Raw genomic sequence first — 72089 nt, 5'->3', positions numbered from 1 at the left:
TTAAAAAGATTTAAGTATACACATACATACATACATAAGTACATATATACATATCTTAACAAAAATATATATGTATATATATAATTTAAAACATACATGAAATTCAGAGAAACAAAATAAAATTGAAATATATATAGAGAGATGATCAGACTGGAATAAAAAACAATATACACAGGGTCTCAGGATAAAAGGTCAATAGGAAAATGGATTTTATTGCTGTATACTAGCAATACACAATAAGAGATTGAAATGAAAGAGGAGTAAATTTTAAAATGACATAAAAAATATGATATACTTTGGGTTAGATCTGATGGAAGATCTCTTGGCTTAAAACTATAAATCATTCCTGAAAGAAATAAAGGAATACATAAATAAATGAAGAAGTATACTGTTCATGAATCAGAAGAATCAATATTGTTAAAATAACAAGTCTCAAATTGGTCTATAGATAATGCTGCAATCATAAGCACAATGAAAGTCGGCATTTTTACGTTTTTATTTTTTTATTTTTATTTAAATTGTATTTAATTAACATATAGTGTATTATTAGTTTCAGAGGTAGAATTTGGTGATTCATCTGTTGAATATAACAGCCAGTGCCTATTACGTCAAGTGCCCTTCTTAATGCCCATCACCCAGTTACGGCATCCCCCAACCCCCTCCCCCTCCAGCAGCCCTCAGTTTGTTTCCTATACTTAAGAGTTTCTTATGGTTTGCTATTTTTATCATCTTTTATTTTTGCTTCCATTCCCCTGTGTATATCTGATTTGTTTCTGAATTTCCAATATGAGTGAAATAATACGGTATTTGTCGTTCTCTGAATGACTTATTTCATTTAGCATGATATCCTCTAATTCCATTCGCGTCATTGCAAGATTTCATTCTTTTTGATCAATTCCTTAATTTCTCTTTCTGCTGATTCATTGTTAATGTATAGAAATGCAACTGATTTCTGTGCATTGATTTGATATTCTGGGACTTTGCTGAACTCCTATATCAGTTCTTAGCAATTTTTTGGTGGAATATATACATAGAGTATCATGTCATGAAAGTAGAAATTTTTAGTTGACAAGTTATTTCTAAAATTATTATTTTTTAAGATTTTATTTATTTATTTGACAGAGAGAATGAGAGATCACAAGTAGGCGGAGAGGCAGGCAGAGAGAGAGAGGGAAGTAGGCAGATAGTCTGCTGAGCACTGAGCAGATAGTCTGATGTGGGACGCGATCCCAGGACCCTGAGATCATGACCTGAGCCGAAGACAGAGGCTTAACCCACTGAGCTACCCAGGCTCACCCAAAATTATTTTTTTAAAAACATTAATTAATTAATTAATTTTAGAGAGAGAAAAAAAGAGGGAGAAGCAGAGGGAAAACCTCAAGCAGAGTCCCCGCTGAACATGGAGCTAAAGGTGGGACTCGATCCCATGACCTTGAGATCATGGCCTGAGCCCAAATCGAGATTTGGATGCCTAACCAACTGAGCCATGAGGCATCCCTCTAAAATTCTTTTGGAAATACAAAAGACCTAGAAAAGTCAGAACAACTTAAAAATTATTTTTGTCACGGAGACAGTGTGGGATAGGCCTTGAGCTAAGCAAACATATCAAGGGGTTAGAAAAAGAGTATAAAAACAGACCAGAATATATACAGTCACTTCATTTCTGACAAAGGTTCATATACAATTCAATGGAGAAAGGCTAGTCTTTTTAACAAAAGATACTGGAACAGTTAGACATCCACTAAAAATGTAACTTCAATCCAAATGTCACAATGTATATAAAAATTAACTTAAATTGGATCACAAACCTAAATGTATAACTAAAACTGAAATGTCCAAAGGAAAATTTAGGAGAAAATCTTTATAACTTTGGGTTTTCCAAAGACTTATCAGATCAACATCAAAAGCAGAACCGGTAAAAGTAAAATTTGGTAAACTGGACTTTTCCAAATTAAGAAATTCTTCCCTTTCAAGTGTCATGTAAAAAACAAACCATGGATTGGGAGTAAATATTTGCAACATGATTTACTTGATAAAGGACTTGAACCCAGTACCTATACAGAGCCTTCAAAATTCCATGATCAGAAAATAAACCAATAAAAAAAGTTGGGGGGGGGTGGGAGGAAGGATTTAAACATTATTTCACCAAAAACTATGGTAAATTAGCACACTGAAAGGTCCTCAATATCATTAGGGAGTGAAAATAAAAATCACAGAGAAGGATCAAAATGCACCTAGTAGAATAAAACACACTTTAAAAAGGAGGAAGAGGAGGAGGAAGAGGAGGGGCGGGGGGAGGAGGAGGAGGAGGAGAAAATAAAATCTGGCCATACTAACTGTTGACAAACTTTGTGCTGCAATTAGAACGTTCATATATGGTTGATGGGAATATAAAAAAGATACAACCATTTTGGAAAACTCTTGAGATTTTTTGTTAAAATGTAAAATATATTCCTAATAGATAGAATAGCCATCTCACTGCTACCAATTTATCTAGAAGAAATTGGAGCACAGACATAAATGTACAACTAAAACTAAAATTTCTAAGGACACCTGGGTGGCTCAGTGGGTTAAAGCCTCTGCCTTCGGCTCAGGTCATGATCTCAGGGTCCTGGGATCGAGCCCCGAATCGGGATCTCTGCTCAGCAGGGAGCCTGCTTCCTTCTCTCTCTCTCTCTCTGCCTGCCTCTGCCTACTTGTGATCTCTGTCTGTCTGATAAATAAATAAAATCTAAAAAAAAACAAAACCCTAAAATTTCTAAAATGAAAATTTAGAAGAAAAATGCATCTATAGAAAAACTTGGACATGATGTCTATAGCAGCTTTATGTGTGATGGCACAAAACCAGAAATAATGCAAATGTCCATCAATAGAAGAATGGATAAACAGGTTGTGATGCATTGATATAAATGGGTATTATTTGATATGGAGAACAACAAAAAAAAGAAATGTAGGGGGGAAATTACATTTCCTTTGCAGCCCATGGGCAAGTACTTGAGACAAGCAGGGTGATCTTCCTCCAGGAACTCAACTTCCTCAATGTGAATACTTAAAGGCATATTTAGCTTAACATTAGATGGACCTCCAGGGTCCAGTAAGTCTTCTTTAACATATAGAAAGTCTTTTCAAGGGCACCTGCATGGCTCAGTTGGTTAAGCTTCTGCCTTCAGTTCAGGTCCTGATCTCCGGGTCCTGAAATTAAGTCCCACAGTGACTCCCTTCCCAGGGGAATCTGCTTATCACCTCTCTCTTTGCCTCTCTCCTATGCTCATGCACTCTCTCTCTCTCTCAAATAAATAAAATCTTTTTTTAAAAACTCCTTTAGAAACTTCCTTTATCTCTACTGCTCCCCCCCCACACACACATAAGATATATATTAGCAATCATCCTCCAAGCATATGGCCCACTGATATATATCTGAAAGGTCTCATGACTAAGGTTTCACCAGGCAGTAGTAAGTGACCCTTTCCTAACAACAGCTACCCCCCTCAAGGTCCTGGAAAACTTGCTTCCAAATTCCTTGAAGACTTACACTATATCTAATCTCTTCACAACTTTAAAGTATATAACCAATTACCCTTCACAATCCCAGTGCAGCTCTGTCTGCCCATAGGTCCTGTCCCCGTACTTTAATAAAACCACCATTTTTTTGCACTGACCACATCTCAAGAATTCTTTCTTGAACATTTGCTCCTGAACCCCAACATTTCACATTGTTATTCAACAATGAAAAAAATAAGCTATTAATGAATCTCAAAATAACTATTTTGAGTCTTAAGTCACAAAAAATACAGTACATACTGTATGACTCCATTCATATAGCATTCCATTTTCATTCTAATCATTCTAATAAGTGATTAAGTAATCCCTACCTCCAATGTGGGCCTTGAACTCACAACCCCGAGATCAAGAATTGCATGCTCTATGGACTGATCCATCCTGGTGCCCCTCCATTTCCAGTCTAGAAAATGAAACTAATTTAGGATAACAGGGAGAAGATCAATGGTTGCCTCAGAACAGGACACAGATGAGAGGGAACAGAAGATTCAACTAACTGTATGTCCATTATACCTTGAAAATAAACACAGTATTTCTTCTACCATCTTAAAAGAATCAGCAGTCTAGCTTTGGTTAGAGATAAGTCAGTGGTTAGTAGTAAGTCATTGGTTAGAGGTAAGTCAGCGAAATTCTAGAAACAGTCAAACTTATGAGTTAACTAGAATATGGTGGCAATTGCAACAATGTAGGATAAATGAATCATTCACCATCAATCAATAATCTAGTGAGAAAAGGTGGGTTGTAGTGGCCTAGATTACAGACTACAGATTTTGTGCAGTTAGTGCTGGCTCCACCACTTAAGAGAACTATGACTTTTGAAAAGTCAGATTTGTCAAAGAACAAAACAAGTAGAAATTTAATTTAACCTTGACCTCTAACTGACAATATCCCTAAAAATTAGCTCATCAAGGATCATAGATTTATACATAAAAGCAAAGATCATGAAATTTCTAGAAGAAAATAAAGGGGGAAATCCAATTATTTCTGATTGTTGAAACAACTCCAGTCAGAGACAAGAAAGAGCCTCGTCTTTTTCAGGAACTACCAGAAAAAGTGATCTCACTGCCAGACACAGAGCCCAAAAATGACTGATCATGCACCAGATAAAACACAACTTCAGTTTTCATTAATAAAGAATGGAATAGGTGTTTTAACCAGGCTCAGAGAAGACTATCATGAAGAAATATTACTTAATCCTCCTGTTCAAAATTCAGACAAAACAAGAGATTATACATCTCACTTATTCTTGTGTTTTCAGTCTTGCTTTGTCAAGCCAAGCCCAAGGCTTGCCTACATTTCTGTTTCCTTCTTAATTTGACTTGGTGCTCTAGGAAGAACATTTTCTTTGAAGTCATACAGAGCTGTGTTCAAATACCAGCTCTACCATTTCTTGGCTGGGCTATGTGAAGCAATTCTTTTAAACATTCTGTGCTCCAGTCTTGTCAAGAAGGAAAAACGGGGTGAGGTTCCATGGGGTGGAGAGTACTTTCTACCATGTACAGTGAACATGGTAACAGTATGCATCTGACTATAGTCATTTAAAAAAGAATAAAGTAAGATAAAAAAAATTAGTCTCCTTTTTTTTAAATATCAAACCTTATATTTTGTTTATGTCCCTAGCCAGCCTAGCTTTTCTTCAATCCTTCAATGAAATCCATTCAGGGTAAAAATTATTTAGCACTACCCTAAGTAAAACCTTTGTTAAAGATAATGCTAGCATTTTCATGATCCCTTTGCATTATCCTTCACCTTTTTTTTTTTTTTTTTTGGTTTTTGTTTTTGAGAATTCATAACATCAGGACAGAGGGAAAATGGCCCATTTTGTCTTATTTATGCTAATGAGAACAACCAGTGACATAGAAACAATTGAAACCATAAGTAGCAACCCATCACATTTCTTGTTGCAACCTCCTTCCAACACAGACCACTTATGGAGAAGGGAACAAGTAAAAATTTAACAAATGTCTCTCCTTTCCATTCTTCTCCTCTTTTCCCCAGCTCCCTGCTGACCCTCTGTTAAAGCTGTAAATTTTTATAAAAGCAATCAGACACTTTTAGCAATAGAAGGAAAAAGGGTGGTGTTTGAATTGTCAACAACAGGAAATGAGTTTTAATATTGAAGAACAACCTGTTTTTCAGGAACCAGTACAAGATCATCTCGTGGTATGTCTGTGACCAAGCTTCATTAGCCAAAACACCTTTTATAACTATTATACCCCACAGCAGCATCAAAAACCTTTTCAGTCAAAAGAAAGGCTGATGCTATTTTTCCTCTCATTAGCAGGCGCTACTATCATTGTTCAAGGTCAATGTACAGAAAAGAAAGTAGAAATTGAGAGAAAAGAATGTGAGGAGATCCTGTGAGAAGAGAAAAAATGTTGAAGAGCCTTGCACAAAAGCAGCGAATTTGTATTATCTTTCACAGAAATGATAAAAAATATTAAAATAAGTGTATAATATAAAAATTTCTTTTTAAACTAATTATGATTATTCTGATGGCTAACTTTCCAAGGGGGGTAAATAACCCAATGTAATAGGTTTATTTCCTATTGATATGTAATATTCATATTATATTGATAATGTAGAAGGATATAAAAGGTTGTATTTTATATTTATATTTTATATTTTCATGACAGAAGATGTTTTCAGATACCACAGACCTTTTACCTTTAGCACCTGGCTGGCTCAGTCAGTGGAGCATGGGACTCTTGATCTCAGGGTTGTGAGTTCAAGAACGATGTTAGGTGTGGAGCCTACTTAAAACAATAAAATAAGATAAAATAAAACAAAACAAAATAAATTGTAATTATTTATAAAAATTCTATCAATTTTCCGTATCTTGAACACAGATCTCACATTTTCTGATATAGCTACTGAATGCTTACTACATAGTAGGTTCTCTGCTAAGTAATTTACAGAGATTATTTTATTTAATTCTCAAAACAGTTTCAAGTGATTTTTATTATCATCTCTATTTTGCACTTGTGAAAACTGACAATAAAGGAGATGGCCCTCCAATATCACTGTCAGTAGCTAGTGAAGTTTACATTTTAAAATGATGCCTATCTGGCTAACACATTCAAAGCATTGACTTAATGTCTCTATGAAAAGCTGTTTCCATTTGTTCTCTTAATCCTTCTTTATCTTCATTTATGTTAGCCCTCCCATAGTAACTTCTTTTTTTGAGAGAGAGAGAACGCACACACAAGCATTAGGGGAAGGGGACAAAGGGAGAGAGAGAATCTTAGGCAGACTCCACACCCAGCATGGAGCCCGATGTGGACTCATTCTCACCACTCTGAGATCATGACCTGAACTGAAATAAAGAGTCAGACACTTAACTGAAGGGGAGCAGGAGAGGGAGAAGCAGGCTTCCAGCCCAGCAGGGAGCCCCACACGGGGCTGGATCCTGGGACCCCATGATCATGACCCAAGCCGAAGGCAGATGCCCAATGCCTGAGCCACCCACGTGCCCACAGTCCCTATTTCTTAAATCATGTTCCTTCTTTGTAAATTAAAATATAAAACTATAATTTTATTCTTATGAAACCATAACAGTAAAAACTACTTTTCTAGGACTTAACAGTTTATAAATTTCACATTTAAAAGAATAATTTTGAAAATGTAAAATAATGGCTCACACAAAGTTGAAATGCGCACATGTTAAATAGTAAATCATTAATGTGGAGACCAGTGAGATGTTACACGGATTTCAAAGGAGAATCTAAAGAGCACACATGTATTTAGGCAGAGAGAATTACTGACATAAACTCCCTTATCATGCAAAATAAATTAATTAACTAACTAATTAATTAAATTCCCCTATCACGCTAAACTGCCCAACACCGGCAAAGCAATAACCAACCCAATCTCCAAGGAAATATGTATTCCCATGGGCAGACCATTTCTATTAATATCAGTATTTGATAATTTACAGAAGAACCCAAAGACAGGGAAAGTCACAGAGATTCAACAGGATCACAAACTCAATGCCTAGTCTTAGTTTTCTTAAAAGATTTTATTTCTTTATTTGTCAGAAAGAGATGGAGGGCTCATAAACAGGAGGAGCAGCTGAAGGAGAGGCAGAAGCAGAAGCAGGTACCCCACCGAGCAGAGAGCCCAACTGGGGCTTGATAACAGGACCCTGGGATCATCACCAAAGGCAGACGCTTAACCAACTAAACCACCCAGGAGCACGTCAATGCCCAGTTTTATTTTGAAGACACCCAGTAATCTTTTCATCCATTTCAAAGTCTCACATTTTTCTCCTAACTTCTCTAACCCCTCCTCCTTTTTTCTTAAAAAAAAAAAAAAGTCAATATTACCTAATTCATAACATTGATTAAAAAAAAAAAAAGAAAGAAAGAAAAAAGGAGGAGGGGTTGACTGATTTGACAGAGACCACCAGAGTCGATAGGACAACGGTGTTAACTTTGAGGAATCATCACAAATATGTACCTCCTTTCCCTCTGAAGCCTCACTAACTTGTGGTGCAGAAATGGAGGGGGAAAAGGAAAACAACCTCCTTCCAAACCAAAGAGAAGGTCAGGGCAGAAATGTTGAACCACAGGCATCTTGCAGAGAGCAGTGTACAAGCCTGCTAGCTCTTTCTTCCCACAGGAGATCCATCTACCTTTTAATTTTTTATAGAAATTTAACCAGAAAAGCTCTGGGCTCAGTAATATCAAAAGCAATTGATACAAGAGGGCTGTTAGCACAGAAATAAAAAGAGGAGGATTAAGTGAAAGATACCTTCGTGAATGGTAAGAAGTTTTGCCACTTCGTGGTCTCCACGATATGACTTAAGACCCGAGATTTGAGGATTTTTCTCTCAAGACACTGAAAGTTCCCAAAGAAATGACCTTCATGTCATTGTACTGAGATTGCAGATCTGCCAAGTTACTGCCTAATAAGAGAGCCACAGGGTAGCAAGTGTTGGGGAGAACAAATTTTCCTGCCACTATGTTAGGTTCTTCTCTGGAAATCTGCAAATTAAACTGACAAAAGTTAGAGCAACAAGAGACATGGGGCTCAAAGAGGAGATCTGGATTTGGGACTTACATACCATCTCAATAGGGAATAAGGAGGAACAGAGAGGTACTTCCACGAGAAACAATGACTTACTTGCAGGAAGGAGCAAGGGTCCTAACGGGAAAACAAATGAATTTTGGAAATAAAATGGGCCCTTATGAGAGTAGAAGAAAGAGGCAATAGTTTTGTGACACTGTCTGTGTGCGGTGCTGACTGCTCTTCTCTGAGAAGAGAAGATTAGAGTTGCTCTGGGGCAGGAATTTAGGACAACTGAGTTCTTTCTGGAGGCTCTGCGTGTAGGCAGCTAAGAATTTCAGGAACTCAAATACCTTCAGCTCAAAATAATTTTTATGCCACAATGGTTTACTGAGGACCCTTTCACAAACCTTCCCCACACCTTACCCTTACAGCTATGGAAACTGGGCACTACTTACAAGAGCAACACCACCAGAAACCTACAAAGTATATAAGAATTAGCATTTCTCGTGTGTAAACCTGGTGATTCACAGACCTGTACCCCTGGGGATAAAAATATATGTTTATAAAAAATAAAAAAATAAAAAAAAAGAATTAGCATTTCTCTGTGCCTTATGACAGTTTCATACATCAATAACTTAATACCTGTGTTTTAAGATGAGATAAACTGTTAAACATCCTGACAAAGGAAAAAACAAGAGGAAGCTCTATTCCATGTATTTGTGTTTTGTCAAGGGCTATTTCTTTTCTGGTTCAGTATGACATAAAGGGCATAAAATTACCTATGCAAGAAAATGCTTTTGTCTACAAACTTGAGGGAAGGTTAAGGGAGGGAAAGATATTAAGAAATGATCATGTTTTAAGATGTTATATTAGTTATGCTTTCATAGATTTTGATCCCAGAATATCACAGAACTACTTGAGCGACTATATCATGAATCACCTGTCAGTTAGAAGCAGCAAAATAGAGACATGGCACACTAGAGACGGACAAAATCTTTTTTTTTTATTATAGAAGATTTTATTTATTTATTTGACAGAGGGAGAGACATAGCAAGAGAGGGAATACAAGCAAGGAGTGCGGGAGAGGGAGAAGCAGGCTTCCCGCCAAGCAGGTTGCCTGATGCGGGGCTCGATTGCAGGACCCTGGGATCATGACCTGAGCTGAAGGCAGACGTTTAAAGACTGAGTCACCCAGGCGCCCCGAGATGGACAAAATCTTAAGCATCATTTATTCCAACTGCTTCATTTCACAAGAAAGGAAACCAAATTGCAGTAAGGCTAAAAAAAAAAAAGTCCCGTAAGATTTCAAAGCATGCTCAAATTTCCACGGTCACCTGTCTTTGGCTAGCCCATATCAGTATTTAAGAGGAAGAAAAACACAAATCTGTCTCCATTAATTACAGATTAGGAAACCAAAACACAAATATTAAAGGACTTATTTAGAACCATATGCAATTTAATGTCTTGGTTTCTGACCGAGGACACTTACCATCACACCATATTGGCATGTCTTAACTGATTAAAAACAAGATTGAAAAGTTTTGTTTTGGGAGTGTCTGGGTGGCTCAGTTGGCTAATGGGAATCTTAGTCCTACAACCACAATGAACTGAATTCTGCTGTACCAGAGGTGCCACCTATGTTCAGCTTTACTAAATACTGCCAAACAATTTTCTAAAATGATTTAATAATTTTTAATGCACAAATGAATATGATTGATATGAATATGGATTATTCCATATCCTCACCATATTCCATATTCCATATCCTCATAACACTACCAGCTGCCTGAAATAGATTCTTCCATATGATGTGATGAAGGGGTCAAAAATTGTTTGTTTGTTTGTTTTCATATAGATACCAACTTATACTGCACCATTTTATAAGCACTGTTCTTTCCCCATCCTATAGTTTGTTGTGTCTAATTTATGTGTAGAACTGTTGTTGAATCTTCTACTATATTCATTGGTTTGTTTTCCTGTCACATTGTACTAGTTAGTACAGCATTGCAATCAGTCAAGTTTTTTGCTGGTTTAAGTTCTCCAACTTTGTTTTTTAAGGTTAATTTTCAGCCATTCTTATGTATTCATGCTTAAAATAAATTTTCTAGTATATCTTTTATTTTCTGTTCTTGGATGGGATTTTGAGTTTGACCCACAGACCAGTTTGAAAGAATACACAGATATGTAATATAGATTTTTTTTTTCCTATTTAGGAGTATAACCTATTCCTCTGGTTTTCTTTGTCTTCCTCATTTCTCAAAGTAATGTTTTCTAGTTGTTCACATGGAGGCCTATGGTAGACAATAGTCAATAACCTTCCCCCTGGTGTAATCTCCTCCCCATGAATGTGGGAAGAATCTATCTATAAAAAGTAACTTCTATGGTTATGTTACATGGTGTAACAAAAGGGATTTTGCCGACAAGATTAAAGTCACAAATCTGTTTACTTTAAAATAGGGAGATTATTCCGGTGAGACTGACCTAATCACACCAGACCTTTACATCTGGATCTAGATAGGAGAGGAAAACTCAAAGATTCAAAGCATGAGAAAGATTAAGCATGCAACTGCTGGCTTCAAGTCTGTGGCAAGATACATACATATGTATCCTCTTGAATCTGAGAAGGGTGCCTCAATGACAACCAGAGATGAAATGGGAATCTCAGTCCTACAACCACAATGAACCGAATTCTGCTAACCAGAATTAGCTTGGAGTTGAATTTTCTCCCCAGAGATTCCTAACCAAAAATCCCACCTGGCTGACAGTTTTCAAAAGAGAAAATTCAAGTGGTTAATAAACGTGAAAAGAGGTTCAACGTCACTAGCTGTCAGTTTTTAGACAAAATTAAAACACAGATGCAATTTCACACATAACAAATTCCTACATAAATGTTGGAAGACTTATAATACCAAGTGTTGATGCTTACATGAGATAAAAGGAATGCTCTGATAATTCTGGTGGGGGTATACAATAGTTCAATGACTTTGGAGAACAATGTGCCAATGTCAGGTCAATTTAATAAAGATGTGAACATCTTAGGTCAACAAGTTCCACTTTTCTGTACATGCACTATAGAAATCCTCACAGTCATACACAGAAGGTTAGGTAAAAGAATGTCCATTAGGATGCTATTTGGAAGGAAGGAGAGAGGAAGGAAACAAGGAAGGATGGAAGGAAGGAAAAAAGGAAGGTAAAAAAGAAAGAGGGAGGGAGGTAGGAAGGGAGGGCGGGAAGGGGTGGAAGGGAGGGAAGGGAAAAGGGAAGGAAGGAAGGAAGGAAAAAAGGAGGAAGGAAGAAAGAAAGGAGTAGGGGAAGCAAGGACTTAAAATGTCATCAATCCCAAACCCCCTTCCCCCAGCAACCCTCAGTTTGTTTTGTGAGATTAAGAGTCACTTATGGTTTGTCTCCCTCCCAATCCCATCTTGTTTCATTGATTCTTCTCCTACCCACTTAAGCCCCCATGTTGCATCACCACTTCCTCATATCAGGGAGATCATAGGATAGTTGTCTTTCTCTGCTTGACTTATTTCGCTAAGCATGATACGCTCTAGTTTCATCCACGTTGTCGCAAATGGCAAGATTTCATTTCTTTTGATGGCTGCATAGTATTCCAGATTCACAGACCTGTACCCCTGGGCATAAAAATATATGTTTATAAAAAATAAAAAATTTTAAAAAAATGTCATCAATCAGAAATTGAGTAAATTGTGATATATTACAGACAACTAAACAACAGTGTAAAATAAATTAAATATATAGCTTGCCTTTGTAAATTTTAAAAACAATAAAAATACTATATAAAATTCGTTATGGAAGCATATATATGTAGGAAAGATTTTTTAAAAAAAAACAAGGATAAACAACAAATTTGATTTGTTGATTATGTACCTAGGAGGGCATAAAGGTGGATGGAACTTAGCAAGTGGCTTCAATTTTTTCTGTAATATAGTTGTCCTTCAAAAAACAGTAAACTGAGGTACACTGGATATATATGGTTTTCTGTTATGTGTGTGTGTGTGTGTGTGTGTGTGTGTGCACGTGCTTATGTCACTTAGTAATACATCTGTATAGTTTAAAGATCTGTATCATTTAAAGATTCGTACAGGTCCCATTTTTTTAAATATCTTGGTTTTTAAATTCTATCACAGATTAAACTACTTTATAGCCTCCTCTTCCCCAGCGATACCCACATCAGAGACAGTCCTCATTAAGGAAGCACTCGGACTAGTCCGCAACTTCAAGCTCAGTAAGCCCTTCAAGGTCAAGACCTGCCTTTCCTTAGGGCTGTGTTGGAAGTAGCTAACTTAAAACAACAGGGTAGCAGTTTGTCCAAGGGAGCTCCCTGATAGCTGGTCCATTCATTCAGATGGATACTGTGATGGAAAGCTGCTCAGATATATCCTATTTCAAGTTTTGGATTTGTGGGTTTTTGCTTTTTGTTTTTTGTTTTTTAATAATTTTACAACATTCACTGTTATCGAGTACTTCTGGCAACAACAAACAACAGGCTGTGAGGAACTTAAATGCATCTGGATTTGAGTTAAAGGTCTGCTTCCTGAACTGTGACATTAGGTAAACACATGTATAAGTGAAGACCAGATAGATGCCACCTAGTTGTTTTCTTGCTTCCCACCAAGCTCTCCTAACTGAGAATCATGTAGTCTCCTGTGACAAGCTAGAAGTCAGCTCTCAGACTGGCCCAGGGCCTGGCTGACTTTCATTTGTTTTGCCCTCTGGTTGGGTTCCATGCTTGCCTTGGCAGGTCATTGCCTATTCATGTAGAAACCTCTATAGAGCTGAGCTGGCTGTGGGGAAGGGGCAGGCTTTTACAGCTTCCCATTACAAGGCTTTCTGCCTAAAATGGTGTTCCTTCTCTTCTGCTCCCACCTACCTCTTCGACTCGCCTCTCCCATACACTACCACACAGTTACATTCCAGCACCCAACTACTTAGAATTCCCTGACACGCCGAATTGTTTCTTGACTCTGCACCTTGGACTGGGCAGTTTCCTATGCCAGGAATGCCATTTTCTGTTTCTTGTCAGTTTGGCAGTCATCTAAGTCCACCTGGCAAAGCCCTACTCAGACATCACTCCTTCTCTCATAACTTCCCTGAATTTTGCAATCCAGAAATGCCATGACCTAAAACAGAGCAGGAAGAAAGAACGAAATCGATTCACTGTGTCCTAAGAGTCAACATCTTCCACAATATGCCCCACATATTAATTCATCCATTTATGGATTTAAAATTGATTGCCTACTAAATTTTAAGCAATATATAAGGTATTAAAAAGATGTCTACAGTACAATCTCTGGCTATAAAGAGTTTTCTGGATAGTTGAAAAGATCAAAAATCAAACCAACAAACCTCCCATTCTGTAGGTTGCCTGTATAATGTTTTGATGGTCGTTTGCAAAATCTTTAAGCTCCCTATCATTACTTTTGTCCATTATACTCAAGTCAAAATGCCAAACCCAAGTGAATACTACCCCTCCCCACACACACACCCCTTCTCTGTAACTTTACCTTCACAGATCCACAACTCAGGGGGCAGAAAATATTTAACCAGATCAGCTGATTATATTTTAAACCAATAGTGCCTAAATCCAAGTGGGCACTCATCACCCTCCAGCTACCCTTATGGGTCAACTTTCCCATTATTGAGACCATTATAACAGCATCATTTCATTATTTTCTCCTGTTTCCTGTCCTGAGAGAGCTTACACAGATCATACTTTATTGAATTCAATCTACAGTAATGTTTTGGGTGTTTCTTTTTATATCTCATTGGACTTGAAAAAATTATACCTTTAACTTGATATACATGTTTCTATCATACTTAATATCATAGAAATATGATATTTCTATCATACTTAATATTCATATCTTAATATCTTTGTTTGTTACAAAGGACTCATCTTTGTATTACCCAACATGAGCATTACATTATTAGCTAAGTGTGGGAGTAAAATTTCATTAAAACTTCTTTTATGGTTGTACATTGCCATCTTAATTGTTCTGTATTGGAATTCAGGGTGCTTATTCATTATTAATTGGGTTGAAAACAAGAGAGAGTACGAGGCCACTAATCATAATCCATGAAGAAGAGAATAGAAATAATGTGGGAGAGACAGTATTTGTAAAAACAATGCCTGTTATGGATTGAATATCTTCCTCCAGCCCCCACCCCCCCCCCCATATCCCAAATTTAAATGTTGAAGTCTTATTCCCCACTGTGACAGTAAAGGCTTTGGGAGGTAATTAGGGCTAAATCAGGTCATGGAGGTACAGATCAGTGTCCTTATAAGAAAAGGAAGAGACCAGAGTACTCTCTCTGTCTCTCTCTCTCTCTCTCTTTCTCTCCCCTTCTGTTGTGTGAGGGCACAACAAAAAAGCAGCCTTCTGCAAGCCAGGGAGAGAGTCCTCACCCAAAACCCAACCATGTTGGTACCCTGATTTCAGACCTCACCGTCTCCAGAATGAAGAATAAATGTCTAAGTGACTCAGTTGAAGGCATGTGGATACAGCAGCCCCAGCTGACTAAGACAATGCCTGAAGATTTTTCACATCTAAGGCAAAACATAAACCCTTTCATGACAGAAACGGATTTACAGATTCAGGAAGCACAACCTACCCAAAGAAGGAAAAATAGAGAGTCCGGGCCTCACACATCACAGCAGAACTTCAAAGCACCCAACAAAAGCCCTAAGATAGATAGCAGAATCAGCGGAGCCTACATAAGGAGATGGGATCTGAACAGACAAGCCACTGAGGAGGAGGGAACCACACGGGCTTGCTCAAGGATGAGCAAGAAACCAGTGAGCCGGAGCACATTTACAAAACAAGACGCGGTGGGAAATGTGCTTAGAACCGTCAGCCAGTTGTGTAGGCTTTGGAGGTCCCTGGAGGGAGACAGCTGTATTTTATATGGGAGGGAGAGCCACTGGAGGGCTCCGAGCCCAGGAATGACTTGAATGAATTTATCACTTAAAATGATCGATTGGATATAACACTGTGGGTTAACTACATTGAAATTAAAATTTAAAAAATAAAATAAAAAGATCACATGCACCATCCTGTCAGGAATGCACTGTTGGATCCAGAGCGGAGGCTGAAAGGCTGTTGGGGCTGATGGACTTGCCATAATCCGAGTGAGACGTGAGAGTGGGTTAGAAGACTGGGATGTCAAGGAGAGTCAAGGATATATTTTAATATTTTATATATTTTATATATAATATAAATTATATATTATATATATTATATATAAAATATATATTTATATATATATATTTTTTTTACTGTTTCAATGCTTTATTAACAGTTGGAAACAAACCCAATAACCTGGAGGTGATGACATCCCAGAAGCCCAAAAGGCAAGGGAAATAGGTTTGCCTTTTTTTTTTTTTTTTTTTTTTTTATTAAATGCATCTTAGCAAAAGTAGAATAAAAAAGATAGGGTCAAAGCCCCAGATATCAGCAGGGAGGAGGAAGGAACCCAGGGAGGCAGCCTCCTCCCTACCCCCACCTTCCAGGGAAGAGCTCAAAGGAGCTGCTCTTGCCCCTTCACACACAGGCAGCTGTAGCAACCAGCACCCTGGTTCCTGGCCTGAAGGCCTCCCTGCAGGAACCCTCAGATCATGTAAGTCCCCCCTTGGCTCCAACAGCTCTTACTCTGGCCTGGGGATATATTTTAAAAGGATAGCCTAGGGTCGTGGTAATGGGTTTGGACGTGCGTACTGAGAAGAAGAGAGGGATAAGGAAATGACTCCTATGAGAAAAGAATGGGATGCAAAACATTTTCACTTTTGCACATAACAAATATGAAATTAATATTAAGTGAAAGGTGATAGAAGCAATTGCACAAATGTGTGTTAAATTCAGATCAAAGTGAGGACTAAAGATGTAAACTTTGCAAGTTCAGCTTATTAATGCTATAAATAGACAAATAATATATGTCGACTATAATAGGTGATGACCAACTTATCTGTGGGTCACCTGACCTGGGGAAAGCAGTGAAACTTCTTCCCAGAAAAACTTAAGTGAATACAACGGCTATGGCTAAATGTTTGTGTCCCCCTAAAATTCTGTGCTGAAATGCTAACCTCCAAAGTGATGGTAATTCGAGTAGGGCCTTTGGGAAGAGATGAGTTCATGTGTGTTGAGCCCTCGTGGCCTTAGTGCCCATATAATAGAGATCTGAGAGAGAGCTCCCTTCCCCTTTCTCTGTGCGAGACACGCTGAGAAAATGGCCACCTATGAACCAGGAAGTCCTCACCAGACACTGAATCTGCCTATGCCAAGATCTTAAACATTCCAGCCTCCAGAAGTGTGAGAAATAAATTTCTGTGGTTTATAAGACATTCGCTCTGTAGTATTGTATGTAGCAGCCTGAACAAGCTAAGGCAACAACTAAAAGAGATTTTCGTGAGAGCCACCTGATCTGTTCCGAATCTCATTCTGATCATGCCTCACAAGGATACTGAGGGATGCAAGGTGATTTAATTCAAATGGAGCAATACAGAATTTCATTTCCACTTTGCACTTTTTGAATATGTTTTTATTGAATAATAAATTAATGAGATTCTACTCCAATATTAAATATTTCTTGATGTTTGTCTCCCCAAAACATCTCCCTCCCCGTGGGACTAGAATGGTCTATGAAGACTTGTTTGCAAAAAGAGAAAAAATAAAACAGTAATAATAATACTTGAATTGCCATTTCCTTATCCCTCAGGGAGATCTTCTGTTTTTCTATTCCTTTCAGCCAAAGTTTAAAAAAATAGGGCAGGAAGACTGAATCTAATCAATGTCATCTCAAGCTGGCCAAGGGAGTACCTTTCCATGGCATCGGTGCAGATGACCCTGGGGGGCTGTTCAGTGTCATTAACTTTACAAGCCAATCTGCTCTAAGCATCTGGTTGTGAACTTGCCAATAATGAAAAAGGCTGGACTATGCCTCCTGGAGTCATAGCTTTACACATTCTGGGTATTCAGTGTGATCTTTCCTGTATTTCTGATCATTTGCCAGCATTCTGATCTTTTAGGAACAGCCGGGGAGTTGGAAGGTAAATTGACAGGAACTAGAAGTCTGACCCTCGTATAGACTCAGTCTAGCATGCTGGAACTGTACCTTCAATTTCATTACTTACAAGAGGTACCCAGTAACTCGTGAGCCTGGCTAAGTCAAATTTTGTACTGGAAACCTTAGATTTCCTACATGTCCAGATCAGTCATCTCCTTGGGCATCTTCATAACAAGACACATCATCAGTATTTCCCCAAATAAACTTCACTCTCCCTTTTGCAAGCTTATTTCATAACACTCAAAATTTTCACTTACGATGAAACTGAATCATGTTGAGATTTCAGTCACTTTTAAATCCTATAATTTGACCACAAAAACTTATAATTAAAATGTTAGTTCAGATATATGCAACCCCATGCTCACATAGCATTATTTCTAATAACCAAGATATGGAAACAACCTAAATGTCCATGGATGGATACATGGATAAAGAGAATGCATGTTTATATACACATACATATATATCAGAATAGTATTCAGCCATAAAAAAGAAAACAAAAAGAGCCATCCATGTTGTTGCAAATAACAAGATTTCATTCTTTTCACAGCTGAGTAATATTCCATTGTGAGGGTGTGTGCGTGTGTGTGTGTGTGTGTGTGTGTGTGTGTGTATCTTCTTTATCCATTCATCTATTAATGGACACTGGGGCTGCTTCCATAGTTTGGCTATTATAACAAAAATGCTACAATAAACATAGGGGTGCATATATCCCCTCAATTGGGTGTTTTCATATTCTTTGAGTAAATACCCAGTAATGTAATTCCTGGACCACAATGGTAGTTTTATTTTTAATTTTTTGAGGACTCTCCATACTGTCTTCCACAGTGGCTGCACCATTAAACTGTTAGATCATTATACTATATACCCGAAAGTAACAGGGCACTGTATGTTAACTACTCTAGAAGTATAATTCCAAATTAATTAATTTCTCAATTAATTAAAATGTTTAAATAAAGAGACCTTGCCATTTGTGACAATATGGATGGGTTTGCAGGATATTACACGATGTAAAATAAGTCAGAGAAAGACAAATACCATAGGATCTTACTTATATGTAGAATTTTTTTAAAAAATTTCATAAGATACACAGCATAGATTAGTAGTTGCCAAAGGTGGAGGGTGGAAGGGTGGGTGAAATTGGTGAAAGGGGTCAAAAGGTACAAACTTACAATTATGCAATAAATAACCCACGGAGGTATAAGATACAGTATGATGACACTAGTTAATAACACTGTCGTGGATAAGTCAAAGTTGTTAAGAGAATTCATCTTAAAAGTCCTCATCTCACACACACACACACACACACACACTCACATAATTTTGGAGCTATGTACAATGATGGATGTATTAGAATTATTATGGTGATAATTTTTCAATATATACAAATATCAAATCATTATGTTGTACCTGAAACTAATATAGTATTGTATGTCAATTACATCTTGATTAAAATGTAAAATAAAACAAAATAAAATTTCCTGACTTTTAACAATAGTGCAGGGAGCCAGGACCAATGACATGACCACAGAGGAAACTGAGATCAATTTTTCTGAGGCATGAGAACTAAGTCGCATACAGGTATTATGTAACCAGTATCAAAGTAGCAGCAGGAATCTCTCAGCCACACAGGTCAAGCTGCCTTACTCAAGTTATTCTTGGCAAATTTCATAATTCCTAAATTAAACACAATACTGGAGTCAACACACATAAATCAGAAATGATATTTTTAGATAGGAAAATTACTCAGATAGCTATAGTGCTCTTGTTAGACTTTGACTTTGTACTTGCAGTGCCTCCAATCACAATTTAAGAACTGTTTTCTACTAGTCAAAAGATTACTGCGTATCATGAAAATACACGCGACATACAATCAAGAAACCACACCCACTGATATTTTTCATCCAAGTTTTCCTTGAGTGAATACAGAATAATGAATAGTATTCTCAAAAGCAGAACCAAATATTCGCCTCCAAAAAGGTGTAAATATGTTAATATTTCCTAACATTTAAAAAATGCTTTCAAATGTATCAGACCATTAATTTCTTTCAATACACCTTTGAGAAAAATTTATCTTTATTCCCTGTAAAGATGAGATTTAATGAGATTCAGACATGTTGTAAAGGGCAGAAATAATAGTCTCCAATCCAGATCATGTAATATGGCTCTTTCCCCACTAGGAAGCTTCCATCACTGAAAGATAGAGGTAACTTTTATAAACTATGATGAGGCTACTGGCTCAGCATTCTTGAAACACAAACTCTGGGTTGTTTTGGTAGATTTAGATGTATAGAAAACCTTTTACTATTCTGTCCAGATAGCTTACCGTGCTCCCTTAAACCCAAATATACAAATAAGAAAAATGCAAATGCGAAACAAATAAGAAAAAAAAAAGAGGCTAATGAAACAGGCGCAAGTTGTGGCAATATAACTTTTTAAAACCAACTGATTTGGGCACCTGGGTTGCTCAGTTGGTTAAGCCACTGTCTTCGGCACAGGTCATGATCCTGGAGTCCTGGGATTGAGTCCCTGTTCAGGCTCTGGGCTCCCCAGGGAGTCTGCTTCTCCCTCTGAACTTCTCCCCTCTTGTGCTCTCTCTCATTCTCTTTTTCTCTCAAGTAAATAAATAAAATCTTTAAAAAAAAAAAAAACCCTGATTTTCATGAAACCTGAAACATATTTTTTTTAAGATTTATTTTTATTTTAGAAAGAGACAGTGAGTGAGAAGAGAGGCAGAGGAGTGGGAGAGAATTCCAAAGAAGACTCCCCGCTGAGCAAGGAGCCTGATGCAGGTTCAATCCGAGGACACTGAGATCATGATCTTAACCCAAATCAAGATTCAGGTGCCTAACAGTCCCAGCCACCCAGACGCCCCAAACCTGAAACACAGATAATGAAAGCCTCTACATCCACACAACTGAGATAAAATGTCTGTGAATATTTTAAATATCCCACTAATATTTTAAAATTCCTTCCCCAGGTGTGAAATCCTGAATATAAGGAAAGCTCCTGCCCAGCAAAGGTGTATGTCAAATTGAAATTAAAGATAAAAAGGATCCGGGCGCCTGGGTGGCTCAGTGGGTTAAGCCGCTGCCTTCGGCTCAGGTCATGATCTCAGGGTCCTGGGATCAAGTCTCGCATCGGGCTCTCTGCTCAGCAGGGAGCCTGCTTCCTCTTCTCTCTCTTTCTGCCTGCCTCTCTGCCTACTTGTGATCTCTCTCTGTCAAATAAATAAATAAAATCTTTAAAAAAGAAAAAAAAAGATAAAAAGGATCCATATACAGTTGCAAATTTCGAGTTCTTTCACTCTACAGTGATATGTTTCATGAGTTCATTCGGATATTAAAGATAAGCTCTTAGCTAAGGATTTTGCAAAAACTATAAACTGTGTACAACTACATGCAGCAGCAACATTTTAATACTTAAAACAAGATGGGATCAGGAGGGAGACAAACCATAAGAGACTCTAAATCTCAGGAAACAAACTAAGGGTTGCCAGGAGGAGGGTGGGTAGGGAGAGGGTGGTTGGGTTATGGACATTGGGGAGGGTATGTGCTATGGTGAGAGCTGAGAGTTGTGTAAGACTGATGATTCACAGACCTGTACCCCTGGGACAAATAATACATTACATGGTATAAGTTATATAACACATTATATGTTAATTTAAAAAAACTTGATAATTCTGTTCATTCCATTTTAACAGGACCTCAAACTGTATTTAATTAATGTTCACCATTTTAACTCCATCATTCTATTGTTGTCATTGACGATATAACACAAAAACAATAAGGACACATATCATCAGTACTTCACCCCATAGTGATCAATGAAAATACAGTTTCTAGAGACACGTCTACATGCTATAGACTCCTGCTAGTTCTATCTATTTATAAGTATATTGAAATAAGTGGAATTAAGCCCCAAGTTAAAAACAAAAAGCAAGTTTCTATATTTGGTAAAGCTTGAGGTATTTAATGTCTGCAAGTTTGAATATTAGCGTGAAAGATAAAAGTGCTCAGAAAACACAGGGGAAAAAAAGACAATATATTTTTTATATAGAGAAACTGGCATTAGACCCTGTTGGGGTATAAAAAGAAAGTGAACATCATTTGATCACATGATAAGCACAGAGGCAATTTTAAAAAATTAGACACAATTCCTTAACATGTCTCGATTTAGAAGATTGCCAAATTTGTTTAATCTTGGAATCATGCATTTGCCCTACATCCTAAACTTTTTTATATCCCTAGTAGTTAACCCAGTACTGGAAATAATAGTGGTTAAAAATGCTGTCTCAATTCTACTGAGTTTTGTAATATATGGATAATATCAATTGCCACTACTAAACCTTTAAGGTATTGAAAGGAGTATTTTGGTCCAAACATAACATGTTCCAAATGAACACTCTGCCATCCTCATAGAATTTTCCCAAGAAGGGGAAAATATCCATATGCTTTGTGATCAATTGGCTGAAAATATTGCTGTGTGCTTTGTCATAACAGGCTGTTCTGTTGTAGAGACTTATGAATACTGGCTCATGTCCAGTTTGTATAAGAGATTAACTTTATCAAAGTCTCTGAAGATAAAGGCTCAGACCGATTCATGTGACTGTGGTCACAATAGCATAGCCGATGTGAAAAAGCTTACAAAGGAACAAAGACTGCCTCATTCCTGGTGAGAGACATATATGCATGACTGCTGTAAGCTTCAGCAATGCAAGAAAAATTGGCAGAAATACTTGAATGTGGCCACCAAAACCAATTCCATTTTTTATGGAACTGCTACTGTGAACACTGATTAGATAAGGAAAAACTGTTGCCAGGACTTAGAGAAAAACATTTTCCATCAATTGACGATGAAACGCTGCTAGAGCATAAAATATCCCTCTTTCTAAGCCGATGACTTGCAGGGAAACAGAATCTCTTGTGTCTTCCCATGAGTCATTTCTTTGGTATTTACCTTTCCCCTCAGGATTTGTCCATAGCAAGATTTTGGTCACTGGGTATCAAGGCCACCAAGGAGGCAACAGAGTCAGATCTGGCAGAAGATGGTAGGGTGGTAACATTTACCTTAGCCTTAAGTTTGAAAAACATAGCTTGGCCACCTGCCAGAGATATTCTTTTGGTGTGCAGGAAAGGCCACCCAGCCACTGAAAGTAGAATTTTATACAACAGTGGAGAAGAGAGGAGTTGGAAAAAAGAATGACAAATCTTTTGGGGAGAATAAGAGGAAAAAAGTCATCGGTTATCTTCCGCTCTGTTGATCAAGAGTTGAGGCTCACCTTTTCCATTTCCTGTTAATGATTCAAAATTGGCATTCTCAAAAATTAAAACTGAATATTTAAAGTCAACAATTCCTGGGGGGGGCCTACTTCAAAATGCTTATGCATTAAAATGTAAAAAGCAACATTTTAATTTTTTCCTAAACTCTCTACATTAATGATTAAGAATTATGTCCTTGTATTGTGATTTCTCCTTACACATTTGCTCTAATAGTCCATGAATGTGGAGCTCATTTATGACATATTACAACAGCTATTTATGAACTTTGTTTTACTTTCTGAAGAGAACCCTAAAAACTGCATTTCTCATGATAGTCTACAAATGATAGATACATGTAAACTCCTAAGGAAAGGCCAAATGAGTATAATATTGAAAGATTTTAATTTTTTTTAATTTTTACATTGCTTCCCTTTACCACGTAAACCCCAAACATGCAAAAACAATGAGTTTTAATCAGCAAGCCCCATTTGACACACCTTTGAATACAAAGAGTTTGACTGTCTTATCTAATGAAAAGAATTTGAGGGCTGACAAACCTACAATCATGACTATTTGGTTCTCGGTCTTCTATTTTAAGTAGATTTCCCTTTACTCTATCTTATATTTTACTTCTGCAAATTAAATATCAACTCACTGCCCTCTTGAAGCAATAATTATCTGAGGTACTGTTAAAGTATGGTGGATATCAAAAAGGCTATGATATTGTAAATTCTTAATGCAACCAGTATAAGAACTCATGTTCAGTATCATTTAGGTTTCGGATACAAATAGCTCTGTAAAAATAATTTTACTCTAACCCTTAAAATAAACAAAACCCATGAGAACTTCTCTGAAAATAATTTCAAAGAAAGCTGAAAAAGCAACTTTATTCTTTTGTTTGGTTGTGGGTAAAGGAAAGTGTCTGAAAAGTCAACCATTAATGGGTGCTTACAAGTACCATTCCCTGGGATTTTTATAAATGATTTCAGTTCACTCTCACAGAAAGAAAGTTAATATTGATATTCTTACTTTACAGATGGGGAAACTGACACTTAAAGATATTAAATAACATACAAGTCATTAAAGATATTAAATCATAAAACTTAAAGTCACACGAGTGAACGCTGGTTCCAGGATTCTAAAGTCCTTTTACATTCTACTTTGCGTAACTTATTAAATTGATGGCAGAATTTCTTCTGTTCAGTGACTTAGTGACATAGATGGCCATCTTGCCCCCTTTTGGCATTAATGTCTTCATACGTTAACTCCCAGAGCATTTATTACTTTTATGAGCCTTAACATAGTCCACTTTTATTATGTATTATTTATTATTATAGGCATCACATGCTTGTCTGGATATTCTTGGAGATTTTAAGTTCCTATCAAGATTTGTGCTTTCTTCACATGTTCATAGCATGACATTTTATACATGGTAAGTAGTCGGTAATGAATGAACACTTGCGAGGAAGTTATCTTTTGCAAAACATCCTAAAGATTCACTAACACGTTGATCTTTATATTACAGGTGACTATTCAGATTAGGTAAGTGAATGTTCGATCCACAACTCACCATATGGTAAACATCATTTAACTATTCATCATTAGCTTCTCCTTGCTCTCCACATTAAGTCTTCTAAATCTGGCCTCATGATTGTCCTGTTCTGAAGTCTCTCATTACTTATACAAACATATTTCTTTCCTAATTGCCATGTAACCAAGCTTGTACTCAACAATCATCACCACCTTCACAGAGAAGAGCTTCCTTTCATCTTGTGTTGTCATTTTTTTCCATTCCTCATAACCCAGTCTTGGGTTTTATAGTCACTTCTCACTGATAAGTGGAGCTTCCCCCCAGACAAAAGCATTTCTGGCCCATATTTCCAGTATAAATATGCCTTATTTATTTATGTATTATAAATATTATTATTATTATTTATTTAATCTTATTGTCTAAATCCAATAATAAAATTTCTGGAAGAGAGGTATTCCAGCTCATATATGCCCTTAAAAATTACCTACATAGCATTCAGTCGAAGACTTTTGGTAAGCCCTTAGCCAATGTTAATAAAAGCACGGAAGTAGAAAATACTACCATGGTTAATTTCCATGGTTCGACAAATGAGCGCCAGATGCCAGGGGTGTAAGGGTTTTATCACTTTTTTTTTACCAGTATTCTGAGTGAGCCAGTCATTCCACATGAGTTTTATTAACATACTACATGAGGAGCTGATGTTCACTTACACGGAGTTGACAACAGACACATTCATGTCAAGGTTTATTTGTATAACCGCCTTGTCCAACCGTATGCATGATCATTTGATCTGTGGGAGTTCTTAGTTCACTTACATGACTCTCAGGATGTTAGAAAGCTGAAAAAAACCTGAGCTTTTATGAAAATGCTCCAGATGTTCAGCACCAATGTTGAGGACTTGAAATTCAAACAGCACGCTGGATAATCCTTAGATCTGTTAATGTCTGCTTTCAGGGACCCTTAAATATGTGTTCTTTTCCTTCTGTGTCCGTAGTACATTCTATTTCTTTCCTCCAAACGGAAATACTTTACTGACACTTGCAAGATAACACTGCCGTTAATTATGATCCTAAAACATAATGATGATTACACATTCACACAGAGTGAACTAGATCGCTAAATTCTACCATTTATTGTTTATTCATATGAGCCAATAAAATAAGAGTAAATAGTTCAAAATAAGTGGTTACACACCTATACATATGTGTGTGTATGTGATATATATATATGTACATATATATATATATATATAGATATAGATATATATATATTCACACTCCTCTATCAAAATACTGAAAAACAAGATACCAAATCTTTGGGTTTTTAAAAATTGTATATAAAAACAAAACTATTATACTGTAATCAGAATTTAGGGTTTGTTTAAAGATTTATTTGTTAATAATGTTTTATAATTTTTTTAAGATTTATTCATTTATTTTAGAAAGGGAGAGACAGAGCATGCAAGTGGGGGGAGGGACAGAGAGAGGAAGAGAGAGAGAGAGCCGTGGTGGGGGTTGATCTCACAACCGTGAGATCATGACCTAAGCCAAAAATCAAGTCAGACGCTTAACCAATTGAGCCACCCAGTCATCCCTTGGGCTCAGTTAGATAAGAAAATTAGATTATGTCTATACCTAGACAAGGCTGGACATCACTGAACGGATTATGTGAGTCGTGATCCAAAGGAAGGACCTACCCCAGGCCACTTTTCATATTTAGAGGGAAGTTGGGAGAGGACAAGGAACATGAGACTAGTTGATAACTTTCTTCTATAGTTAAAAAACCATGTTGAAGAAAAGAATCTCATTTATAGCCTAGCATAGCTACTACTTTAAAGAAAAAAGCCAGGGGCGCCTGGGTGGCTCAGTGGGTTAAAGCCTCTGCCTTCGGCTCAGGTCATGATCCCAGGGTTCTGGGATCGAGCCCCGCATCGGGCTCTCTGCTCAGTGCAGATCCTGCTTCTCTCTCTCTCTCTGCCTGCCTCTCTGCCTACTTGTGTTCTCTGTCTGTCAAATAAATAAATAAATAAAATCTTTAAAGAAAAAATCCAGACAGAGCTCATCCCTGCCAACAGAGGTCCTGGCTAGGGGTCTTTCAGGTTGGGGGTGGGAAGGGAGTGGAGAGAGCACAGAAACCATCCAGAGCCTTGTCTTTCTTCACCCAGTAAAGAACACTAAGAAGGTGCAGAAGGAATGCTGTGAAAAAGTGAAGTAGAAGGAAAAAGCTCTCTTGGATATGCTCTATGCATCAAGTTTTATCACTTAGTCAAGACTTTTCAGACAAAAATTGCTTACTGATAACCTCTGCATGTTCACTGCACTAGGAGACAGATCCCGGTTACCTTCTCCCACAGGTGAGGATCAAGCCAGCCGCACATACTACTTCCCCTTCAGAAGAGAGCCTGACAAAAAGTACCCCTGCTCACAAGCTGCTTCAAGTACCAAGGTCTTCCTTGGTACATGGTGAAATCTCTTCCTTACTTGTCCTTCTTAAATCCCTGTGATATTTTCATATTAAATAACTACTGCCCGGATATTAGAATGATTATGGATGACTCGTATTATTACACAAGTAATAAATACTCATTCTAGAAAACTTTTAATATAGATAAGATCACCCGAGGTCTTAGGAGTAGACTCCCAGGAGCGCCTGGGTGGCTTAATCGGTTAAGCATCTGCCTTCGGCTCAGGTCGTGATCCCCGTTCCTGGGATCCAGCCCCCTGTCAGGGTCCCTGCTTCATGGGAGTCTGCTTCTCCCTCTCCCTCTGCCTCTCTCGCTGCTCATTCTCTCTCTCTGGCAAATAAATAAATAAAATCTTCAAAAAAAAAAAAAAAGTAGATTCCAAATGAGGGCCGCTGTGGTGGTTCCTGTTTGTTGACAGTGCCGGATAGCTGTCTGGAAGATCATAAGACACATGCGGGGCAGACATGCACACAACATGTTTTCAGTGAGTTTAGCTGATAGGCAACTTAGTCTATGTAAAGTGTGGTATGTTGTTTTAGAGAAGGGAATATCAAACATCTTTTATGTGCATGGGACCCTGACTTAGACAATATTTTAAAATCAGAGCTTCAAATGTACACACAAAGACAGCTATAAGCAGTCTCATTGAGAAGAAGAATGGATATTCACACTTCCTTATAATAATCTGGCAAGGATTTGCTCAGGGAATTTAACAGTTCTGGGTTAACAAAATGTTTCAGAAGCGCTATTATTATGAACTGGATTATATCCCTCTACAGTTCATACCTTGACATCCTCATCCTCCCATGTCAGAAGGCGACTGATTTGGAGATAAGGTCTCTACAGAGATAACTAAGCTAACATGAGGTCATTAGAGTACGCCCTCATCCAATCTGACTGGCATTTCTTAAAAGAAGAGGAAAATTGAGGGGCATCTGGGTGGCTCAGTGGGTTAAAGCTTCTGCCTTCCACTCAGGCCATGATTCCAGGGTCCTGGGATGGAGCCCCGCATCAGGATCTCTGCCCAGCAGGGAGCCTGCTTCCCTCTCTCTCTCTGCCTGCCTCTCTGCCTACTTGTGATCTCTGTCGGTCAAATGAATAAATAAAATCTTTAAAAAAAAAAAAAGGAAGAGGTAAATTTGGACATAGACACAGAAGGAAGACGATGTGAAGACAGCCATCTAAAAGCCAAGGAGAGAAGCCTCCAAAGAAACCAATCCTGCCAACACCTTGACCTTGGACTTTGAGCCTCCAGAATTGTGGGAATATAAACTTCAGTTGTGTAAGCCACCCAGTTGTGGTGCTTTGCTATGGCAGCCGTACTAGATGAATACAGGTGCCATCACCCTCGTTTCTGGCATGTAGGAGGCCGCAGATGCCCTCTGTGCAGATGAGACAGAAGCTTTCTTGGGTCAAGCCAGTTCTCTCTGAGGTGCTAAATTCGTGTCTGAATCATCCATACCACTACAGCCAAGAAACAAGGAGCTGGCCTTTCCATAATGACTTTGAGCAGGTTGGCTGCTGGAGTCAGGGAGTCATGCCATCGAAATCTGGGATTACAGCCAGTTTTAGGCCTATAGGCAGATGTGTCCTGTTAGAGTGCTGCATGGTTATGGTTCCATCCTCATTTGCCTCACTACTGAAGGCAGGAAAACAATAAAAGGAGGGTATCATCACACGCGAGTAAAGGACTCATAGGGACTTGAATATGCGTGACCCCCATAATGGCAGAGATGAAACAGGCATGCTAGAAAATCTGCTCCACGGATTCAAACCAAAGTCCCAGCCCCAGCAAGGTGCTTCTGATCAGGACTGCGATGTTAAATCTGGCACAGTATGTATGTTTATAAACTTCCTCCAACTGTGAGAGTTGGAGGAGCATATACGACAACCCGCTGTAGAATTAATCTACTGAAAAACTGGGCAGGTAGCGAGGAAGAACACTGGTCTGGCTAAGGGAGGCTTTCTTAGGCAGCCTCGAGCAGCGTCAGAGGAACTAACAAGGTCAAGCAGACACCAGCCAGGAATGGACCCCATCTCTATCAAGGGAAGAAATATTCAGGAAAGCGACAAGAATTCAGAAAGCAAGCCTTAGGCATCTTGTCCTCTCTTGTGCTACAGGCTTCCTGCTTTGCTTCCAGGAGATCAAGAACTTAAGCAAGTAGCATATGAAGAAGACAGAAAGACCAGAGAGGATGTGAGAGCACTGGTCAGTCGTAAACCATTTGTAGCGCTACTAGTCAAGCCAGGATCCATAAATGCACATTTATGTTTAGGCGGTCATAGGACTCTTAACACTGACGGGGAGAACCACAGCTCAAGAAGACTCTGGGAACATGAAAAACCTTATATAAGCCTGTTCTGTGGCTGAGGAAAGTGCTTACTGCTCATTAGGGCTGCAGGTAATACCAGAAGCATGGCCACAAAAGCAAACAGAGCAGTGTCCAGGGAGTGGCATCAACACAGATTACTGAGCATACTTTGGAGACACGCCCCCTTGTCAAAACTTTGGGGAATAACATAGACAGCTGTCTTTTTCACCCACAGGCCCCTCAAAAAGCACCATGGCCTCACCTTGTGATTGCAAAGTAATCACCCCTGCCTCATAATCTGAACAAGTACGGTTAGCAGCCCAGAGGCCAGAGAATCTAGAACATAGTAAAAATTAAGGCTATTATCCCAGGTAGTTGGCCCTAGAAGGATCTATTATATATGGCTCCATTTAAAGCAAAGTAATCACGGCTGTAACACATTAATCATTTTCCTCTCATAGCTTGTTGGTAATCTTCAGTAGGTTAATATGCATAAAGGAAAAAGTGTGCTTACTTTTTGTATCAAAGCTGAAGGTAACAGCTGGTTACTTTCCTCTAACAAAATTGACCCTTAAACAGTGAAAAGATCCCCATAGACTTTTTAAGTTGGAGCATCTTCCATTACTTTTTCTCTGCACCCTAGACCAAAGGGGAAGAAGTTGAGTTTCTTAGCACTGGAGAGCACAAGGGTTGTATTTCTCAAGCCTCCAGGCAGTATGATACATATTAATCACATCTTGATATAAAATTAATTGTTCCACATTATCACAGTTAAGGGAGGAAAAACAGTTACGTCCGTGGATTAGAGCAGAGACAATGACAAAAACTGCAGACTGGAATATACACCCTATTAGACCAGATCACATCAAATGACAAATCTGGCTAGTCATCAGCCTTACCATGTAGGGTGACCCTTCATAGACTAGACCACTTCAGTATAAGTATTTCTCCAAATATCTCAAGCTTTGTCACCAACATACAATGACATCAGCAAAAATGGCAAAGTAAGGACCCCTGAGAACGAGCTCCTCCATAATGAAGTTTTTTAAATGACAGAATTTTAATTTTCAGGACTCTGAAAATCAACTAAAGGTTTGTACTGGCCCAGGTGGCATTTATTCAAGAAAAACAGTTGAATCTTAGTCAAAACAGCAACTCTTGTGGCATTTTGATTTGCCCTAGTTACATCCCCTGCTCTCTAGCTTTGTGGCAGTTTCGAAAAATAATAGTCCACAGTCTTGTTGCAGGCTGACAGCCATTGGAGATAGCAGAATAGGACTGCATCATTTTCATAGCCTTATTCCCAAAGAACTGTTACGATTTGATCTGCTAGTAGTTCTCTGGAAGAGCCAACTTACAAGGCTGTCTGTATTTGACCTACTTAGAAGCTCCCCCAGAGTGAAAATTCTCCACCTAGAAGGCATATGTCAAAAGTAATTAAAGGCAAATGTTTTAACTTCCCATTGTTTGATGTAATGGAGGATAATAGTTAGTGCAAACAAAGGACTAACCAAAAAGATGAAAAGGGAAAGCAGAAAAATGAGATATCCATAAGCTTTTTGAAAAGTTATGACACATCCTGGGGATCTAGAAGGCCATTCACACGAACACTTGAAGAGAACAGACTTGAGAGAACCCTAAGCTCTCACTTCCAGCTGTCTTTGAAGCTCTACATAAGGATGAAGTGAAGGCAAAGACAGAATTGTTAACTGTTTCACTGAGTGCTAAAAACATGCCTGGACATAAACACAAGGACCCTGGCAAAAACAGATTTATTGGTTTCTGGTATTTAAGCAAATATATGCCCAATCATTAGTTAAGTGAAAACTAAGGGAAGAGAGTAAAGATTTTGGTGATCACATACAAGAAAGAATATTGATTTCACAGAATTACTTCAAAAGTCACTATAAGATAAAACAACTAAAACAAATAGTAACAAGAAATGTTGGAAATGGAGAGAATCTGATTTCTAGAGTTGCCACACTATATTATTTAAAATTTCCAGTTATCAACAACAACAAAGAAATATATCACAAGCAAAGAAACAACAAATACCAATAAACAGAAAGAGTTCTTAAAGATGCCAAGGTGTTAGACTTACTGCACAAAGACCTTAAATCATGATATACCACCTCACACCTGCAGAATGACTAAAATTAACAAGTCAGGAAATGACAGATGTTGGCAAGGAGGCGGAGAAAGGGGAACCCTCCTACGTTATTGGTGGGAATGCAAGCTGGTGCAGCCACTTTGGAAAACAGTATGGAGGTCCCTCAAAAAGTTGAAAACACAGCTACCCTATGACCCAGCAATCACACTACTGGATATTTATCCTAAAGATACAAATATAGTGATCCAAAGAGGCACCTGCACCCGAATGTTTATAGCAGCAACGTCCACAATAGCCAAATTATGGAAAAAGCCTAAATGTCTATCAACAGATTAATGGATAAAGAAGATGTGGTATATAGATAGATATACACACACACACAATGGAATATTATACAGCCACCAAATAAATGAAACCTTTCCATTTTCAATGATGTGGATGGAGCTAGAGGGTATTGTGCTAAGTGAAATAAGTCAATCAGAGAAAGATGATTATCATATGATCTCACCGATATGAGGAATTTGAGAAGCAAAACAGAGGATCACAGGGGAAGAGAGGAAAAAAATGAAACAAGATGAAACCAGAGAGGGAGATAAACCATAAGAGACTCTTAATCTTAGAAAACAAACTGAGGGTTGCTGGAGTGGAGGAGGGTAGGAGGGATGGGGTGGCTGGGTGATGAACACTGGGGAGGGTATGTGCTATGGTGAGTGTTGTAAATTGTGTAAGACTGATGAATCACAGACCTGTACCCATGAAACAAATAATAACACTATATGTTAATTTTTTTAAAAAGACCTTAAATAAGCTATTTTTTATAGAGGATGAAGCGACAGAGGGAAAGAATCTTAAGCAGGGGTGGAGAGGGTTGCTCAATCTCACAACCATTAGATCATGACTTGAGCCAAAATCAACAGTCAGGTGATAAACCAACTGAGCCACCCAGGCACCCATAAAAAGATGAAAGTTCTAAAAGAATAAGCTAAATTTCTACCTTAGCAAACAAACAAACAAACAAACAACAAAAACAACAACAACAAAAAAAAACAAAGGCAAATGAAACTCAAAATATGCAGAAGAAAGGACTAATTTTAAAAATAGAAGAGAAATCAATTAAATAGAAATATATTTTAAATAGAGAAAATTTTTAAAATATAAAGTTAGTTCTCTGAAAGAATCAATAGTAGACAAACTTGAGCTAGATTGACCAAGAAATAAAAAGCAAGAAGATTCAGATTACCAAAGCTAGAAATGAAAGAGGGACATTATTACTGACCTTAAAAACTAAAAAGATTATATAGGAATACTAGGTAAGCTAGATATAATAGGTAATTCCTATAAAGAGCCATTCTACCAAAAATGATTCAAGAAGAAATAAAAATAATCATAACAAGTAAAAATACTGAGTCAGAGAACAAAAAACTTCCAATAGTGAAGAGCTCAAAACTAAATACATTCTCTGGTGAACTCCACCAAGTGTTTAAAGAAGAATTAATGACAATCATTCTCAAAATTTTCCAAAAGAGAGCAGCTGGACCACTGTCAGCTCCTCAGGCATTATGCCATTTGGAATGTGAATGTGGGAGCTAAGAATGCACAGGACCTACTAGGGAACCTTCTTCCCTCAAAGTCAATGGGGAATTAGAACCTAGGCACTGACAGGGGTATTGGTATCTGAACCAGATAGAAAGATGCTTGACTCAGCCACTATGTTGAGAAATGTATTTGTTTGCTAATATATTTATCCATTAAAAAAAATAGTAGAGCAGGGAACATGCCATAATACATCTTATGAGGACAATAATACCCTAACACCAAAACCAAAGACCTCACAGGAAAACTATAGACTAATATCCCTAATGCATATGGATGTAAAAATCCCCAAACATTAAAAAAAAAAAAACTAATAGATACAAAAAGTATTATGTACTAAGACCAAATAGAATTTACCCCAGTCACACAAGATTGGTTGAATATACAAAAATTAATCCATGTACTGCATTGTATCAATTGAAGATAAAATTCTCACATTTATCACAAAAATGCTGAAAATTCACTTAACAGAATTCATCATCCTTTCATGATAAATACACTTAACAAACTAGGAATAGAAGGGAACTTCCTCTACCTAAGAAAAGACAGTTCTGAAAAACCCACAGCTAACATCATATGTATTTAGCCTGAAGGTGTTCCCCTGAAGATCAGGAACAAGACAGGATGTCCATTCTCACCACTGCCTTTCAACATCATACTCACTTAGCCAGAATGGATTAAAAATGACAAAGTAAAACAATCTTTATTTGTGGATGACATAGTCTTAAACATAGAAAATCCGAAAGTATAATCTCACACAAAACGACTCTTCAAGCTAATACACATGTTAGTGAGGTTGCAGGATACAAAATTATAAATTATAAATTACATAAAATTATAAAATATGCATAAGTAAGTTTCATTTTGATATATATGCAATGAACAATCTGAAAATGTATTTTAAAAATTTAAAAACTAATTTCATTTGCAATAGAATGGAAAAAACACAGAAAAAAATTAACAAAATGTTCAAGATTTGTATACTGAAAACTTTCAACTACATTTTTAAAAGAAATTTTAAAAGACCTAAATAAGTCAAAGAGATCTCTTGTTCATAGATTGAAAGACCTAATGCCTGCTATAATGGATATACTCCCCAAATTGATGTACAAATTACATAGAATTCCCATAAAACTCACTATCTTTTTTGAAGAAACAAAGTTAATTCTAAAATTCATATGCAAATACAAGAGAGCCAAGCTAGTGAAATAAAAATGGAAAAAGGACAGAGTTGGAGAACTCATACTTACCAATTTCAAACATCCTGAAAGATTAGATAAAGACAGTGCAATACTGGTATAAGAACAGATGTACAGATAGATGGAATAAAATTGAGAGTCTAGAAATAGCTGACTCCTGACAAAGACACCGATACATTTCAATGTGGAAAGGGGAGTCTTTTCAACAATGGTGTTGGGGTAACTGTATATCAGCTTAAAAAAGAATAATAAAGAATAATAAAAGAATAAGAATAATTAAAAAGGACCTCTAACGTACATCATATAAAAAAATTCCCAATTGATTGAAGACACAAATTTAAAGGTTAAACTGTAAAATTCATAGAAGAAAACATAAGTATAAATCTTTATGACCTTAATTAGGCAATGGCTTCTAAGTTATAACACTTAAAACACAAACAACCAAAGAAAAAATAGATGAATTAAACTTTATTAAAATTTTTGTGCCCCCTACTGGGTATTTACCCCAAAGATACAGATGTAGTGAAAAGAAGGGCCATCTGTACCCCAATGTTTATAGCAGCAATGGCCACGGTCGCCAAACTGTGGAAAGAACCAAGATGCCCTTCAACGGATGAATGGATAAGGAAGATGTGGTTCATATACACTATGGAGTATTATGCCTCCATCAGAAAGGATGAATACCCAACTTTTGTAGCACCATGGACGGGACTGGAAGAGATTATGCTGAGTGAAATAAGTCAAGCAGAGAGAGTCAATTATCATATGGTTTCACTTATTTGTGGAGCATAACAAATAACATGGAGGACATGGGGAGATGGAGAGGAGAAGGGAGTTGAGGGAAATTGGAAGGGGAGGTGAACCATGAGAGACTATGGACTCTGAAAAACAACCTGAGGGTTTTGAAGGGGTTGGGGGGTGGGAGGTTGGTGGAGCCAGGTGGTGAATATTAAGGAGGGCATGTATTGCATGGAGCACTGGGTGTGGTGCAAAAACAATGAATACTGTTATGCTGAAAAGATATTTAAAAAATTAATTAATTTTTTAAAAATTATAATACCTTGAAAAACTAAAAAAAAAAAAAAAAAGGTTTTTGTGCCTCAAAAGACACTATGAAGAGAGTGATAAGATAATACACAAAGTGGGAGAAAATATCTGCAAATCATAGATCTGATGAGGGACTAGTTTCAGAATATAAAACGAATGAAATCTTACAACTCAACAATAAAAGGTCTACTTGAATACAAATGGACAAAGGCTTGAAAGACATTTTTGCATAGATTTTATACAAATGGTCAGGTGCTCAGCATCATTAGTCACTAGGTAAATTAAAATCAAAATGACAAGACATCTTTTCATTCTTATGAGGACAGCTCTAATAAAAACTGGGAAACAACAAGTGTTAATGAGGATATAGAGACCCTGAGACATTAGGGGTAGAAATTTGAAATAGGTCAACAACTTTGGAAAAGAGTTTGGCAATTCCTCAGAAAGTTAAAAATAACATTACCATCTAACTCAGCAATTTCACACCTAGATATATATCCAAGGGACATTAACATTTGTGCATGCAAAAACCTGTAAGCAAATGTCCACAGCAACATGACTCTTAATAATCCAATGTGGAAAAAAACCCAAAGTCTATTAACAGATGAATGGATTAACAGTATATGCTATGTCTACACATGGAATATAGTCCCTTGAAAACCCAATGCTAAGTGAAAGAAACCAGGCGCTAAGTGTCACATATTGTATATTTCCATTTACATTAAATGTTCAGGATAGGAACATCTGTAGAGACACAAAGCTGATCACTGATTCCCAAAAGCCAGAGCAAGGTGGAGATGGGGAATGGCTGTTAGTAACAAGTTCCTTTTTAAGGGCAATGACATGTTCTGAAATTAGATAATGGTAATAGTTGCACAACATTTTGTATGTATTATAAACCACTGGCTGGCACCCTTCAAAAGGGTGTATTTTATATGTTAATTGTATCTCAATTTTTTTTAAGATTTTATTTATTTATTTGACAGAGATCACAGTAGGCAGGGAGGCAGTTGGGGGGAGGGGAGCAGGCTCCCTGTTGAGCAGAAAGCCCGATGCGGGGCTCTATCCCAGGAGCCTGGAATCATGACCTGAGCTGAAGGCAGAGGCTTTAACCCACTGAGCCACCCAGGCACCCCTGTATCTCAATTTGTAAAAATCTGTGGGAAAGGGAAGTTTAAAGAGACAAAAACAAAGTTACAGAAAACTTACAGTTAAACATGCATGTTTATTTCCACTCTCTACTCAAATTGCAAATTTTTTTCTAATTTTAGTTATAAACTCAATGGATGAATTGCATGGTATGTGAATTATATCCTTTTAAAGCTGGTTTTAAAAAGTATAAACGTATCAGTGTTCCTGGCTGACTCAGTCAGTAGAGTACAAGACTCTTAATCGCAAGGTAGTGAGTACAAGCACCACACTGGGTATAAAGATTGCTTAAAAATAAAATCTTTGGGGGGTACCTGGGTGGCTTAGTGGGTTAAAGCCTCTGCCTTCGGCTCAGGTCATGATCCCAGGGTTCTGGGATTGAGCCCCACATCGGCATCAGGGCTCTCTGCTCAGCGGGGAGCCTTCTTCCTCCTCTCTCTCTCTCTCTCTCCCTCTCTGCCTACTTGTGATCTCTGTCTGTCAAATAAATAAATAAAATATTTAAAAAAAAAAAGAATGAGTGTAGAGACTCATATTTCTAAAAATTTAAAAGATCTTTTTTAAAAAAGCATAAATACAGAACATAATGAGAACAAAAAAGATATCGCTGGATGGCCTTTGGTGACAAATTTTCGGAAAGTGGGTATCTGGTAAAAGAGTGACAACTGTTAAGAGAATAAGAAGAGTTGTAGTCTAAGGGTTTGCTCCAGGAACCATAAAGAGAAGCACGATAATACAAACCCTAAGACCTGGATGAGGATAAAGAATAGGAGCATCCAATTACCCCAGCAGGCATAGGTGAACTGTGGCATTAAAACCAGGATAACTTGTTGGATGTCTGTATAAGGAACCAGTTAAAATTCCAAGTTTCTTTTCAGACCCTAGCAAAGACAAGCATTTATTCTTTGAAGAAGTTGAAACATGAGGCTTTAGACTTAAGTCAGTGCAGAGACCAAGCATGTTGCCCCATTCCAAAACTGGGGAGATAAAGAGGCATTCCGTACAGTGCTGTTGACAACCTCTTCCCCAGCCCTAATTCCTTCATTCACTCCCAGATTGCTGGAATGCTTGCTAACTATCTTTAGGCAAAAGATTAGAGATCTTCCCTTTGGAAACCTAGAATAAGAAAGAATACCTACTGTTAATTATATTTAGGTATCCCACTGTGATGGTTGATTTTATGTCAATTTGGCTGGGCCAAATTGATATTTGGTCAGACATTATTCTGGACGTTTCTGTGAGGGTAATCTGAATGAAACTTAACATTTAAATTGGTGGGCTTTGAATAAAACAGATTTTCCTCCATAATGTGGGTGGGCCTCAAGCAATCAGTTGAAGGTTTAAACAGTGCAAAATACTGGCCTCCCCTGAACAAGAGGGAACTGTGCCAGGAGAATGCCTTTAGACTTGAACTGCAACACTGGCTCTTCCCTGGGTCTCTAGCCTGCCAGCAACCCCGGCAGATTTGGGGCTTGTCAGCCTCCATAATCTCATGAGCCAATTCCTTAAAATCTGTGTGTGTGTGTGTGTGTGTCTGTGTGTGTGTGTGAAAGACACACACACACACAGACACACACATACACACCTTACTGATTCCATTTCTCTGCAGTACACTGATTAATGTGCCTGCAAAGAAAGAAAAGCCAAGACCACCATCCTATTTCTCACAATGAGGTCCATCAGCTGACAAGTCCCATATATGAAATTTTACATATAAATGTTTATATACAAAATTTCAAACCTATTAATGCTTTAAGCCAAGAAAACAATCTGAGAAAAATTTGTGAGATCAAATCAAATAAATCAAAGAAGATTTCAGAAGAGAAAATGATAGTGCAGAAAGAAGAAAAGTTTTAAAAGTTAGAATTAATATCCTCATAGCAATGAGAGAAGATAATTTTTCCATTACAGAAGAAGAAAAAAATAATAAAGAGCAATAGAAAAAAAGAAAAAAAATGCTTCAATTAAAAATATGATAATTAGAATTTTAAAATTCAGCAAGGAATGTGGAGCTATTATTGAGAATATCTTCCAAAAACACATCAAAAAGAAAGATGGGAAATAAAAGATCAAATGAGAGGATAGAATAAACAGATGCTCAGACATGACAGTTCTCAAAAATTAACCTCATGGGCACCACACTCATTCTCATGACAGCAATAAAAAACTAACTCCACTAAAATGAACAGTGGACCAAGAAGATTACATCGAATCCAGGAAAGAGAGGATCCAATGCAGAATTCACACAAAGGGACTTCCTGGGCTGTGACTGACAGGCAGAGTCTGGGAACAGATGTGTCCTTAGACTAGAAAACAATCAGTCCAGATAGGAACAGGAGCACAGAGTCCTCCCAGAAGGGGACTGTAAGTCAATTTTTTTTAAATGAAATCAATAGATTATTTTATCAGAAGTGTATTAAAGTTCCATAAGAGAATTTGGGGGAATTTGTGACAAGTTTATAGAAAATGAAGCACATAGAAAAAGGAGCAGTGTAGGCACACCTAGCTGCATCAGTTGGCAGAACAGACAGCTTGATTTCAACGTCATGAATACAAGTCCCACGTTGGGCATGGAACCTACTTGTAAAAAATAAGTAAATAATAAATAAAAAAAATAAAAATGAGCAGTGTAGAAAAATAAGGATATATAATAATAATAACAGTATTAGCATGCAGATAAATAAAACAATGTAACTCAATAGATTAATGATGGAAGAGATTATTTACAGAATTACAACTTGCAAATAGCTAATGTACATAAAAGACCTCAATAGGAATTTTTAAAAATTGCAATTAGAGAAATTAGAAGTAAAGCAAGAATAAGACATCATTTCATACCCATCAAGTGGGTAAAAGGTAAAAGTTTGATAATACCAAGTGTTATAAAGAATATTGACCAATGGGACTAGGTACATGTTGATTGTATGAGTATAAATTTTTCAACCACTTTGAAGAGCAATTAGGCAACATGTATTGAAGTTTTAAGGGTGCACAGTCTTTAATTCAGGATTTAAATACTAAAGAAACTCACAAGTTACACATCAACATATGAACAAAATGTTTACTACAGCCTTAACAATATGATGCATTTATCTGGATACACACATATTTTTTTTTTCAAAGTATAAAGACAGATGTGGCATAACAAACACTTAAATTCGGGATTCAGGTTATTTGGGAAGAGAGGGGAGGGCGTGAAATTGTACTAAGAATGGGTATGGTTGACTGAATGTATGATTGCTTAGAAGCATGAGTAGCCCTATAATTTTTTTTTAAATTGAGTAGCTACATGGTTGTTTATGATATTCTCCTCTATATTTTTAGGTATGCTAGAATTATGTTCTAATTTTAAAAAATAGGGGAGTAGGTAAGTGAAGAAGAAATTATTAACTGTGGGAAACCAATCTGAAAAGTGTGGAGATGAGAAGAAAGAGTGGGGAGAGGTTGAAAGGCGAGAATGAACTGGTGAAGGGTCACCCAGGTCAGCGAGGACGCCATGGACAAGTCAGACCAACAGGAAGAGCACAATGCGAAAACCCACAGGAAAGGGCTCCCAGGTCCCAAATGGCTGGAATGAGCCTTATAAGAATGCAGCCTGGTTTCCTCCCAACAATGCCTGTGGTGAGTGGAGAATCTGGGGGCTGAACTCTTCCCTGGCTTTGCCCATCAGTAGGGAGTATGGTACAAAAGTCAGCATTCCCCCCACCCCTTCACCGTTTCCTCACCTGTGAAAAACGAGGGGAGCTCTTAGGTATATTAGTCCTGTCACATTTGCACGAAGATATCTGTGGCTTCCACTTTTGGTGGCATAGGGTTACTCTTGGCTTCTATTGGCAATGTGTTATTCTTAAAAGTAAATTAGCAAAGTATCTCCTCCCCACCCAGTCCCTTAGAGCATTTGTCCCTTTCCTGTGACTCCAGATCAGCACTTTCAGCCTGGTTCTCTTAAAAGATCTTGGTCTCCACTCATTTCCAAACACTTCCTCTAATTCTTAGGGTTTTTTCCACACTAAACAAAATCCATTTTCCTATCTTTTTGTTAAATGTTTGTTCCAGTGCATTTTATTCAGTAACGAGAACAATTTCTGGGGGTGTCTTGGAAACAATTCTAAGACAGGGAGTCAAAATAGGATACAACTAATAATCACAGCTGAGGTTGATTTCTATTTCCTAACCCACATGCAAAAGATAATCTATATGCATTTATATTTATATCAGATACTTCCCATTGCAAAGGCAAAATAAGAATCAGGAACATAAGTGCCCTGGTAGTTTATTTGATTCAAAAGAAAGATAAAATCATTAAAACACCAAATAACTTCAACAGGAGCAAAAGAAATATCTTTTTCAGCTTAAGTATTGCTCAAGAACAGACCATTTGACTTGGGTAATGTGACAGAAAATCTTGGCAGAATTTGTCCTAGTCAAAGATTCATTTCAATAACAGCTTTAAGTTAAATATTTACAAATCAACTGTATAATTTCAGTAGTTCTCCCTTAATATCATATTGATTTAGCTGTGTTAAATACTAATAGGTATATATATCTCACTTTTCTTAGAATTTAGCTCAGTATTTTCACATCTTCAGTGTTGTACACTTTTTGGAAATCAAGAGCAAAGAAGCACATAAGAAATGAGGGCCTGTAAACGAATAAGGCATTTTCTGTGAGAGAATGAATAAGGTCTTGGAATAGAGGCTAAACCTCAGCAAAATAAACAGAAATAAGCAAAAACTACAAAATTCTGCAGAAATACATTGTTTTTACATTCCTTTGCTTTGGTGATCGTGAGGGAAGGATATGAGTATAAAATATAATTACAATCCTTCAGACTGTATAATGCCAGTGAGATCATTTCTATCTTCCTCCTCTGTCTCTTTAAACATCTGTCCATTAGCAACATTAAGCACCTCACTGTAAAAAGTGTGAATCATTAGGTAGATGAAGCATAAGTATAATCTGGAGGCAAAATGAGCAAAGCAATGAATCACCAAGTTAAAAAAAAAAAATGCAGAAAGACTCCCTCCTGCTGAATCTCATATCAACCCTGCCTCCAGAGAAGCGACCCTCAAGCAATTCTGAGCAGGAAGGCAGAAAGATAGACAGTTGGGTTGTCCGGAACACTCAAATGACTTCTGGACTTAGCAGCCAGTTAAGTGGCCAATACCAGCCTTGGTTAGATTCTAGGAGGTCTTAATCCTTAGATGAAACAAAGGCTCAGAGATCTCTGAGCAGTAAAGGATTATGAGAAAAAGTTATCATTTGTTTCAGAAGAAAACCTACCGAGGGCCTGGCAATACAAAAGAAATGTTGTAAAAAAATATTATCAGGATGAGCCAGATGATCTCCAACTGCACTGCCACTAGCTACAGGTAAATTTAAATATTTTAAAGATGCAGTTCCTCAGTAGCGCTCCCCACATGTACCCAGTGGCAGACATACTGGACAGCACAGATACAGAACATTCCTGTCATCTGGGCAGGGGTTAGCCAGGGTCTTGCTACTTAAAATGTGGTCCATGAATCAGCAGCACCGACAACACCTGGAAGTTGCTAGAAATGGAGAAACATCATGTGACCTGTGTGCACATTAAAGTATGAGGAGTACAGATCTGCAGCTCATTCCATGAACCTTGTCAATGAAAGATAATGGAATACAAGTCAGAAGGCTGAGGCAGGATAACTCAGGGAACTATATGAAATGATTACTGTTCTGCCTGTTTGGTCAGGACTGGCTGGCTAGGTAACAAATATACAAGCAAACAAATAACAATAACAAGTAGCAATAGCACTTACTATTGGCTGGGAAATTAGGCTTTTTCTAAATTATTCACAGAAGTGCCCTTTAAGCAGTTTTACTTATAATTTAGCCTCAACGAGTCTAAAAACCAAGCCCAAGATCACATAGTTAATAAGTGGAAAAGCCAAATTTGAAGAAAAGAGGAAAAAGGGCTTTTGGTTGTGTTTTTTTTTTTTAATCAAAATAACACTTGGAGACATGTGCTATTATTTTTGCTTTCAAGTACTAGAATTTCTAACTATAATGAGCACTGTAGTAGAGATGAAATAAATCTTATTTGATAATATGAATAAGAAAGATTTTGTGCCTGGGCTCATGAGTAGTGAAAAGAAATATTTATAACCTCTTCTGAAGAAGTTCTAATCTACATTAGCAGAGGTTCTGTCCTTGAAGTGACATTCAGTTTTATCTTCAGTGCGTTTAGAAATCTGAATTTCAGTTTCTCTAAGCCTTACTTAATGGAAGGCCACTTCTCTGCTTGCACTATTAATTTTAACTCATACTATTATTGCCCCAGAATCAAACATCACCATAATCTCTCATTAGCTATGAGAGCCAACTGTAAAATTCTTAGTAATACAGGAAATATGGAAAGTTCTACTGGAGAGCAGGGAATTAGGTAGTATTACCAAACAAAGATATCAAGACAACAGTTAAAAGGCGCCTGGGTCTCTCAATGGGTTAAGCCTCTGCTCAGGTCATGATCTCAGGGTCCTGGGATCCTCTGCTCGGCAGGGAGCCTGCTTCCCCTCTCTCTCTCTGCCTGCCTCTCTGCCTACATATGATCTCTGTCAAATAAATAAACAAAATCTTAAAAAAAAGAGAGAGAGAGAGAGAGAGAGAACAGTTAAGAAAGCATGGTTTTTATAATTTTTACACTGATCACCACAATTAAGCTTCTAGTCCACTCCGTTTATTCCTAAAGTCTGCCCTTACACAGGTTTAAGTATATGCCTTCTTTAAATCATCACCAGAACTACAAAAGTAGCAAACAAAGCTGGTCTTTTGCAAGTGCAATTTTCATTTTGAAGTAAGCAATGCAAGAAACTCTTCTGTTAGCAGAAATGTTAAAGAAAACAAAAGCCTATGGAGCAAAAAGAAAATTTCATAAAGATAAGCCATGAAATTCTCATGAAGTATAAGTCCATTTATATAGGTCTTTACCCTCTGCTATTTATTTATTCATGAATTTGACCTATCATACTTTTTGAATACATATTTCATATATTCTAAGTTGGTTTATATAATTATAACATAAATATCGATTAAATATTTTAAACGTAAATGTATGATTTTTTAACAACAAAATGGTTTGCTGAGGGATGGTAGTCTACAATATTTTTACATGTGTGCTGAAAATTAAATTTTAGAAACCATCATTTGTCCCTAGAAGGCAATCAAGCTTGTTGAGAAGTTTGGAGAGGTCACTGGAGGAATTAAGAATAGAAGTTTAAATAATTTGAGGAGTTTCCTTGGAAATATCCACGTAGCATCAGAATGCAGATCTGGGGTCAGTAAATGATTAAATAATCCCAGAGACAAAAACCTAAAGCAATTGCTAACAATATGCTTTTTAAAAAATTCATCTCCTGGGCATCTGGGAGGCTCAGTCTTTTAAGCATCTGCCTTGGGCTCAGGTCATGATCTGAGGGTCCTGGAATCGAGCCCCAGGCTCTCTGCTCAGAGAGAAATCTGCTTCTCCCTCTCCCTCTGCTGCTCTACACCTCTGCTTGTGCTCTCTCTCTCTCTCAAATAAATAAATAAATAAATAAATAAATAAAATATTTAAAAATTTTTTTTCATCTCAATAAAAACAAGATGTATTGTAGGTCCCCTTCTAACCTCTTGGGGGAGCTCATTTCATTTCATCCTCAGGGAGAAATGGCTCAAGGGAAAGTTGGAAATTCTGAAAGACCTGTAATCAGTATACCAGTGGGTGGAGTTTTAGGGGTGATATCAAAGAAGGTCTGAAAGTGCTTCCTCGTGTTTTTTTTTTTGTTCCTTTCCTCTTCTGCTCTAGCTATGATAAGGTGGCCTGCAGATTACTTCTGCCAGCAGGTGTTCTTAACACTTGGAAGGTAAACCAATGGTCACAATACAAAAGCCCAATGTACTGGAAATTAGTTTAGGCAAGCTTTGCTCCTGGTCTAAAGAAAAAGATGTTTATAGGCTTTATGGTTGTCAAGGAAGCTGGCAAGGAGGGAGTTTCCCTGGCCAACATTTATTTGGGCCTTGAGATGAAAACAAAGAATAGCCATCTGAGCTTTTTCTAAATTGCCCAGCAATATAAAGTAATTGACAAAGAATCTCGTTAATACTTTAAAAAAAAATGAAGAATTAGAATACTTGTTCTTTTATATTGGCTCCTTAGAAGGTCTAAGTTAACTTAGGTTACAATGTAGATATTTAACAAATACCAAAAATAAATTTCATAACTTACCTTCAGCAGCATATTTAGCAGATCAGAACAATTATGAGCAGTAAGCCTCATTACATTGTTTCACATCCTTATGGCTGTTACAAATGTAAAGTCATCATCATATTATATGTTCTTCCCACTTATAAATTATGTTATCATTTCAATGAATTTGCTTTGACAGCATGTACACATTTAAACGGATTTCTTTACAAAATAATTACCTGAAATTACCAATTGTTGATTACATCTCCAAAGAGTTGATTAATTCATTTATTAAGTCATCGTATGGTGCATTAAACCAAAGCTTTGACAGAGAAAAAATAACTATGTATGAAAGATTTCTTAAACATCGAAACCATTTTCTCAGCAGTCTTTCATCTGTATGTCTGTCAGATTGAGGTAGAAAAGTTGAGTCTGTTGTACTTTGATATGCAAAAAGTTCCTTGTTTTAACAGCAGACCACCCACCAGAACATGTCTAAATTCTCATCAGGTAATTTGTGAGTGACAAAAAAGACAGTGATGGAGTGACACTTTTAGGAAAATAAGACACATTTACAATAAGATAGAACAATAATAGAACGTATTATTAAGTGTTTACTAGGCACTAGACATGTACATTTCATTGGCAATAACAATTGTAACACTAAAGAAACTGCTATTAGGTATCACACTCTTCCAATGAGGCAAATTCAGATCACTAACATAGGATAGTGTTGGATTCAAAGCCAAGTCTCTCAACACTAAAACCCATCCTCTCAGAAGAAACCCCACACTATTCCTGCAACCAGTATTGTGGTTAATGATATGATTAACAAATATGAACACTTTCAAGATGGGCAAATAAATGGGGTAAAATCTGTGTAAACAGAACCTCACTATTGCCGAAGATATTACAAACTACACATTGAAGGTGTTAATAAAAGTTAGTTTCATGTTTTTGGAAAAGGTTAATTGGATTTATATTTCCAATTAGGATGTAGGAGAACATGAAAGAATTTCACTCCCATGGTAGCAGCAAGATGAAAATAGATATGCTAACATGCATAATTTTTATAAAGCTATTGAAGAACACTGAACACAAAGATGTCTTAATGAACTAAATTCCAGATAGAGATGAGCCCTTCATAGGTTATCAAAGTGCTACTTCCACACCTGGGATCAAGGGCATAACGTGGGAATAGGTCAGTGGAAAAAGCTGGCCTGTCAAAGACAGAGACTTGCAGAAATACTGTAAGATCAGCCGATGGCAGATGGAACTTAGAAAATCAGTACTGGAAAAATTAAATACCTTAACCGGTCAATCCTCTCCTTTCCTTTTGCAGAATATTGCTGAGTAAAGACAATGGGTTAAGAAAGAAAAGCAGAGTCTTCATGCTGCCTTGCATAGCTATATTGTGCTTCACATTCCAGGGATCAGCTAGAGTAGAATCCAATAGTGAACCAAAGCTACCTGAAATTACCTTCTGAACCACTCCAGCTCAACCCCAGACAAGATCAGAGATTAGCAGAAGAGCAGAAAGAGGCTCTTAACCAAATTTGAAACCACAGGTGAACGCAACCAATTTATGGTAACAGACTATATCCACTCAATTCAACTCTTCATGAAATCTGAAATATCATTCCTTTATACTACTTGCCCCTGAGAGAAAAATACTAGTTGAATATCCTAGGGGAAAATAATAATAATAATAATATAAAACAAAAACAAGAAAATTACAATTCTAATCTCTACTCTATTTAATGTAAATGCCCAGCATTAAATCTTTTTTAAAGATATGCAGAGAATAGGAAATGTTACCATATTTATGAGAAAATGTACTCAAAACGGGCAGAGCAACTGGGGACCCAGATATTGGAATCAGCAGGAAGAAGTTTAAAAGGACTATGACTGAAATGTTAACGAATTACAAAAAGCAAGCAAACAAAAACATAAAAAAACCAAATGAGGATAGATTTGGAGAGGAAATGAAGAAATGCAAAATAGGAAACTATATAAATGAAACAAAAAATCTAAAACTTAAATAAATAATATCTTAAATGTACATTTTATTTCAGATAAGAAATTTAAAGTAAATCAATTTCCCTCCTCCTAACCTAGGTGATAATTTTGGACATAAATTTGGACATAGCTTACACACAACAGGAAGAGTTAGTAAACCTTACGTAGATTGATAGAAATTATCCAAATTGAAGTAAAGACAAAAACAAATTTTAAAAACAAAAAGACAGGAGCACCTGAGTGGCTCAGTTCGTTAAGCCTCTGACTCTTGGTTTCAGCACAGGTCATGATCTCAGGGTCATGGGATCCAGCCCCGTGTTCGGCGGCACACTCAGTGGAGAGTCTGCTTGAGAGTCTCCCCTTTCCTCTCCCTCTGCCCTCCCCCTGCTCATGATCTCTCTCTCCCTCTCTAAAATAAATAAATAATATTTTTAAAAGATTTTATGTATTTATTTGCGAGATAGAGAGAGAGAGCATGAGCGGGGGAAGAATCAGATGGAAAGGCAGAGGCAGACTCCCCCCACTGAACAAGGAGCCCTATCTGGGGCTCCATCTCAGGACCCTGAGATGATGATCTGAGCTGAAGGCAGACACTTAACTGAGCCACACAGGGGCTCCTAAAATGAATATATATTCTAAAAAAATGGAAAGGACAAAAAGTGACCCGCAGGAAAACATCAAATTTCTAACCCATGTGTAATTAGTCAGAAAAAGAGAAGACAAATACAACAAAAAAGAATTCATGAAGCAACGGCTAAAAGGTCCAATATTACTGTAAAACATCAATATACCTTTCCAAGAAGAACAGCAAACCTAAGCTCAATAAATAAACAAAAGTAACCACTTCTAGGCACATCAAAGCCAAACTACTGAAAATCTAAAATAATTTTATTTTTTCTGCTTTTTTTTTTAATTTTTATTTTAATAGGCCCCACATAATGGTAAGATAGCTGGCTTCCCATTAGATATAATAAAAGCTAGTAGACACCAAAATGAGACTTTTAATGTGCAAAAAAGGAGAAAAAGACATCCCTCATTCAATATTTAACAAAATATTTTACAAATAAAGGAAAAAATAAAAGAATAGATAATCAAAAGGTGAGAAGATTCACTGGCTCAAAAACCACCCACAAAAATACTAGCGAAATCTCTTCAGATCAACAATGATATCCAGAAATATATCTAAAAAAATACTGTAAAGATCAGGAAACACAAGGCCAATTTACAAAATTTAATTGCATTCTTACATAACAGGAACAAATAATTGGAAAATGAAATTTATAAGAAGAACAATACAGTATCAAAAACAAAACACTTAGAAATAAATCTAAAGAAAGATATGCAAGAACTCTACAACAAAATATAAAAAGTAATTTGAGAGATATTAAAGGTGAGTTACATAAATAAGTAGATATGTCTTACTCATAAAATGAAATCAGTATCATTAAGATATTAATTTTCAGATTAAACTGTGATTCAATGTTATCCAAATCAAAATCCTGACTTTTTAAAAATAAAAACATAAGGTACTTCTAAAATTTATATGAACAAAACAATCTAGAAAAAGAAAAAATAGTTTTAGAGGGCTTTCACTACTTGGTTTCAAAGTAACATCCTCCATCATTAGATAGATTACTTCCTAATTATAAAGCATACAATAAACCTACATTAATTTTGACAGCATGGTATGGACAGTAAGAGGCGAAGAGATCAATGGAATAGAAAAGAGAGCCATTAGGAGCCGATGCAATTCAGTGAGGGAAACAAAGGTCTTTGCAATAAATGTTGTTGAACAAGTGGAAAAATAAGCTCAGGCTCTACTTCGTAACAGTCAAAAAATTAATTCCGGGGGTGCCTGGGTCGTACAGTCAGTTAAATGTCCGACTCCTGGTTTTTGCTCAGGTCATGATCTTGGGGTTGTGAGATCGAGCCCTGGAATGGTCTCCAAGCACAGCATGGAGTCTACGTGAGAGTCTTTCTCCCTTTCTCTCCTCCCCCAGTTAGCATGCTTGCTCTCTCGCTATCTCTCTCTCTAAAATAAATAAGTAATCTTTAAAAAAAAAAAACTAATTCCAAATAGATCATCGACCTGAATAAAATTAAACTATAAAGCTGCTAAAAGCCTATACAGGGAAATATTTTCTCAATGTGGGGTACACAAATATGTCTTAGACACATCATAAAAGTACCAATGACAATAGAAAGAAACAACAAATTGAAATACTGCTCATCCAAAGACACCAGTTAATAAAAGAAAAAGCCACAGACTGGGAAAAAATATTCATACCCCATATGTATATAAAGAAAGACTTGCATCCAAATTACACACAAAAAACTCCATCTCAGTAACATAGATCCAATATCCCAATGAAAACTGGCAGGACATGTGAACAGACAATTCCCAAAAGAAGATACCAAGATGGTTAGTAAGTCGTGAAAAAGTGCTCAATATCACTAGGCATCAAGGAAACTCAAATTCGATCCACAAAGACATGCTTCCTCACATGAACTGGAATGAAAACAATAAAATGCTAGACAATACCACCGATGATCAAGGAGATGAAGCAAGGGAACTCTCATCTATGTCTGGAGGGAGTGTAAATCTGATAGGCAACTTCCTGTCAAGTTTAATATATATCATGTCCTGGCAGCTCCTCTTCTACGTATAAGCACAAGAGATATGAAAGCATGTGATCATAAAAAAAAGGCACGTACAAAAATGTCCACAACAGGGAACATCTATCATCAAAAAAAATGGATAATCGACCAAATAGAATATTCTTCTCAGCAATTACGAAAGAACAAACGACATGTGCAAATTCTTTTAAAAAAATTATGTTGAATAAAATAATACAGAAATAAAAATATATACTGCATGATTTTGTTTATAAAGAATTCTGTAAGAAGCAAGATTTTAAATATGATAATAAAAATCAGAGTAGTGTCTGCTCCAAGAAAGGCCTGAGCATTGACTGGGTAAAGGCAAAAATGTGATTTCTGGGGTAACAGAAACTGTTTTTTGATTAGGGTTTTTGTTATAGGGACATATATATTTCTCAGTATTCGTCAGGATATAGCCCAAAATGGATACATTATAATATAAATAAATTATACCTTTATTTAAAAATTCCAAGGACAAAAGGACAGACTTGTTTTGAAGGACAAAAGGATAGACATACAAATCCCAAAGAACAAGAGTATCTCTTTTAAAATATCCAGAACTAGGAGAACCTGGGTGACTTGGTTGAGTGTCTGCCTTTGGCTCAGGTCATGACCTCCGAGTCCTGGATTGACACGTGCATCAGGCTTCCTGACTGGGGGGAGTCTGCTTCTCTTTCTCCCTCCCCCTCTGCAAAAGGCCCTGGCTTGTGTTCTCTCTCTCACTTGCTCACTTTCTCTCCTAAGTAAATTAGACCTTTAAAAAATAAAAAAATAAAAAATAAATAAAATTAAAATGTCCAGAACTAATCAAATAATATTCCTTTTTTTTTAAGATTTATTTACTTATTTGAGAGGAGAGGGGGCGAAGGGAAAAGGGAGAGGGAGAGAGAGCATCTCAAGCAGACTCCCCACCATACGTGACCCAACCCCACAACACTGAGATCATGACCTGAGCTGAAACCAAGAGTTGGACACTATCTGAGCCAGAGTGCTCCAAATTGTATTCTTTATTAGGTGCACCCCCAGTCTTCTTGTCCAAGCTAATTTGGAAAAAGATAAACAGTAGATGGACAAATTGTGGGAAAGCAATTTTTTTAAGTAGAAATAAATAAATATTCTTCCATTTTGCCTTCCTGCAAACTCACACAAACTACACATTTGAGACTACACAAATTCTGGATCCTAGATCCATTGTAGCTCCCAAGTAGTGGGGAAAAAAATTTTTTTTTAAGACCTTAGTGTCAGTATCACTCAATCTCTGATCCCAATTTGGGTTTTTGGTGTTTGTATTCTGTCTATTTGTTTATGACTAATATGACCCCATCCCCCAACTCATACCCTTGGTATCTAAAAGTGTACCTGATTTCTAAGTGACTACATAGATCTTCCCTACCTGGGGCTCAGGTTTCATAACAAAATTCTCTCCACATTTACTTTGCCATGTGCCAGACACTATATGATAAGCACAGGATATATTGCAGAGAAAAATGCTGTACAGTATTTTCTACTCCTTTTGTGTGACTGTACTGTGCCTTTGAATGAAGTAAGGGGCTATCCATTTGAGTAATTCATTATACATCATAGACACATGAAAAAAAGATGCAGTGCCTCCTAATGGAAAGAACATTGCATAAAATTAACATTTATTTAAATAGACATAGAATAAAGGAGGAAGGAGGGAAGGAAGGAGAGATTTTACCTATAATTGTTAGCTTGGCGTTCACAAGATCTTAACTTTATCAGTGATTTACAGTTTAAACTTGTACAGTACAAAAACGACCAGGTTTATACTATAAGTATAGAAAACATACAGCCAGTTACATATTAAAGGTGTTTGTTTAGACATACTTCTAAAATCATCATTATAGATACCTTTTCAAAATTTTATGGAAACTATTTTTACATGGAATCTAAATGTCTTTTAGTATGCAACATATGATGTGTTAGTTGGGGAATGTTAGGCCCGAGTATCAAATGGACCCAGAAATGTAAAGGGTCAAAAAAATAAACACTCTTCATTCTCACACATTTAACAGTCTCCACTGGTTCTATGTGCGGACAATGGGCCTCACAGGAGTCTAAGTTATTTTGTTTCATGGAGCAGAGTGGGGAACTTAACCTAAGTCATGTCCATGCGTGCTCTTTACAGCACACATGACTTTGGTCCACATTCCATTGACTGGAGCTCAGTCGTGTGGCCTGTCATAGATTGAGACATGGAAGACTAGCGAGAGGAGCAGAAAACTGAGTTTGATGATCAGCTTATTAGTCTCTTGGTCTAGGAGTTCCCTAGAGATATTGAAGGTCATAAAATTCCTCTACTGTTTGTTACCACTGCTTTTTAAAACATGCATTTACTTACTACATATCATCTCAGACAAGATTTTTCTGAACCTGTCAGAATTGACTCAATAGAAATTTACTTTTACTGAAAGAGACTACAATAGATATTTCTTTTACAACACACGTATATTCCAACCCTTTTTATAACAAAAATATCTTGGGTTTTTTTGTTGATAAAAAGCAAAGAAGTCGCTTTTTCTAAATAGTTCCTTTGTATTATCACTAAGTGAAAATAAATATCCTCAAACCATCTTAACAATGAACCAGATACATCAATTTAAACTCCCATATGCATAAAATAAGGCTGCATTTTATATCTGCCCCCCCCTTAGTCTCAAGCACCAGACTGTACCCATAGTAAGTATTACTAAGTGTTTGATGAACAGGTTAGAGTTGCTTTGGCTTAAAAAAACAAGACAAGCTGTGTGATGTCTTTTATCACAGTTATTTTATACAATAAAGTTGTTTAGAAAATTTGTGGTTCCTCTTCAAGGATGTCTAAATCTTACTTTTTTTTACACAATCCCTTTATTTCTTGTTGTTTGTAATTGTAGAACATCACACTTGGTACTATGAGGATTAGAAGTATTTTCATGACACTGGTCCTTAACCTCAAGGAGTTCACTGTGAACATGTAGAGACTATGACAACGGATTAGCAGTAGAGTAAGCTACTGAGAAAGTGTACAAATGATAGGAACATTTTTAAATAAAACTATAAACTACCTATCTTAAATTTTTAATCATTGGCTTCCTTGAATGTCTCATAATGAAACCAGTTGACTTGTGAACATCTCCTTAAGATCCTCGATTTTCAGTATCATAATTTGCTGGTTTTTTTTTTTTTAAGATTTTATTTATTTATTTGACAGAGAGAAAGATCACAGGTAGGCAGAGAGGCAGACAGAGAGAGAGAGGGGGAAGCAGGCTCCTTGCTGAGCAGAGAACCCGATGCGGGGCTCGATCCCAGGACCCTGAGACCATGACCTGAGCCGAAAGCAGAGGCTTAACCTACTGAGCCACCCAGGCGCCCCCATAATTTGCTGTTTTAAACATACTTTTAAAATATGTTCCCGACTCCTTTCCTGTCTGTATTATTATGATGGCTAAACTTACAAACCCGTTCATTTCAATGATTCCATTAACTTTAAACGTATTATGGTAAGCATATCTCATAAAGTTATCTAAAAGACTCAATTAATGGAGCAATGATTCATAGGAATGCTTTTGAAAGTATTTTCATTTCTTAAAGTACTCATTGACTTCAGGGAGAAGGAAAGAAAATTGACTCACAAGACTGGCCTTAGCGGTATTCCATTAGCAGTGATATACATGGGTGTATCTTCTCAATAGCTTAGTCACTTCAGGGATCCTCTAGAAGCCAAATTAGGATCTGTTTGTTGACCTTCTATGTTAATACTGATAGGCACCGGTATCTCTTGCCTAGCCACAGATGCAACTGAAAGCTCACACCATATGGTAGATTACAGGTGGCTGCAAATTTTTGTTGATTCTTCCCATCAAGACATGAAGTCCAGTTTCCTTTCCCTTGAATCTGGACTGCCCCTGTGATGTACCTGATTGATAAAAAGCAGAAGAACCAAACGACACTGCATGATTTCTAAGGCTGGGTCATATGAATCATAGTATCTCCTGCTTGGTTCTTCTGGAATGCCTGCTCTTGGAACTCTTCTTCTGAAAACCCACCTATCATGCTGTAGAATCCCAAGTCACAAGGTGAGCCCTTGTGTAGACATGCCAATGAACAGCTACACCTGAGCTTTCAGCCTAGAGCCAGCATCCAATGTCAGTCATCTGAAGGAGTCACTGGACATGAAGCCAGTCAAGGCTTCAGCTGACTGTAACTTCATCTACCACATGAGAGACCACAAGTGAGAACCACAGAGCTGAGCTCAGTGGTGCACAAAACTGGAAGGGGTAATAACTGAAGCCAGTAAGTCTGGTGGTCATTAATTACACATCAATATATAACCACAAATCAATGACCTCAGAAACCAGTGAACTTAGACACAGAAGCATAGCCAAGTCATAGTTTCTCTTTTTCCCAAGATTTATTATAAGTGACATACAGCATAGCTTAAGTTTAATTCTGTTAGTTTTCTGATCTCAGGATAACTATGATAAAAGCAAAATCACTAATGTATAATTTTATATGACTGGGAATGGAGAGATTAAAATGATCTGTAATTGGTTTCATTTTTGGTTTGGATTCTGCTTTATAAGGTAGGTTTGCATACAGGTACTTACAAATTTGGAACTACCTTTTATTTCTTAAGAATGAAAAACTAAGAACATTTATTTTTAATGAATAATTTATATTTTATTGATAAAATTGAGTTATATTATAAGTTTTGTCTAACTGCACCTTAGATATAAACAGGTACACTCCTTTCTCCAAGATCTACACCAGACTGATTCAGATCCACATTTATTGATCAGAGAAAAAATCCAATACCTTCCCCCAATTTCCTGTGAAGTAACTGGACTGAAGGAGGATAGCCTTTATCTTCTCAAGGATACTTCTGATTTTAAGATTCCATCTCTGCTGAATTTACTCAATGTCAACATCTTTTTCATCTATATCTTACTGCAAGTCCTATAGATGTTAACCCAATCCAGTTTCTTAATTTCCTTCCAGAAAATATATAGATGTTTCACTGAGAACTTAAGTGAGAGACACTTACCAAAAATAAACTCAATAATAGGTATGCATGTTCCTTAATAAAAATTAAAAGAACAAACAAAAGTTAGTTCTCAGTGATTCTACAAAAGTGGCATTTATCACTCTTGCTCTCATTCTGCTAGTCAGGATAGTCACAGGGTTAATCCACTATGGATTATAAGTAATATCATAAGATTGGATGAGAGTACAGGGTCAGTATAGATAAGATGAGAAGTCTAACACCTGTTCACTAGTGCACTATAATATAGTCAACAGGATGAGAAAGAATAAATGAAGGAGGGTGAAAAGGAACAGCAATGCATTTAAAAAAGAAAACAAACCAAGGAAACAGTTGTCCAGGAGTACAATGTCTCAAGAAAAACAGTGACAGTTTTTGCAGGCCACTGAGACACCCAGTGAGAGGACAACTTAGAATTATATATTATATTTAGATATCTGTGACTAAGATAAAAGTGATAGGGATCTTTAAAATTATAAGGATGAAAATCTTGTTAGAGTAATCCAAGAAAGATTGGGAGGTGAGGACGCATAAGCATAGTCAAATCATAATTTTTCTTTTTTCCAAGTTTTATTACAATATAAGTGACACAGTTTAGCGTGTCCAGCATAATGGTTCTATTTCATATATTCTGTAATAGGGGTGGTGTTTCCTTTATCTTGGTATCAATTTTTTTTTTATCTTTCAAACAATCAGCTCCTAGTTTTGTTAATAGCCATGTCATTTTTAAAGGACATTTGTTTCAAAGGGGAGAAGACACTAGATGGGTATAGAAAGTGTCACAATGACTCAGCAAATCATTCACAACTTCACAGGCTTCCCTGCCAAAACAGTAACCAAGAAAAAGTAGCCATAATCATTTCCAGCCACTGAAGGTATTGAGCTTCCATTGGTTAAACTTCCAAAATCCCTGCTAACAACTTATCCTACACCAGAGCATGAGCTGTTCAGTTAGCTGGTACAACAAATGTCAGAAGACAGGGGAAGATTACAAGACAGACAAGCTCTCAGAAGAGAAGGTAGCATGAGAAGCAGTGGCCCATACATGCTGAGAGACATTAGTATTAATAATTTTTGTTTTGGCCTTTTACGGTTCACCCATTCTATAGGTTAGCAACTTTATTAATATTTCCAAAAATCAATTTTTGCTTCTGTTAATTGTGTCTTATATTTGTTCTTGATTTTATTGTTTTCTTCTTTTATTATTTTCTGCTGTCTACTTACTTTAATTTACTGTTGTTTTTCAAATTTCTAATAGTGAAAGTTCAGATCAATGATTAAAACAATACACACAAAAAGTTATGTTTCTTACAAAACGCTGATTTTGCTGTAGTCCACAAATTCTGGTATATTTTATCTTCATTACCATTTTGATTATAATAACCTGAAATTTTCTTGTCTCATGGGTTTCTAAGATGATAATTGTTTATTTTCCAATATTTGAGATTCTCCAGATATGCTATTATTACAGATTTCTAACTGGATTTTGATGTGATGAGATGATGTATTGTAAGAGTTCAACATGATGTACCCCTATGCTTTCTTTTCTTTTCATTTTAAAGATTTTATTTATGTATTTGACAGAGAGGGAGAGAGCACAAACAGGGGGGGGCATCAGGCAGAGGGAGAGAGAGAAGGAGGCTTCCCACCCAGTGGGGAACCTGATGCAGGGTTCTATCCCAGGACCCTGGGATCATGACCAGAGCCAAAGGCCGATGCTTTATCAACTGAGCCATCCAGGTGCCCCCTCTTATATTTTCTCTAAACATTTTTATAGTTTAAGCCCTCACATTTAGGTGGGGTTTTTTTTAATCTATTTGAATTTATTTTTGTGTATGTTGTGAGAAAGGTGTTCAACTTCATTATTTGCATATAGATATCTAGTTTTACCAGCATCATTTTTGGAAAAGACCACTTTTCCAACATTGGATAGTTGGAACCCTTATCAAAGATTAATTGACTTCAAATACGTGTTTATCTCAATGTTCTTTCACTAATCTATATTTGTATTGTCATTTCAGTAATTCACTGTCTTGATTATTGATTCCCATAGCATTTGGCAAGTTTGCTATCAGAAGGTTGACTCCTCCAACATTTCCTTCTTTTTCCAGATTACTATGGCTATTCTGAGTTCTTTGTATTTTTTAAGAGTTGGATTGCATCTATAGACTAATTAGGGGATTACTATAATGATGATAATATTAAGTCACCCCTCCATGAGTATGGAATGTCTTCCCATTTATTTTGACCTTCTGTAAATTTTAATGGTTTTTTTTATACATTTTCAACATGTAAGCCTTCACATCTTTTGTTAAATTCATCTCTAAGTATTTTAGTCTATTACTAATGGATTTTCTCTTTTAAGTTGATTTAATTTTCTTTTTTAGCAATCTCTACACCCAAATGTTGAGCTTAAACTCAAAACCTCAAGATCAAGAGTCACACACTCTTCCAACTGAGCCAGCCAGGTGCCCTTTTTTTTTTTTTTAAGATTCTATATACTTACTTGAGAGAGAAAGAATGAGAGAAAGGGGAAGAGGGACCACGAGCAGAGGGAAGAGGAAGAAGCGGGCTCCCCACCGAGCAGGGAGCCCCACATAGGGCTCGATCCCAGGACCCTGGGATCATGACCTGAGCCAAAGGCAGACGCCTAACTGACTGAGCCACCCAGGTGGCCCCTAGGAGCCCTTATTAAATTTCATTTTCTATTCTTTTCTTAAGATTTTATTTATCCATTTGAGAGAGAGAGCACAAGCAGGTAAGACAGAGACAGAGGGAGAAGCAGACTCCCAGTGGACTGGGAGCCTGATGCAGGGCTCCATCCAAGGATCCTGAGAACATGACCTGAGCTGAAGGCACCCCTAATTCATTTTCTATTACTTGCTGATACGTAGAAACACAATTGATTTGGAAGTGTCTTGTTCATATATCCTGAAAACTTGAAGAATTCATTTATTAGTTCTAATAGTGTGTGTGAGTGTGTGTGTGTGTGTGTGTGTGCACACGCACGTATGCGCACTCCTCAGGATTTTCTGTGTAAGATGATGACATCCACAAATAGAGCTGTGCTTTTTTCCATTCCAATATGAATGTCATTTATTTCATTTTCTTGCCCAACTACCATTGCTAAAATTTTCAGTACAGTGGTGAACAGAAGTAGCAAGAGAAGACATCCTTGTCTTGTTCCTTATCTTAAGGAAATAGCATTCAGTGTCTTACCATAGATTCAATGTTAGCTTTGGGTTTTATGTAGATACTACCTATAAGATTAAGTAACTCAAAGTTTGTTGAGGTTAGTTTTTTTCTTAATGACAAAGTGCTGTTGAATTTGTCAAATGCCTGTTCTGCATCTATTGAGATGATCACAGATTCTTTCTTTTTCTTTTTATGTTAATATGGTATATAACCTTGATTGATTTTCAGATATTTAAACCAGGTTTGTATTTATGGATTAAATCCCACCTGGGTAGGGTGTATAATCCTTTTTGCATATTCTTGGATTTGGTTTGATAATATTTTGTTGAGGACTCTTACCTGTATTTTAATAAGAGATTTTGGTTTGTTGGGTTCTTTTCTTGAGATATTTTTGTCTAGTCTTGGTATCAAAGTAATACTGGATTCATAGAATGATAGGAAATTGTTCCTTCCTCTTTCATTCTTTGGAAATAGTTGTGAAGGACTAAAAATAATTCTTTCTTAAACATATGGGATAAATCGCCATAGAAGCCATTTGATCTTACCTTTTTCTGTATGGGAAGTTTTTGATTATGACTTCAATTTCTTTTATTATTACAGGTCTATCATGATCTTCTATTTCTTCATCACTCAGAGTCTGTAATTTGTTACATACTAAAAATTTGTCCATTTGATCTAGGTTTTCTAATTAGCTAACAGATTGTTGATCATAGCATTCTCTTGTAATCCTTTTTTTTATTTCTGTAAAATAAAAAGAACTGTCCCCTCATTCATTACTTATGTTACTCAAATGAGCCTTATCTTTTTTCTTGGACAACCTAGCTAAATTTTCAGAACCAACTTTTTGTTTTTGTCAATATTCCCTATTATATTGCTATTTTTAATAGCCTTCTTTTTCTTTAGTAATAATTTTTCTTTTAAGGTTTATTTTCATGAGATGATTGTAAATATTCTCTTTTGATTACTCTTTATATGGTATATTTCATCATTTTACTTTAATCTATTTGTGTCTTTGAGTCTAAAGTATGTTTCTTACAGACAGCATATAAGTGAATCATGTATCCGTATCCATTCTTTCAATCTCTAGATTTTAACTGAAATGCTTGAACCATTCATTTTTAATGTAATTACTAATAAGGCAGGATGCACTTTTGTCATATTGCTATTTGCTTACTATGTTTCTTACATATTTTTCTCTTCTTTCATTACTGACTTACTTTGTGTTAGCTAAATATTTTCTAGTGTACCGTTTTAATTTTTTAAGTTTATTTATTTATTTATTTATTTAGTAATCTCTACACCCAGTGTGGGGCTCAAACTCACAATCCCAACAGTCACACACTCTTCAGACTGAGCTAGCCAGGTACCCATCAAGGGTACCATTGTAAATCTCTATTGTCTCATTTACTGACTATTTCTGAATTATGTTTTCAGTGATTTACTTGAGAATTATAATTAAAACCTTGACAAAATCCATTTCATTTTAACACCAAGTTAATTTCAATAACATAAAAAGATTTGCTCCAACATAGATGTGTTCCCTCCCCATCCCTGGAGCTATTATCTTCATATACACTACCTGTTTATGCATTATAAGCCCATTATCCTTCAGTCAGGCATAAGAAGACAGATGTTACAATAAAAAAATACATTGGTATTGTATTTTTTATTTATCCATGTAGTTATCTTTACTTGTGTTCTTTATTTTTCTGTGGAGATTTGAATTACTATTGAGTGTTCTCTTGTTTCAGACTGAAAATTTCTCTTTAGTAATTTTTATTGAGCTGTTCAGATTCTCTTAGTTTTTGTTCATCTGGGAATGTCTTTTTTTCCCTCATTTGGGAGAAATTTTCCCTTATTAGGGGGGGCTTTTTTTGACTTTTTTTTTAAATTAAATTTACTTATTTTCAGCATAACATTATTCATTATTTTTGCACCACACCAGTGCTCCATGCAATCTGTGCCCTCTATAATACCCACCACCTGGTACCCCAACCTCCCACCCCCCACCACTTCAAACCCCTCAGATTGTTTTTCAGAGTCCATAGTCTCTCATGGTTCACCTCCCCTTCCAATTTCCCCCAACTCCGTTCTCCTCTCCAACTCCCCATGTCCTCCATGATATTTGATATGGTCCACAGTAAGTGAAACCATATGATAATTGACTCTCTCTGCTTGACTTATTACACTCAGCATAATCTTTTCTAGTCCCACCCATGTTGCTACAAAAGTTGGATATTCATCCTTTCTGATGGAGGCATAATACTCCATAGTGTATATGGACCACATTTTCCTTATCCATTCGTCTGTTGAAGGGCAGAAAGATTCCCTTCTTTTTTTTATATATATATAAACATATATTTTTATCCCCAGGGGTACAGGTCTGTGAATCACAAGGTTTACACACATCACAGCACTCACCAAAGCACATACCCTCCCCAATGTCCATAATCCCACCCCCTTCTCCCAACCCCCCTCCCCCCAGCAACACTCAGTTTGTTTTGTGAGATTAAGAGTCACTTATGGTTTGTCTCCCTCCCGTCCCATCTTGTTTCATTGATTCTTCTCCTACCCACTTAAGCCCCCATGTTGCATCACCACTTCCTCATATCAGGGAGATCATAGGATAGTTGTTTTTCTCTGCTTGACTTATTTCGCTAAGCACGATACGCTCTAGTTCCATCCATGTTGTCGCAAATGGCAAGATTTCATTTCTTTTGATGGCTACATAGTATTCCATTGTGTATATATACCATGTCTTCTTGATCCATTCATCTGTTGACGGACATCTAGGTTCTTTCCATAGTTTGGCTATTGTGGACATTGCTGCTATAAACATTCGGGTGCACGTGCCCCTTTGGATCACAACGTTTGTATCTTTAGGATAAATACCCAATAGTGCAATTTCTGGGTCATAGGGCAGTTCTATTTTCAACATTTTGAGGAACCTCCATGTTGTTTTCCAGAGTGGCTGCACCAGCTTGCATTCCCACCAACAGTGGAGGAGGGTTCCCCTTTCTCGGCATCCTCGCCAGCATCTGTCATTTCCTGACTTGTTGATTTTAGCCATTCTGACTGGTGTGAGGTGATATCGGATTGTGGTTTTGATTTGTATTTCCCTGATGCCGAGTGATATGGAGCACTATTTCATGTGTCTGTTGGCCATCTGGATGTCTTCTTTGCAGAAATGTCTGTTCATGTCCTCTGCCCATTTCTTGATTGGATTATTTGTTCTTTGGGTGTTGAGTTTGCTAAGTTCTTTATAGATTCTGGACACTAGTCCTTTATCTGATATGTCGTTTGCAAATATCTTCTCCCATTCTGTCAGTTGTCTTTTGATTTTGTTAACTGTTTCCTTTGCTGTGCAAAAGCTTTTGATCTTGATGAAATCCCAATAGTTCATTTTTTCCCTTGCTTCCCTTGCCTTTGGCGTTGTTCCTAGGAAGATGTTACTGCGGATAAGGTCGAAGAGGTTGCTGCCTGTGTTCTCCTCAAGGATTTTGATGGATTCCTTTCGCACATTGAGGTCCTTCATCCATTTTGAGTCTATTTTTGTGTGTGGTGTAAGGAAAGGGTCCAATTTCATTTTTCTACATGTGGCTTTCCAATTTTCCCAGCACCATTTATTGAAGAGGCTGTCTTTTTTCCATTAGACATTCTTTCCTGCTTTGTCGAAGATGAGTTGACCGTAGAGTTGAGGGTCTATTTCTGGGCTCTCTATTCTGTTCCATTGATCTATGTGCCTGTTTTTGTGCCAGTACCATGCTGTCTTGATGATGACAGCTTTGTAATAGAGCTTGAAGTCCGGAATTGTGATGCCACCAACGTTGGCTTTCTTTTTCAATATCCCTTTGGCTATTCGAGGTCTTTTCTGGTTCCATATAAATTTTAGCATTATTTGTTCCATTTCTTTGAAAAAGCTGGATGGTACTTTGATAGGAATTGCATTAAATGTGTAGATTGCTTTAGGTAGCATAGACATTTTCACATTATTTATTCTTCCAATCCAAGAGCGTGGAAGATTTTTCCATTTCTTTGTGTCTTCCTCAATTTCTTTCATGAGTAGTTTATAGTTTTCTGAGTATAGATTCTGTGCCTCTTTGGTTAGGTTTATTCCTAGGTATCTTATGGTTTTGGGTGCAATTGTAAATGGGATTGACTCCTTAATTTCTCTTTCTTCTGTCTTGCTGTTGGTGTAGAGAAATGCAACTGATTTCTGTGCATTGATTTTATATCCTGACACTTTACTGAATTCCTGTATAAGTTCTAGCAGTTTAGGAGTGGAGTCTTTTGGGTTTTCCACATATAGTATCATATCATCTGCGAAGAGTGATAATTTGACTTCTTCTTTGCCGATTTGGATGCCTTTAATTTCCTTTTGCTGTCTGATTGCTGAGGCTAGGACTTCTACTACTATGTTGAATAGCAGTGGTGATAATGGACATCCCTGCCGTGTTCCTGACCTTAGCAGAAAAGCTTTCAGTTTTTCTCCATTGAGAATGATATTTGCAGTGGGTTTTTCATAGATGGCTTTGATAATATTGAGGTATGTGCCCTCTATCCCTACACTTTGAAGAGTTTTGATCAGGAAGGGATGCTGTGCTTTGCCAAATGCTTTTTCAGCATCTATTGAGAGTATCATATGGTTCTTGTTCTTTCTTTTATTGACGTGTTGTATCACATTGACTGATTTGCAGATGTTGAACCAACCTTGCAGCCCTGGAATAAATCCCACTTGGTCGTGGTGAATAATCCTTTTAATGCACTGTTGAATCCTATTGGCTAGTATTTTGTTGAGAATTTTCGCATCTGTGTTCATCAAGGATATTGGTCTATAGTTCTCTTTTTTGATGGGATCCTTGTCTGGTTTTGGGGTCAAGGTAATGCTGGCCTCATAAAATGAGTTTGGAAGTTTTCCTTCCATTTCTATTTTTTGGAACAGTTTCAGGAGAATAGGAATTAGTTCTTCTTTAAATGTTTGGTAGAATTCCCCCGGGAAGCCGTCTGGCCCTGGGCTTTTGTTTGTTTGGAGATTTTTAATGACTGTTTCAATCTCCTTACTGGTTATGGGTCTGTTCAGGCTTTCTATTTCTTCCTGGTACAGTTGTGGTAGTTTATATGTTTCTAGGAATGCATCCATTTATTCCAGATTGTCAAATTTGTTAGCGTAGATTTGCTCATAGTATGTTTATATAATAGTTTGTATTTCTTTGGTGTTAGTTGTGATCTCTCCTCTTTCATTCATGATTTTATTTATTTGGGTCCTTTCTCTTTTCTTTTTGATAAGTCTGGCCAGGGGGTTATCAATTTTATTAATTCTTTCAAAGAACCAGCTCCTAGTTTCGTTGATTTGTTTTATTGTTTTTTTTGTTTTTTTTGGTTTTTTTGCTTTCTATTTCATTGATTTCTGCTCTGATCTTTATGATTTCTCTTCTCCTGCTGGGCTTAGGGTTTCTTTCTTGTTCTTTCTCCAGCTTTTTTAGGTGTAGGGTTAGGTTGTGTACCTGAGACCTTTCTTGTTTCTTGAGAAAGGCTTGTACCACTATATATTTTCCTCTCAGGACTGCCTTTGTTGTGTCCCACAGATTTTGAACCGTTGTATTTTCATTATCATTTGTTTCCATGATTTTTTTCAATTCTTCTTTAATTTCCCGGTTGACCCATTCATTCTTTAGAAAGATTCTGTTTAGTCTCCATGTTTTTGGGTTCTTTTCAAACTTCCTTTTGTGGTTGAGTTCTAGCTTTAGAGCATTGTGGTCTCAAAATATGCAGGGAATGATCCCAATCTTTTGATACCGGTTGAATCCTGATTTAGGACCGAGGATGTGGTCTATTCTGGAGAATGTTCCATGTGCACTAGAGAAGAATGTGTATTCTGTTGCTTTGGGATGAAATGTTCTGAATATATCTGTGATGTCCATCTGGTCCAGTGTGTCGTTTAAGGCCTTTATTTCCTTGCTGATCTTTTGCTTGGATAATCTGTCCATTTCAATGAAGGGAGTGTTAAAGTCCCCTACTATTATTGTATTATTGTTGATGTGTTTCTTTGATTTTGTTATTAATTGGTTTATATAGTTGGCTGTTCCTACGTTGGGGCATAGATATTTAAAATTGTTAGATCTTCTTGTTGGACAGACCCTTTGAGTATGATATAGTGTCCTTCCTCATCTCTTATTATAGTCTTTGGCTCAAAATCTAATTGATCTGATATAAGGATTGCCACTCCTGCTTTCTTCTGATGTCCATTCGCATGGTAAACTCTTTTCCACCCCCTCACTTTAAATCTGGAGGTGTCTTCGGGCTTAAAATGTGTTTCTTGAAGGCAACATATAGATGGATTTTGTTTTTTTATCCATTCTGATACCCTGTGTCTTTTGACAGGGGCATTTAGCCTATTAACATTCAGGGTAACTATTGAGAGATATGAATTTAGTGCCATTGTATTGCCTGTAAGGTGACTGTTACTGTATATGGTCCTTGTTCCTTTCTGATCTACCACTTGTAGGCTCTCTCTTTGCTTAGAGGACCCCTTTCAATATTTCCTGTAGAGCTGGGTTGGTGTTTGCAAATTCTTTCAGTTTTTGTTTGTCCTAGAAGCTTTTAATCTCTCCTTCTATTTTCAATGATAGCCTAGCTGGATATAGTATTCTTGGCTGCATGTTTTTCTCATCTAGTGCTCTAAAATATCATGCCAGCTCTTTCTGGCCTGCCAGGTCTCTGTGGATAAGTCACCTGCCAATCTAATATTTTTACCATTGTATGCTACGGACTTCTTTTCCTGGGCTGCTTTCACAATTTTCTCTTTGTCACTGAGACTTGTAAATTTTACTATTAGGTGACAGGGTGTGGGCCTATTCTTATTGATTTTGAGGGGCGTTCTATGAACCTCCTGAATTTTGATGCTCGTTCCCTTTGCCATATTGGGGAAATTCTCCCCAATAATTCTCTCCAGTATACCTTCTGCTCCCTTCTCTCTTTCTTCCTCTTCTGGAATCTCAATTATTCTAATGTTGTTTCGTCTTATGGTGTCACTTATCTCTCGAATTCTCCCCTCATGTTCCAGTAGCTGTTTGTCCCTCTTTTGCTCGGCTTCTTTATTCTCTGTCATTTGGTCTTCTATATCACTAATTATTTCTTCTGCCTCATTTATCCTAGCAGTGAGAGCCTCCATTTTTTATTGTACCTCATTAATAGCTTTTTTGATTTCAACTTGGTTAGATTTTAGTTCTTTTATTTCTCCAGAAAGGGCTTTTATATCTCTCGAGAGGGTTTCTCTAATATCTTCCATGCCTTTTTCGAGCCTGGCTAGAACCTTGAGAATTGTCATTCTGAACTCTACATCTGACATATTACCAATGTCTGTATTGATTAGGTCCCTAGCCTTCGGTACTGCCTCTTGTTCTTTTTTTTGTGTTGAATTTTTCCATCTTGTCATTTTGTCCAGATAAGAGTATATGAAGGAGCAAGTAAAATAGTAAAAGGGTGGCAACAACCCCAGGAAAATATGCTTTAACCAAATTAGTAGAGATCCCAAATCGTTAGGGGGAGAAAGAGGATAAAAAGAGGTTCAAAAAGGAAGAAAGGAAAAAAAAGAAAAAAGAAAAAAAGGGAAAGAAAAGAATTTTAAAAAAAGAAAACAAATAAGAAAAATATAAAAAAGAAAAAATATATATATTAGATAAACTAGTTTAAAAACGTTAAAAAAGAAAAAGGTAAAAGTTAAAAAAAAATTTTACCAGAAGGCGAGAAAAAAAAAAACAAAAAATTAAAAAGAAAAAAATTAAATTAACTGCAAGACTAAAAAAAATCACAGGGAAAAAGCCATGAGTTCCGTGCTTGGCTTTCTACTCCTCTGGAATTCTGCTGCTCTCCTTGGTATTGAAACTGCACTCCTTGGTAGGTGAACTTGGTCTCAGCTGGATTTTTTGTTGATCTTCTTGGAGAGGGGCCTGTAGTAGTGATTCTCAAGTGTCTTTACCCCAGGCAGAATTGCACCGCCCTTATCAGGGGCCGGGGTGAGTAATCCGCTCTGGCTTGCTTTCAGGAGCTTTTGTTCCCTGAGCGCTTTCCGTAGAGTTCCAGAGGTCGGGAATACAAATGGCGGCCTCCTGGTCTCCGGCCCAGAGGAGCCGAGAGCCCAGGGCCCCACTCCTCAGTGTGCCCTCAGAGAACAGCGCCCAGTTACTCTCGTCTGCCTCACCTCCGGCCGCGCTCCGAGCTCACCGAGCCTGTGACCAGTTCAAGGTAACACCAAGCTGTGAGCTTACTGTCGGCTCTGTCTCTGTAGCCGGCTTTCCCATTCCAATACCCGCAAGCTCTGCGACACTCAGACACCCCCAATCCTTCTGTGACTCTGCGGGACCTGAGGCCACACGACCCCGCGTGGGCTTCGCCCCAGTTTAGCCTCTGGAGCAATGTCCCTCAGCGGAACAGACTTTTAAAAGTCCTGATTTTGTGCGCGGTTGCTCCGCCGCTTGCCGGGAGCCGGCCCCTCCCCCCGGGGTCTAGCTTCCCCTCGCTTTGGATTCACTTCTCCGCTGGTCCTACCTTCAGAAAGTGGTTGTTTTTCTGTTTCCAGAATTGCTGTTCTTCTTCTCTTCGATCTGCCGATGGATTTTCAGGTGTTTGCAATCTTTAGATAAGCTATCTAGCTGAACTCCGGCTAGCTGAAGTAGTCTCAGCCTGCTACTTCTCCGCCATCTTCTGGGGGGTCTTTTTTAATGAGACTTTAAATATCTCATTTCACTACCTTCTGATTTCCATGCTTCTGATGATAAGTCATCCCATAATCATATGAGGGACCATACAACATGAGTTGTTTTCCATTGCGGCAGTCAAGATTCTGTTTTTTTGTATTTCAACAGTTTTATTATGATGTGTCAAGCTGTGGACTTCTTTAAGTTTATCCTACTTGAAGCTGGCTGAATTCCTTGGATTTGTCATCATGATTGTCCTAAATCTGGCAAGTCTTCATTCTTTCTTCAACTATTTTTCCTTCCCTTTCTCTCTCTCCTTTCCCTCTGGACTCACATTATGTATATGTTGGCATGCTTGATGATGACCACAGGTCTCTGAGGTTCCATTAATTTTTCTTCATTCTTTTCTCTTTCTGCTCCTTCGTCTGGATAATCTCAAGGTTCTATGTTTACTTTCTCCAGTTTTTTTCTTTTGATTTTTTTTCTTCAACTCTAATATGTTCATTGTCTCCTCTAGTAAATTTTTCATTTCAGTTACTAGACTTTTAAAACCCAGGGGCACCTGGCTGGCTCAGTCGGTAGAGTATGTAACTCTTCATCTTAGCATTGTGAATTTGAGCCCCATGTTGGATGTAGAGATTACTTAAAAATAAAATCATTTTTTTAATTTAAAAAGTAAATAAATAAAACCACAAATTTATCTCTGGTTCTTTTTCTTTTTTTAAATATAATTCCTTTCTTTGTGTACATTTTCTACTTAATGAGATCTCACTTGCATATTTTCTTTTCATTCTTAAGATACAGTTTCCTTTACTTTCAAGTTATTTTTAAAAACTTACTTTAAGTCTTTGTTTAGTAAATTCTACCTCTGTGCCCCTCAGGAATAGTTTCTATTAGCTGGGGGTTTTTTGCCTGTGTAGGACCACAGTTTATTTTTTATCTTTGCATTTCACATAATTTTTTGTGTGTGTGAAACTGGATTTTTGAAATAATATAATGTGTCAACTCTTGAAATCAGACTCTTCCCATCCTCCCATTGTTGTTGCTACACTTTGGTATGGTTGTTGTTGTTGTTATTGTTAGCTTGTTTAGTGACTTTTCCAAGTCTTTTACTGCTTGTGTGTTGGGTTCACTCACTGGCATTTATGTAATACATTTTATTTTTCTTAAATTCTCTGAAATTACATTATTTCATCTGCAGCAGGTCTCATTTTTCCTGTGGGAATATCCTAAGCCTGATCTTTGAAAGATCCTTCAGACAAGCTGCACATTTCTTTTTCCCAGGTGCATAAAAGTGGACACAGATATTAAGCAATTTACATTCACTTTTGATTTTAAAGAATGCTGACACATGGTTAGCCTGCATTTATTCTAAATCTACACAAAACATATGATTCTGTTGTTCACAGGATCCTCTTATTTTTTTCTTACATCCAATACTCAAGCAGCTTGCTAATTTCCTGGACTAATTAATGGTTTTGTTCTACTGAGGGTACAGCACTCAGAGTGTCTCACATTAAAACACGGTCACAGGTAAATTCCAACCTACCAGTACATAGGATTTTGTCTTTTTTTCCTGGCTCCTGGTCAGATTACCTCTGCCTCTTCTTCAGGCCTTTAGAACCACACAAGCTCATTATTATTTTTCTAGCTCTCATTCTCTGTTCCCCACCCCATGTCGCCTGGGAACTTCCCACCCTTCTTTTTTTTTTGTGGTTATAATTTACCCAGTGCTTCCAGGTATTAAAAGTAGGAGTTTTAGCTGAGTCTACCAATTTGCATCCACTATACATTCTCTCAACATAATTTTTAAGTTAATTATTGCTGCTACGTGAGGAATGGAAAAGAACAAGGTAAAAGTGAAATTTGTATCTCTAGAAATATTATCCTTCAATATGAATGAATGGTTAAGTAATTTCTCAGTTACAACTTTTTATGCAATGTTACATTCAAGGCAATGAACTTATTATTTTCTGAGTCCTCTGGTACTTTATATATATATAAAACTAATGGTGTATGCTCCCAGGTTTTAGCCAAATTTCATAACAGCCAATTTAATCATATTTTACCTGTTCTTTTTATTTCCTGGATTTGAAATAGGGCACTGATTCACCAGCAACATGACAGATGACTGGATTGATTAGAGTGGTGTATCCATTACTAAATTAACTTCCCTCAGTAATCAAGCTCTTAAAACACTCCTGAGAGGATAAAAATTGTTAAAGTTGACATGTATTTCAATTGAAATATATATATGGCACTTTGTAAAAAAAAATTGCTACTTTGGCCAATAGCAATTTAATAGGTTTGTTAGAGACAGTGTTGTCCTCATGTTTCTGGGCTGCTGGTAGACATCAAACATATTATTTCTGAAAGCCATTTTATCTTTTCTCTGTGTCTGCTATTTCAAAGAATTATGTGTTTCATTCTCATGTTGTTGCACTATCTTTTCCTAGCAGGGAATACCCTTCAGAAATAATATGAAGTTCACCTACTTGAGATGATCACAAAATGTATGTTTTTATTTTCATAGCATAGACAGAAAGTTCAGATGAATTCAAATACATACAGGTGACAAGTCTTTCATGTGTTATCCAGAGCAGGGAGTTACAAGTAAGTGTTAGTGAAGTTGCATGGGCATTTAGCATAGCAATCCCAGGTTAAAGGAAAACATCTGGTAAAGGAACTAAACATGTACCTTTGAGATTTTTGATACAGAGATTTTTGATACAGATTTTCCATCAGTCCTTATGAGTATGGCTTAGGATAGAGAATAATCATGCATAACAAAGAGGTAATATCATATCTCCCACTGATAAAGAGAACAAAACTCGCCAGGTAAATTTGAAATCAAGCTTTTGTTATCTTATCTTAGGTATGAGGGCTGGGTTTATACATAAATACAGGAAATACATTAATTAGCCAGGAATTATTATTAGTTCCTCCAAGAAGAGTGAAGGTGAGAGTGTTCTCCTGTAACTATAATATTTAATAGTATAGTAGCAGTTGAAGTAAAAATACATTAATATGCTGTACCTACAGGCAATATCTTGCTCAAATTGATGGACCCAGTAATACCAGGTATAGACAGAGAAAAAGAGCATTCCTTATTATTAATTAACTAATAATTAGCCCTTAATTATTAGTTCATTAGCTGAAACTCAAGTTGGTTTCACTAGTATTCTTGTTACAGTCTGAATGTTTAAATTCTCTCAAAATTCATATGTTAAACCCTAACTCCCAATGTGATGGTATTTGGAGGGGGAGCCTTTGAGAAATGATGAAGTCATGAATGTGAAACCCTCACGGTTGCCCTTATAAAAGATGCTCCCCAGGGGACACTTGTTTGGCACAGTCAGTTAAAGTGTCTGACTCTTGTTTTCAGTTCAGGTCATGATTCAAGGTCCTGGGATGAAGCCCCTATTTGAGCTCTGTGCTCAGCAGGGAGCCTGCTTGGTATTCTCTCTCCCTCTGCCCCGCCTATCACACATACTCTCTCTCTCTTTTTCTCTCTTTCTCTAAAATAAATAATTAAGGTGCCTGGTGACTCAGTCAGTTAAGCATCTGCCATTGGCTCAGGTCAGAATCCCAGGATCCCATGTCAGGTTCCCTGCTCATTGGGAAGTCTGCTTCTCCCTCTCTCCCTGCTCATTCTCTCTCTCTCTCTCTTTCTCTTTCTCTCAAATAAATAGAAATCTTAAAATAAATAAATAAATCTTACAAATAAAAAAAGATGCCCCATAGAACTTTCCTACCCCTTTCCACCGTATGAGGACACATACAGGAATTTAAAGTAGCATCATGAAAATATCCAAGTTTTAAAATGAGTGAAAAGTTCTGAAACTTGGCCGACATGTTACTGAGAAAACTAGTACTCAACAACAACAAAAAAGAGTTCACTACAGGTCTAGTGGGGAGAAGGGATTAGAACAAATAAAACTTTTTTCTTGTTCATACTTCATTGTATGGAGATTCTCAATAAATGATTAAAAGTTAAATATATTCAAATGCTAGAGTGCGATAGAGGTGCTGTTCAGAATCTTATAGGTCAACATGTGATCCTAGGAAGGGACATTTTTCATGCTTTGGTTTGAGTTGTTATCAAGAAAACAGGGAATTTTATTTCATTTTATTACCTTCACTAGATGTTACGCAAGCAAAATAAGCTTCGGTGTGCTATGAAGGGTCATTTAAGTTCTGATATTCCCTCCTACTTCATCAACCAAAAAAACATTTCATAATCATTTCTCCATTTCCTTTCCAAAATACTTGATATGACTATATTACAATGAAGCAAAAAAAGAGAGAGAGAGAGGGAGAGAGAGAGAAAAAAAAAAAGAAATTCTCAGATGATTTATGGAATGAATCTCAGTATTTTTTTTCATTCCTTATTCTTTTTTTTTTTCCATCTTGGATGTAAGTATTGATTTTAATGGATTTTTTTGGCTTATGAATCACAGGAAGGACATAGCTAAAAGGACTATTTTATTATAAAATATTCCAAAGCCATTTAAAAGCCAGAGTTGGCCACTTATTTATTTATTTGCTGGACATTTATTCACAAACTCTGATGTATACTCTACCCTTGAGACCCCTTGAGACCTTCAATGAATGAGAAGATGTTGTATAATAAATTACTACAAATTTAGTAGCTTAAAGAGCAGAAATTTATCACTTCACAGTTCTTGTGGGTCATGAGGGTGGGTGCCAGTTAGCTGGTTTCTCAGCTCAGGATCCCACCAGGCTGAAATCAACATATCAATGGGGGCCGTGTTCTCCTCTGGGGCTCCTGAGTTGTTGTCAGAATTCAGTTCCTTGAGATTGTAGGGTTGTTTTCCACTTTCTTCTGGCTGCTGGTTGGGATCACCCTTTGCTCTTGGCAGCAACCCTCTGGGTCCTAAGTCCTGTGGCCCGTCCTCTCACATGAGAGCTCATTTTTCGAAGGCACCCCATGTGAATGCTTGTGAAGGTTAGCTTTTATCCCCAAAACAACACTAGGAATTGGTACTATCCCCCATTTTACAGATGATGAAACTGAGACACAGAACAGTTGAGTGACTGGTCTCAGGTCACATGACCAGCCAGGTTTTAGAGTGGAGACCTGTATATGGGTTGTCTGAGAGTCTGGCTCCAACGTCCTTCTTTTTAAAAAGGGCACTTAAACTAATTTGGGTTTCTTAAATTTTAGGGTAATAATTAACGTTTTATAAGTTTTATAAGTTTCAATAAAGATGAATGTATTCATCACATTCTGTATTTCTTTCTTTCTTTAAAATTCTAGGTCAGGTTCTTGCCCAGCTGTCTGTTGCCATTTAACAGAGCTATTTGTAACAAAGGGAATTGGAAATATGCTCCTATTGTGTTATATCTCTTTTTTTTTTTTTCTTTTTTAAGATTTTACTTATTTGGGGTATGGGTGGCTCAGTAGGTTAAGCCTCTGCCTTCTGCTCAGGTCATGATCTCAGGATCCTGCGATCGAACCCCACATTGGGCTCTCTGCTCGCAGGGAGCCTGCTTCCCGCCCCCGCCCCACCTGCCTCTCTGCCTGTTTGTGATCTCTCTCTCCCTGTCAAATAAATAAGTAAAAAAAGATTTTACTTTTTTTTTTTTAAAAAAAAGATTTTACTTATTTATTGAGAAAGAAAGAGAGCAGTAGAGAGAAAGAGAGAGAGAGGGAGAGAGCAAGCATGAGCAGAGGGCAGAGGGAGAGGGAGAAGCAGGCTCCCTGCTAACCAGGAAGTCCAAAGTGGGATTCAATCCCAGGAGCCTGGGATCATTAACTGAGCTGAAGGCATACACTTAACAACTGAGCCACCCAGACACCCCTGTTAAAGGTATTTTTCTGCAATGCAGTCATTTTAATCTTATTCATATCCAGGTATGCTTTATAGTTATAGTTTCGTATTTAGAATAATTTCTAATTTGGTTATAAGTAGACATTAAAACACATATTTGTGCA

This window comes from Mustela nivalis (genome assembly GCF_964662115.1).
Source record: "Mustela nivalis genome assembly, chromosome: 2".
Lineage (NCBI taxonomy): Eukaryota > Metazoa > Chordata > Mammalia > Carnivora > Mustelidae > Mustela > Mustela nivalis.
This window is presented reverse-complemented; position numbering follows the sequence as displayed.